At 37.4% G+C, this 72,089-nt stretch overlaps 1 protein-coding gene across 1 annotated transcript; it reads right to left on the bottom strand.

The window, feature by feature from the left end:
* Window positions 1-31,633: 31,633 nt before the first annotated feature.
* LOC128659303 (metalloreductase STEAP4) lies at window positions 31,634-62,631 on the bottom strand. The gene is made up of 5 exons (XM_053712971.1): window positions 62,549-62,631; window positions 56,436-56,891; window positions 52,610-53,137; window positions 35,101-35,265; window positions 31,634-32,010 (listed from the first exon to the last, which is right to left on the bottom strand). Exons 2-5 carry the CDS (start codon window positions 56,886-56,888, stop codon window positions 31,759-31,761), a joined length of 1,398 nt encoding a protein of 465 aa, XP_053568946.1. The 5' UTR covers window positions 56,889-56,891; window positions 62,549-62,631; the 3' UTR covers window positions 31,634-31,758.
* Between the last annotated feature and the right edge of the window lie 9,458 nt (window positions 62,632-72,089).

Raw genomic sequence — 72,089 nt, 5'->3', positions numbered from 1 at the left:
AACAAAAAAAAAAAAAAAAAAGACTGATGTTCTAGCCCTAAAAAGAGCTTTTTGGGGTGCTGTCCTTACAGCAGAGATCAGATGAGTCCTTCAGGACTGTAGTGGACACTTAATACACTATCCTAGCTATCAATTTCCCTATAAAATCATCAGCAGCAGCAGCACTATCCTTCCTCTCACTAAGAATGCAGGATCAGAATGAATCTAAAATGGCTGCTGCCCAGGAGCTGGGAGGGTCTGGGAGGGAGTGTCTGCTGCTGATTGGCTGAAATGTGTCTGCAGACTGTGAGATACAGGGTCAAAGTTTACTCAATGATGACGAATAGGGGGCGGATCGAACATCGCATATGTTCGTCCGCCGCGGCGAACGCGAACAAGCTATGATCGTCGGGAACTGTTCTCCGGCAAACTATTTGCGGCATCACTAATGGTGAGTACTAAGCATGCTACTGCAGTTGTACCCAGCAGTTTAATATGACTTTAAAGGAACATTATACACTAGATTTTTATTTGCATAAATGTTTTGTAGATGATCCATTTATATAGCCCATACAGTTTTTTTAAAAAAAAAATGTATAATTTTGTTTATTTTTAAATGACATTGCGCTGATTTTCAGACTCCTAACCAAGCCCCAAAATTTTAGGAGAATACTGTTGTATACCTACTTCAGCTTGCTCCTGTTTGTTTAAAGAGTCTTTTCATATGCAGAGGTAGGTGGAGGGGGGGTGTCTGCTATTTCCCACGTGCAATGGGTGTTCCAGATAACCTTTTCAACAGAGCTAAACTGTGAGCTTCTAAATGTTTTTATACTGGATATTTATTAAAGTATCTGTACATATTATTCTTTATAATAGTGTCTATTGCATGCAGTTATATGGAAATTGGTGTTTACTGTCCCTTTAATAATATTGAAACTTAATGAAGGTAAAGTTCTTATATAGTTTTTAACACAATCATAACATTGATGTGATACAATATAAAAGTTGTAATATGGTTTAATAGATATTGACCAACTATTAGCCTACAGTGATGCATACATTTTATTTTATTTTTTGTTTAAATAGTTTTATTGAGGTTGAACTGAGTTATACAATAATGGTAAGATCATAAGTTTACATTGTCATTTACAAGGTATAACAATAGTAGAATGCGTGATAGAAATCCATCAACCATTTTTTAAAACAGTATACGTTGAGAGGGTAGGACAGGGAAGGGAAGAGGACAAGTATGGGGGAGAGAGGGGTATACTTTTCATCTAAGATACCAAATATAGCAATGTTTACTCTGTAATGGTTTTGTTATTTAATCTCTTAATTGCAACTAATTGTATAATTCTATAGATTACCTTGAACATCCTAGTTATTGTCCGATGTGTTAGATAATGTGTTTGTGCAAAGCTCAATAGGATTTTGCGGTCTTTGTTCCCATATAAAAATTACATCTAGTATGAAGTCTCTCTTTCCTTTAAAGCAGTAATGCATTTTTTCTAGAGAGATAATGTGGTACATTTCTGATATCCACTGTGAATACGATGGGGATTGTTGCTGTTTTCAGAGCTTTGGAACAAGTCTTTTGGCACTGGTTAGCATCATGTATGTTAGCTTAGTTCAATAGATACAGCCTAATTGTGGGATTTGGTTAAGGAGCATGATGTCAGGTGAAAGTGAAATATCAGTATCTAGGCAAAACCACCAAATATGAGAGTGGGTACCTATTCTCCACACCTTCTCCAGCAGCTAGATGTGGCCCCTAGGTATATGTGTCTTATCCATTGAGGTGTAAGATACCATTGTGAAATAATCTTGTAATTTAATTATATTAAGGACAGTGAGATGGATGAGTGATGTGTCATTTTGAAACTACATTTCCATTTGTCATCAGTAAATTGACATTGAAGTTCTGATTCCCATTTTTTTTTTATAAAGGTTTTTATTGAGGTAATCTAGGTAGAATACATGCATATTAAAACAAACATGTCCGGGGGAACTTCCGTGCTGCGGCCATGACAGGTCGCATAATACCATCCTGCTCCAGTGCTCTAACTACCTTTAGACATTATAATAGCTTAGCCGGCTCATTTGTTTGCTTTTTGTTCTGATCCCTGTCATATTAAAGCTCCTACATCAGATGAGCCCAAAATTGATGTGATAGAGTTAACTGCGAGCTCCCGTAGCGAGCTTCAGGGCTGAGGCCTCCAATATACCCCCCGGCAGGACCTGTTTGGGCCTGTCGTTACAAAGCACATAGTGCTGATATCATCTACCTTGAGAGGATTTCACATTTCTCCTTACCGGATGGAGTCTAACAATGCTAACCTGTATTACCAGCTAAAGGTCCTTCTAGATGAACATCACCTACGTCTCATACATACACTGGACACAGCATGGGGTAGCAGCGATAACCTGACATGGCGCCTCCATGTAGAGGATACAGAGAATATCCCGCTTGAGTCTGCCAGCAAGATAGAGGGACTGGTCACGGCATGGCATGCTGGTGCTCCCATCACAAGCAGCTGCCCTCCACACGAATCTAACTTAACAACTGGCTAAGACCACAACCTAGAGATGGGTGTAGTACCCTTACCCACGCATACTCACTCTCCTCCTGCCCCGCACTCGGATCCCGGGACAGACACGGACTGTTGCAGTGTGAATGGACAATGGAATTGGTGCATTACCGAGCAAATGGTCACTATATGGCCGCATCCAGAAATACCACCACAGGGCAGAAATATGAGGTCCCTCCTAATGATTGCAACTCCGGTCATGGGCACATCTTGTTCCAGGCCCAGATTAGAGAGAGACATTAGTTGGTGGCCAAATACATGGGGTCTTGCATATCAGGTTTGCAAACGCTTGGAGTGTGGAATATTGAACAACAAAACAGTTGTGGGATAAACATTGCTTGGTATATAGTTTACGGTGAGGGATCATTACATTTCTACAATCCCTTACATTACTGTCTGTTCAAGAGGGCACCAACTTCCATAAACTTTAATAAGACCTTATTTCTAACTTTACATTCACTGCTACCAGATGTTTTGCACTATATGATTTTGTTTAATAGGCTCTGATACTCGCAAGATAGTTAGCAAGTTTATTACCTCTGAACCTAGTATTAAAGTCTAGATAAAGTAGGTTTCATAATACTCTGTAGGTGCATATTATGAACAAAGCTTCTGGTCTGAAATTATTGCTCAGTGAAACTATTTTTTTTTTGCATCTGAATGATTGTTCTTTAGTCCACTATAGGAGCAAAGCTTATCTTAATGTATATTGGTAGGTTAAATATGTTCTTAGCATTTTTACTGTATGGCAACTAGCTATCTTTTATGTGTTTCGCTGTTTATATTAAGTATAGAGGCTTTGTATATATTAATTTGAGATATCATACCGCAGTCAGAGCAGAAATCTGAAAATACTTCTTTTGAAGCAGTTTAATAGCTATAGCAACAGAAACTGAGTGCTTATTTACTGTCTAACTATTTTATCTCTACAGGTGAAACTTCTAAATATACTCATTCTAACTAATCCCTAGTTATATTCCTGTAGCTCCTGCTAGGCTGAGGCTTGACGAGAGGGATAGTGTAGTAACCTAAAACTACCATATGTTAAGGCGGTACCCTACGGAAAATAGGCTTTCACCTAATTTGTTTTTGCAGGACAAATATATTTCTTCTCTCCCAACTTGTAGAACTAACTTTACTTCCACTATTCCCCAGAATGACTCCCATAGTTATATATAAGAATGCTTGCTTCTGGTTTTCCATTGGCATGTTTTGGATTCTCGCTGTCTGCGGCCTGGACGGCGAGATCCAATCTTTTTATATTGAGAAGCGGGTGAGTGTTTCATATCTACACTTATGCTTGCCATGCCTGCTTTAATCGTACCCGTAGGCAAATAACTACCATTTATTCCCAGAATAGGATACAAATATAAAGTAGAGTATCCCTTCACTTCTTTTTTGTTTGTTTGATGCCTCCATTACTAAATTCAAATCTACATTATATGACTAATTATGGACTGCTAGATTAAGGATATGAGCCATATTGCTCGCCTGCCAAAACATCCCCCTAAGGACTATTGGCTTATAGCCTGCAGTATCTATCTCTTAAGACCTGCTGGATAACATTGTGCCCTTGCAATATGTTCTATTCAGAATTCTAACTTCCAGTGATATAGCAAATGTGCACTTCCTTATGACTTTGGGCATTTGTTTTGTTTTGTTATAAGAGTATTGTGTAGCTTTAGTCATACCCCCATGCTTTAGACTCCTGAGGTAAATCCATTTTTCTAAAGAGTAAATCTAATTTTATCCTCTATTTACCAAATTTACAGAAATCTAAAAGTTTTTTTCATAGTCCCCTGTTACATAGCATGTTAGTTCTGAAGAAAACCATAAAATAGAGGTTCTTCAATTAGGGTCCATGAGAGGCCCTCTCGTATTAATGTTTACCCACATCTCGTTTGATTATAGCAAATCTGTGGTCCAAGAGTGGCCACTTACATATTATAGTGGGTATATCGTTTGAGCAGTACTTACTACATGCAATGAATGAGTAATGTGCATATTGTCTACCTGTCTGCTTTGATCTAGTTACCTGTTCTGTAATAACTTATGCCATTTTATGTTATGCATTGACAATTGTTTTAATGTTTGTTTTGAAAAGAACCTCAATATTACTGACATCTTGTTATACAAAAACCTGTGTAAAACATACCAGTTAGTACCTCAAGGTGGATTTTCTGGGCTTTAAGGGCATTAGTCAATTGCCACTCCACCACCCAAGGTCACGCATCCAAACTCTGCCTCTAGATCGGATCAGCTTGAATGCAGAACTAGTGTTGTTCACGCTTTTCAAGTTTCTAAGGGTGATGTGTTTGCCTGTCAAGCTATGAGGGAAAGAGCTCTAAACGATTGATAATTTGGGCTCAAGAGCCTGGAGGCTCTTTGAGGATGACTATTTTTAACATCTGTTAGGAGAGATATCAACCAACTAAACTGAGGAGCAGAAGGCCAATAAATCACCACGATCCGGCCTCCTCTATTTATCTCTCGGTGCCCAGGCAATCGGAGTGGGGGAGGGAAGGGAAAGGGGTCCAGTGAAAAAGAAGGTTGGAAAGGTACGGTGTGAAACAGGGGGGAAGAGAAAGGTGTATGGGAGGGGTTCACCCCTCCTACACAAGAGACCACTGTTTAGTAGTGCACTAGCACATAGGTTTTAGAATTAGCTATGGAGAGAATCATGGGATGCCATGTGGATCCTGTCTATGGGACCAAAGATCCCAAATTTTCCAGTAGGAGTCAGTTTTGTTTAAATGTTGGTAGAATCCCCGTTCCATTGAAGCATATGTTTCCAGGGACTTCTATACCATGGCTAGAGTGGGCTGGCTGGGTTGTCTCCATTGTCTAGCAATTGAGATCTTAGTGGCTGCAAAAATAAAGATGGCCAGTTGTCTATGGGTTTTAGGTAGGTTCCATGGAAAAATATTCAGGAGGGCCACTTTGGGCTCTCTCTGGAGTATTATCCCAGCTAAGTCTCACATCCTATATACTGTACCTTCTCCCATAATTCTCTAAGCATCGGACATGACCACCAGATAGGAAGATCTGAACCTGTCTGGTCGCAATTCCTCCAGCATAGTGGTGAATGTGACCTCGCCATCTGCGCCAGCCTCAGAGGAGTATAGTGCCATCTAAGGGACACTTTGACATATAATTCAATTGAGTTAGCGCAGTGGAGCGTCTTATTTGTAAGGTAGAAGGCCTGCGACCAGGTCTTGTCTTGTAGAAGGTCGTGCTCCCAGGCCTTCAGCTGCCAGACTGCACCCGCATTTTCCTCCTTCATAATTGACATATAGTGGAATGAGAGGGATCTCGACAAATTTGATCCTGACCTCCAATTCTGTTCCCAGGCGGTTTGAGTTCTAAGGTCTGAGTGTGGAAAGCCCCAGCTAGATAGAACCCGTGAAGTCTAAACCTTTCAAAGTGGAACCATGGTGGAGGGGGTTTCCTTTTATAGGAGCTGGGTCTGCTAACTGAAGTGTATTCTGTTTATATAGGTCCAAGACATTTGCTATGTCCCATTGTCTCCAATGGGAGATATGGGAATTCGGGAGACCTCGAAGCAAGCCTGAGATAGAATGGATCAGGGATGGGTGGGGAGCAATTTCTGAGTAATGTCTGATAGTCTTCCAACAATCTAGGGCTTGCTTTATGATTAGATTTTTAATAAGTGAATTGTCTACTATATAGTCAGGTAGCCATGGAAGATCGCTAATAATGATACCTCCTGGTAGGGAAAACTGCTCAACCCTCTTCCAGCACTGTGTCAAGTCCTTCATACCCCAGTGGGAAATGTGTGTGAGCCGAGCTGCCTCATAGTACACAGACACGTTTGGGAGGGAAACCCCTCCTAGGTGGAAGGGTTTTTGTAGCATTTTTCTAGAGATTCTAGGCTTTTTCCCCTGCCAGATATAGCGAGTTATTAGGGCCTGGAACTTATATAAAAGGTCTCGGGGGAAAATTCAATGGGAGACACCGAAAGTAGTATAGAATCTTCAGGAGGATTGTCATTTTGACCGAAGCAATAAGCCCCAACCAGGACACTTAGCCTTAGTTTCCCCCAGAAGTTTGTCATAGTTCTTCTCCCAAAACCTAGATACATTTGGGCCTAGTTGGACACCTAAATTTGTAAGAGTTTCCGATGCCCAATTAAATTGATAGGATTCCCGAAGGATCTCAAGCTCGAAATGTGGAATATTGATGGCTAATGCTTCCGTCTTGGTGAAGTTATGTTTGTAGTAGCTTAAGGAACTGAATTGGGTTATAATCTCGAATAAAGCCGGAAGGGAGCCTATGGGGTTAGTCAGAAAGAGGGTGATGTCATCTGCGAATAGAGCAATTTTTTCACCCCTCCTCCCAGTTCGTCCTCCTGTCTACTTATAGGAAGGGAACCCCTCGAATCAAGGCAGAGTTCCTTATAGCTTGTGCCAAAGGTTCAATTGCCAGGGCAAAAATTATGGTCTCGTCCCATTGGTGATGGGGAATGTTGAAGAGCAGAAACCTAGGCCTCTGACTCTGGCGCTTGGAGAAGCATAAAGGGCTTGGATGGAAAGGACAACCTTTCCGGTGAACCCAAACCGAAGCAGAACTTTCCAAATGTATTCCCTTCTGACCCTGTCAAATACTTATTCTGCGTCCAGAGACAGGGCCAGCATGGGAACCTTTAGTCTATCTTCCTCGGAAAAGATGTTTATCCAGAACCTCTTAGGTTTCGGGATAGTAAGGACCGTTGCTTCCAGTAGTTTGCTTCTAAAGGACCCCTTTTCTTTGGCCTCGCCAAAAGCCTGGAGAAGGAGGAGTGAGATATCAAGTCTAAAGGTTTTGTAAAACAAGGCTGGGAACCCATCCGGGCCCGGCGCCTTTCCATTTAGAAGTTGGCTGACCACTTCCTTCATCTCAAGGACCAAGAACGGGCTAGGAGTGTGTCCATATCCTTCTGAGATAAGGTGGGTAGTCCCAACTCTCCCAAGAAGGTCTGGATTTTGTCATGGAGAAGGGTATCTGCCTGTTCGGTTTTGTGTAGGTTGTATAAGTTGGAATAAAAGGTTGCAAATGTTTCTCCAATATCTCTAGGGGAGGTGACCGTTGACCTTCAGAGTCAATGAAATGAATGCGGGAGCTTACACATCTCCCCCTCAACTTTCGGGCCAGAATAGTGGATGCCTTATTACCCTGATAGTAGAGGAGTTGCTTAAATCTATGGACTGCATCCTGAACCCGGGTGGTCTCTATCTCCCTGATTTGGCTACATCGAGTCTCAACTTCTGCTGCTACCTCGGGGGTTGGGTTATTCTTATTAAGATTTTCCTTTGTACTGAGACTGGCAACTAGGAGGCCCAAGGGCACTCCCTTTAATACAAACATCTTGAATGAAGGCCAAACCAAATCATTTGGTAAGAAGAGATAGAGTCGATATTGTGGGACAGAAACTCTCGGATAGAGCGCTGAATTAGAGGTTGAAAGTCAGGATCAGACCATAGAGAATCAGGTAGTTTCCAGCTTGGGGTCAGGGAGGAAGCTAAGTTAGAGTCCAGTGACAGTGTGAGAGCGTCATGGTCAGACCAGGAGCAAGACCTAATCAAGGCATCCCTAACTTTATTTAGCGTCCAGGTGTCCGTGAAAAAATAGTCAAGTCTTGAGTAGGAGTTATGTGGCCTAGAGAAATACGTATAGTCTTTAGCTGTAGGGTGGCAAGCTCGCTAAATGTCATATAAATTGTGTTGGGAAATGAGATCTCTAAATTTCTTTGCTGTTGTAATTGGAATATGGGTCTATAGATTTACCTTGGCTGACTTTTTTATCTAGAAGGGGTTCCCAAATCATATTGAAGTCACCTCCAACCAATAATCTGCCTGACCTGATTCTACTTAAGTTTTGTAATATGGTCTTGAGGAACCTAGGTTGATTCTGGTTCGGTGCGTATAAATTTACCAAGGTGTATATTTGACCATCTACTTTACAAATGAGAACGAGGAATCTACCATCTGGATCTGACTCCAAGTAAATTATCTCATAGCTAACTTGTCTATGAATAAATATAGCGACTCCTTTGGTCTTTTCTGAATGGGAAGCTGAGATAGAGTTAGTATAGTGTTGAGATTTAAATACCGGGACCAAGTTGTGTAACCAGTGCGTCTCTTGGGCAAATACAATTTGAACTTTGTTGGCATTCATGAAGTTGCTTAAAAGACAATGCGAAGGTAAGGTTACTTAATTTTTTCTCCATAGCAAGAGAGGAGGGATGGGAAAGAGGAGGAAAGGAGAACAATAGTAGCGAGAAAGAGAGGGTAATGGAAAGGAAGTAAGGGAGCAGGGGAACTCCACCTACCTGGGCACAAGAGTTCACACGCGGTCAATGAGAGATGTAGAGTTTCATACCGTGTCTACTGAGTGTCTGGGTGTCAACTAGTAGGAGACAAATATCATTTTAGTATAGAAGCAGACACAGTCACGAAGAATAGAACAAAATTATATTATAGAAGTGTCTTTCCCCAGGGTACTGTACACAAACAAAAGATGCGGGAGGTGGAGTGACAATGACTGTATGTACTACTAAACCAGTTCTGTAACTACTGTAGTAATGTTCAATACTTAAAGAAATTGGTGGCACTATTCACCGCCTATCAAGGAACTCACAAATATACCCAAAGTGTATGCAAATTCCTTGATCTCATCAAGATGAGAAACAACTGAGTGGGGGGGCGATATCCAAAGGAATCCTAGGACTAAACTACATGTTAGCCGCTAGCAAGGGGGTAGCTAGGGGCCACAAGGAGGAATTAGGTGAGATTAACTAAAGAGCCCTGGGACTCAACATTAAAAGAAGAAGGCGAGGGTAATCCCATTTCTTAATAGAACATTTACTTTAAAGGAGGGGAAGGTGTGGCGCCCACCTCATTTATAACATAGTATAGGACTAAGCCATCTTTCTACTAGATAAGGAGAGGCAAAAAGCCCGTCTAAGTAGTCGAGATGGGTCTAAAGATAGGGAGAGCGCCATTTAGGGCTTCTACAGCTAGTATTAGTACAATTTAGTGTGTAGCCAGTAAAAAACTATAGACATAACTTAGTAACAACATAAAAAAAAGAAATAAACAAGGTCAACATCAAAACTTGAAAACATTAACAGCATACCTCTTTTCATTAATTAAGCTGAAGGGTGACTCCCCAGCACTAATATATATGTGCACCCCCCACAGGTTTAACCTGTAAGGGGAAGGAGCAGGAACAGGGCCGTGTTCTTAGGGGCTATCTTTATAGCAGAGACTAAGTTAGCGTAAAGTGGCATCAGGAAAGACCCAACAATGAGCCCCCCCCAGGATGTGGTGATAAATAGAATAGGCGCTAAGTACCTATGAAATTGATTTTAAACTTATCGGTGCTATACCGGGGGGCCCTATAATCTACTAGATAGGACATTAGCTCGCTCTTTATTACCCTAATCTATCATGGTATGTTGTAATTATACAAATGTGCATTACAATACATGGATTGAAGAGTGTAATACTGTCCTAGTGTTGTAGTCCCCTCTCTGCTAATACTCCTAAACTGGGGGTTTCCGAGGGTGGGTATTAAATAAGACTGACTACTAGTCTCATTATTTATTAAGAAACTATCATATAGACTACTGTTTGTGGGGGGACCCCTTATCTTTGCTTGAGGGATTCCAAAAAATACCTGGTTGGAGATATGGTATGGCAACTGACTGGTGGCTGGGACAGGTGAGTCCCCCCAGGATTATGTTAACTGAAACCCAGGAGGATAGCGAGAAAACTATAAGTTGACCTAAAACAAAGGAGGACACATGAAAGTAAACATTATTTGTTTCTAAGAATTACAACCTAGCAACATTATTCCAAGTGCTAAAGTTCCCTCCTAGATGTCTGGATGTAACTGAGTCTGAAACATAAAGGCAACTGTTAATTCAAATATCATCTTCCGGAACTTGTTTCTGAGTGGAGGCCACAGCATCCTCGGGGCACCGTCCTGTGGTCTTACGCTGGGGAGGGGTTTCCATTCAGGTGCTGACACTTGAAGAGGTGGTACTGGAAGGGTCACCTCACCCAGTTTAGATGAAAGTCTCTTTAAGTCCCATTTTTTGAGAAGGTCCATGCCATCATTAACTGAGGAGACCATGTGCAGAGATCCATTTCTGTTGACTATTAGCTTAGTTGGGTATCCCCAGCGGTACTTTACGTTGTGTTGTCTTAGAACCTTTGTGAATGGAGTAAAGGATCTGCGTCTCTGTAGCGTGAATTGGGATAAGTCAGGAAACACCGAGATGGATTGAAATTTCTCAGGCATTGAAGGCTTAATGGCCAATTCCCTCAGAATCTTCTCCTTGTGGGTGAAAAAATGGATCCTAGCTAAAGCATATCTGGGTTTATCTGCAGAGATATTGCGAGGTCTAGGAGTGCGGTGGACCCTGTCCAGAAGAAAGCCTGGGGCGTTGAGATCCGTCAGGAATTAGATGCAAAACTCTTTAATGAACCTCAGGTTATTCCTTCTGGATCTGTCCTCTAGATCTGACAGTTTTAGCTCCAGATCTGAAATTTGGGTGGCTAGGTTCTGAGAGTTTGACAACAAATTTTCATGGTCCACAGCTAGGTCTTCCTGTTTACTCTCTAGAGCTTCCGTTCTCTCTCCAATCACTGCCATATCTTTGCGCAATTCTGCAGCGGACCCCTTAATGGCCCTAGTGAGCGTGTCCTGTAGATTTGTCATACGTTTTGATAGCGTGTCTACTATAGTAGCCTCAATGTTTTCAAGAAGTGGAGGTTCCGCCATGTGATCGCTGGACTCAGGATTGATTTCCTGATCGTTTATAGAGTAGGTACTCTCAGGGGAAGAACTTCTATCTTCTCTAGGGACAGCCTTGAAATGGTCTACAACAGTTCTTCTGGGTTGGGTAACCAATTTGGACTTCCTCCTGTTGTGTTGGGACAGAGCAGTATTTGGAATGTAGTGGCTTGGATCGCCCTTATAGCTACACACTTTGCACCTGGAATTTAATTATATAAATGGGACCTCCAGCATCACACCTCCACTTAGCCTCTGTCGCCTCCCCTTGGCCATTAAGTGGTTACACATACTCTTTTGGAAAAAAGTCCATCAGCAAGTAGAAAAGGCCTCACTCCCAGGGGAGATTGTCATCTAATGACGATGTGGGAAAAGGTAAATAGGATATGACCCACTGAGAGAAACCCAGTGGAAAATGGCAGGAGAGAGGTTTTGTTGGTAATAGGCCTATAGAAGAGACGACCAAAATGCTCAGGGTGCTTACGGGGATATCTAGGTAGGTATAGTCTCTGTACTCCTTATGATTATGTTTAGTGGTGCACACAGATAATCCCTGAAGAAAAGATCCTGAATCCACCCTCACAAATTCAGTGACAGATGTAGCTGGGTTTTAAGGGTCTTGAATTAGGAGTGGGGAGACAGGGGAATCTCTTACCGGGAGAAGCCTGACACCTGGTACACTGAACCTTAGTCCTCCACGTGGACTTGATAGAAGCTGTAACGTCTGACTAGGGAGATGTTAGGTTGTCCGCCTTGGACACTGAAAGCTGTTATCTGGTACCTCCCCAGCCGAGGTGGCAATCTGTAGGCAGTTAAATGGTATGTGTCCTCTGGGACACTAGGCCAAAGATGGTGGCTGTTTTCGCCACACCAGGGTATAGCGTCGCTTCTGATATTTCTCCTTGCGGTGCTGGCTTGAAGATAAGTTCACCTGGGCTACTGTGACTACAGCCTCCGATGGCAGAGTGAGAGTCTGACACTGCCTCCCGGATCTGTGGGTCCCTGATACCTGAGATGCAGAGGTCATGTCCGATAACGGACCTGATGGAGGATCTATTTTCTCATCACTGAGGTGTAAATCAGGCTTGGCAATAGGCACAGGGGTTCCGGAGTGGGGCCCCGGCCCTCCGGAGCTGGAGGTAACTGTGGTGCATCGAACTAGCAGTCTCTTTATAAGTCAGCTCCTGGGGTTAACTCAGAAGGAGCGATCACAACAATTCTCACAGTCCAAATGTGCAAAAATTAATGTCCCCGTGAGTTCTGGAGTATGCTTTACTGCTTGAGCATAGGTCCCTTAGTTTTTGGAAGGTTTTGTTGGTTAAATCCAGATTTTATTCTCTAATGCCAATGGAGTTCCTCACATCTGCTTCTGCTCTGATCAGCGGTTAACTCGGCCCCCCCTGATTCCCATTTTTATATATATTTCAGCCTTATATTCGGGAATGACCCTCTAAGTAGTTTGTATGTTATAGAGAGGTGGGATTTGTTTATGTTGGGGTTGTTACAAGAAATGTTTTCAAATAAAATCAGAGGGCAGATAATATATTTTTTGTAGGTACTGGTATTTATCGCATGTCGATTTTGAAGGTAAATATACCATTTGTGAAAAGGAGGTCCTAATGAGTCTTGTAGTAAAGTCTTCTCTTTGAATTGCATTGTGTCTGTAAATAGGGATATGGAAAGATTCCCATATTCAGAGGTTGTGTTGTCCCTTGTAAAAGTTTTTGTTTGAAGAAGAGTTGGTTCCCTAGTAATGGAATGAGTGGTGAGACTGGAGTTGAGAGGGCATTGGGCCTTGATAGTAAGTTATCCCATATTTCCAGATAAGCCTTAATGTATGTGTTACATACAAAACAAGAGTCCAGCACCTTCCTGTGTAAGTGCATGCTGTTCCCAGGATACTGCCAGCCCCTCACATATGATATTTGAAATACAGCAGATCTTCTTAAAAAGGACCTTTATTGTAACATATGGTCACCAGCAAACAAAACACAGCAACATTTTGGGTTAACAATCCTTAATCATGCCTGATCAGTGACAGGAAATGACAAAATGTATACACCTGCAATAAAGGGCACAACCAATCCTATGCATACCACTTCCTTGCTCCCTCTAGTGTACAGGTTAGATTATTGCACATATATACAAAACTTATAAAACATCAATGTTTAAATAAAATATTGCACATACCCTAAATAATATACTTAAATTCTAAACTTAAAACTGATCCTATGCCTTTAGGACATAAACAGAGCCGCAAGTTGTAGTCACTAGAATACAGAAAGGTCTAATTCTTTACAGTGTGAATCCAAAAGGCCTCTTTTCTTTTTAGAAGAATTTCCCTTTCACCCCCCCCCCCCTGTATGGATGCATTACACTATCTATTACCTGGAATCTAAATTGGCTGATGTTATGTCCTAATTTGTGAAAATGAGAAGAGACAGAGGCTTCCTTATTTACTTATACACCTTATATTGCTTTTATGCTCATTAATTTGGTCCCTGACCCTACAGGGGGTCTCTCCAATGTAAATGACCCCACATGGGCACTTAATATAGTATATAACATAAGTTTTATTACATATGTGGTAACCCCTAATCTCAGATTTTCTACCTGTTAATGGGTGGATGAAATTTGGGCCTTTATTCATGGAATTACAATTCCCACAACCAAGGCAAGCATAACTTCCATTTTTTTTACATGTTAAATAGCCCTGCCTCCCTTTTATACTGCCTAAGTTGGTATGTACCAATACATCTTTCACATTTCTCCTTCTTCTAAATGCAGGTGTGGGGGGGGGTCAGCAAAATTCTTCTATTTCTGGGTGACACAACCTTAATATAGACCAATGCTTATTCACAATGTCCGTTATGTCTTTACTGTACTCATTGCGATCCATAACCATAGTCAACCGCATCTCCTTCATTTTCTCTTTTCTCTGGAAATCTTTCCCCATTTTAGATTGCTTCACTACCTGTGTAAGTTCATCATTCAATAGATCAGCAGGATAATCTCTAGATAAGAATTTATTACTCATTTCTTTCATTCTTATTTCCAAATTCTTTTTCTCAGATACAATTATGTTTACCCTCATATACTGACTTCTGGGGAGGGATCGTACCTTATTTTTGGGATGGAAGCTCGTATAATCCAACATACTATTCTTATCTATTGGCTTTACGTACAAATCTGTACAGAGCCTTTCGTCCTTTAAAAAGACAGTGGTATCAAAAAACTGACCCTTTCTTCACTTGCAGTGAGAGTAAATTTAATTAAGTGCTAATATTAGGGTCTTGTATAAACTCCTCCAGGTTTCCAATGCCACAAAACCACACACCAAACACATCATCAATATAGCGCCACCATGTGGCCGCATTCTTAATGAACAATGTATTAAATGTTCACGTATGTACAGAATTTATTTTCATATACAAATTTTTCTTCATAATTGTTCATATAAATGTTTGCGTATGTGGGGGTGACATTGGAACCCATGGCTGTACCTTGTCTCTGGAAGAAGAAAGTGTCTTGGAACAGGACATAGTTAAAGTACAAAACCATCCTGAGAAGATGCTCAAAAAAAATCAATTTGCGCATATTTTATTGACCACTGTTGGCAAGCACTTTTTTAACAGCTGCTATTCCACACTTGTGTCTAATTGCAGTGTAAAGGCTGCCTACATCCATAGTGAACAGTATGCACCTGCCCATATTCAATTCCAATTGTTGTAATTTATTAAAAAAATCACCTGTATATTTAAGGTATGAATTGGAAAAAGTCATAAATGGCTGGACTATCTTATCTAGAAAAATTGCTGCCCCTGAAAAGATAGAATTAACCCTGCAACAATGGGGCATCCTGGGGGATTCTCTAGCCATTTGTGTACTTTGGGCAGTGTATAGAAAACAGGTATGGAAGGATTTTCTTTAATTAAAAAACAAGCAACATTTTCCAATATGAAATTTCTATCAACAGTAAGCCCCACTAATCTTTACAACTCCTTTTGTATTTTAAGAGTAGGGTCATAGGATAATTTTTCATACACTTGTTCTTGTGCAAGCTGGTTTTTAATATTCAATACATAATCTCATTTGTTCATGATGGTTATAGCACCACCCTTATCTGCACTTTTTATCAGGATGTCTTTGTTTTGTTTAAGGTACTTAATAGATTCAGATTCCCCTTTAGTGAGGTTAAATCTATCTGGTAATTTTTTAACCCTTTTGCTCAACTTTTCAACATCCCTTTTCAAAAGATCTATAAAGGTGTTGATACTATGGTCTATTATATTGGGGTTAAACTTGCTCTTATTAGTTAATCCCAGATCCTTAAGACCTATAGAAGATGACATAATAGTATCCCCACATATCAACATATCATTTTTATCAGGGGTAATAGAATATGTATCAGTCCCAATGTTGTCTCCCTTGAGTGAACCAAAAGGGCATACTTGCAATCAATGTCTCCCTCTCCTCTGTGATCTCCTGGTTGTTTCTTGGTACTGGCTTGTCTGACCTTGTGAGTGGTGGCCGCCTCTTGTGTTTTCTACCACCTCTGTGCCTTCCCCTCCGTTTCCTTGGTTAAAAAAATGGCTGTAGTATCAGAATTGCTGGCTGCAGCCTCCATGTTCCTGCTGCGACTAGGACGCCAAATCCCACGTGATCTGTCAGTAGGGGGGCGGTACTCGCTCCTCCGGTCATATGACCTATGGTAAACGGCTCCTGACTGGTAATCCTCAGCATCACGCTGAAATTTCTCTCTCTTCCTTGCCTCCAATACTCGTCGGTATTCCTTTTCAGTCTTTTCCACCTCCTCAGATAGCAATGCATATGCCTCGCCAGTTAGAGTAGTCTGCAGAGTCTCCTTTATCTTTGCAATTTCTACCCGTTGCTTATCCAGCTCACTTTGTAGGAAGTCGATGGTCAATATCATCAAATCATATGAGCATTTATTCAATATGTTCATAAACAATGTGCAGTACTCATTAGTAGATAGCAGTGTTGGTCTTACATTCATACGCAAACCTCTTGGAATGCATTTGATTTTACAGTATTCAGTAAGGGTTATTGCATGCAAGCCATATGCAATATATCTCTTGGACTGTCTTTCATACAATTTACTATTCACCTCTGTATCCGGTGTTTTAAGGAACTCTCCTGAACCCAGTACTGATGTGACAATTTTAGCAGCATCTGCGTCCGTATAGGCAAACATAGGTAACCCATCGTTTTTATATGTCTTCATGTTTGTCCTCACAGTGTGCAAATGAACTCCACAGCAGCAAAAAATAAGTATATTACATACACAACAAGAGTCCAGCACCTTCCTGTGTAAGTGCCCGCTGTTCCCAGGATACTGCCAGTTCCTCACATATGATATACGAAATACAGCAGCACTTCTTAAAAAGGACCTTTATTGTAACATATGGTCACCAGCAAACAAAACACAGCAATGTTTGGATTAACAATCCTTAATCATGCCTGATCAGTGACAGGAAATGACAAAATGTATACACCTGCAATATAGATAACAACCAATCCTATTCATACCACTTCCTTGCTCCCTCTAGTGTACAGGTTAGATTATTGCACATATATATACAAAACTTATAAACATCAATGGTAATAATAAAATATTGCACATACCCTAAATAATACACTTACATTCTAAACTTAAAACTGATCTTATGCCCATAGGACATTAACAGAGCCTCAAGCTATAATCACAAGAATACACAGAGGTCTAATCCTTTATTCATCCCCAGAGGCTGCATACTATTTAAAGTGTGAATCCAAAAGGCCTCTTTTCTTTTTAGAATAATTTCCCTATCAACCCCCCCCCCCCCGCGTGGATACATTACACTATCTATTACCTTGAATCTTAATTGGCTGATGTTATGCCATAATTTGCGAAAATGAGAAGAGACAGGGGCTTCCTTATTCTTACACCTAGTAGTATGCAGCCTTTGGGGATTTGTCCCATCCCCAGTAGGTTTGGCCCCATTTTGCAGGGATGTTATCCCACAGCAGATTACAAACATAGCTTTACCATTAAGATTTACCACAAATCCTATTTAGCTGGGAGTTACTATCCATGATATCTATTCAGGATAAGAATTTGTAACTATACACCCTTTTCACTACATTAGTTTGAAAACCACTTTTACTTGCTGCAACTGTTTTTATTGTGTGTAACCCTTTTTAAATAAAAATAATAAAGTTGATATATTTTAAAACCTATATACACTAAGCCCATACGTATGAGGGTAGAGTGCTTTTCCGGTTAATATCCTGTCAAGCTCTCTTGCTGGAATTGTTCTTTTATATGTTTCTCTCTGATACTCAGCACCTATACACAATTATATAGTATAATTATATATTAGATTATATTCCATACATTTAAATATAGTGTCCCCTCAAAGTAACAAGAGTGGTACCATTGCTCATCTCTCAAATTTTGGTTTTGTATTTTATTTCATGTTCCAAGACACTTTCTTCTTCCAGAGACAAGGTACAGCCATGGGTTCCAATGTCGCCCCCACATACGCGAACATTTAATAAATTGTTCATCAAGAATGCGGCCACATGGTGGCGCTATATTGATGATGTGTTCAGTGTGTGGTGTGGTGACATTGGAACCTTGGAGGAGTTTGTACAAGATCTTAACATTAGCACTAACTTAATTAAATTTAATCTCACTGCAAGTGAAGAAAGGTCAGTTTTTTGGACACCACTGTCTTTTTAAAAGATTGAAGGCTCTGTACAGATTTGTACATAAAGCCAACAGATAAGAATAGTATGTTGCATTGTGCGAGCTTCCATCCCAAAAATACGCTACGAACCCTCCCCAGAAGTCAGTATATGAGGGTAAACAGAATTGTATCTGAGAAAGAGAATTTGGAAGTAAGAATGAAAGAGATGACTAGTAAAATCTAATCTAGAGGTTATCCTGCTGATCTATTGAATGATAAACACAGGTAGTGAAGCAATCTAAAATGGGGAAAGATTTCTAGAAAAAAAGGGAAAATGAAGGAGATGCGGTTGACTATGGTTATGGATCACAATGAGTAAAGTAAAGACATAACTAACATTGTGAATAAGCATTGGTCTATTTTAAGGTTGTGTCACCCAGAAATAGAAGAATTTACTGACCCCCCCCCCCCCCGACCTGCATTTAGAAAAAGGAGAAATTTGAAAGATGTATTATTACATACCGACTTAGGCAGTATAAAAGGGAGGCAGGGCTATTTAACATGTAAAAAGAATTTTTCCTTGCCTTGGTTGCAGGAATTGTAATTCCACAATTAAAGGCCAAAATTTTAACCATCCATTAACAGGTAGAAAATTTGAGATTAGGGGGTTACCACACATGCAATACAACTTATGCTATATACCTTATTAAGTGCCCATGTGGGGTCATTTACATCGGAGAGACCACCAGTAGGGTCAAGGACCGAATTAACGAACATAAAAGCAATATAAGGTGTAAGAATAAGGAAGCCCCTGTCTCTCCTCATTTTCTAAAATTAGGGCATAATATCAGCCAATTAAGATTCCAGGTAATAGATAATGTAATGAATCCATGCATGGAGGGAGTGATAGGGAAATTCTTCTAAAAAGAAAAGAGGCCTTTTGCATTCACACTTTAAATAGTATGCAGCCTCTGGGGATGAATTAAGAATTAGACCTCTCTGTATTCTTATGACTATAGCTTGCAGCTCTGTTTATGTCCTATGGGCATAGGATCAGTTTTACGTTCATAATTTAAGTGTATTATGTAGGGTATGGGCAATATTTTATTTAAACATTGATATTTTAAAGTTTTGTTTATATGTGCAATAATCTAACCTGTACACTAGAGGGAGCAAGGTAGTGGTATGCATAGGATTGGTTGTTACCTTTATTGCAGGTGAATGAATTTTGTCATTTCCTGTCACTGATCAGGCATGATTAAGGATTGTTAATCCGAAACATTGCTGTGTTTTGTTTGCTAATGACCATATGTTACAATAAAGGTCCTTTTTAAGAAGTGCTGCTGTATTTCATATTTAATGTATGTGTTGTCAGCAGCACCTAATGGTCTAGCTAATTGAGGAAGCCAGCATACGTCTCCTATGTTGTGTATATTGGATGCTTTAGCTTGTATCTGAACCCAGAATTTAGAAGGAGGGCTATTATATGGGTAAGGTGATTTTCTTATAGTAATTAAGTAGATTAGGGATATTCAATCCCCCATCTTGTTTGCTTAAATATAGAGTTTGTTTAGCTAGGTTATTATAGGACCAAATAAATGATTCTATTGTTTTTTGCTGATTGGAAAGATATCTTAGGGGAAGGGTTATGGGTAATGTCTGAAACATGTATAAATACTTAGGGATAATCATCATTTTGATGGTATTTATGCGGCCCATCCATGACAGATGGTTTTGTTTGTGCCATGTTTCAAGTAGTTTGTATGAGTTGTTTTGTAGTTTGGTGTAATTAGCTAAAAACAATTCTTGTAGATTATCTGAAATATTTATTCCCAGGTATTTAATTTTTTTAGTTATGGGGAAGACAGTATTATTTGTAATGTATTCGATCTTGTTTGTTTTAATATTTATAGGGATGAGGCCAGATTTCTCCATATTTATGGAAAAGTTAGAAACTTGTTTGTAATCATCTAGAGGATGTTGGGGACTTTAGGGTAAATATAATGTCATCTGCAAATAGAAGACATTTTTGAGTTGTTTCCCAATGTAACCCCCTTTCTTGCCCTTCTACAGTGAGGGCAAAAAGCAATGGGGAAAGAGGACAACCCTGGTGCGTTCCATTTGATATTGGAAAGGGTTGTGATATAGTATTGTTTCTTTTAATTTTTGCGGAGGGATTAGAATAGAGGGCTTGCGTTCTAGTTATAAAAGTGTTTGAGAATCCGAATTTTAACATGGCCGACCACAGAAATTGCCAGTCCATCCTGTCAAATGCCTTCTCAGCAGCTGTGGACAGATGGATTAGTGGACTATTTTGTTCCATGGCATATTGTAGGGTATGTAATAATCTTATGGTATTGTCTTTGGCCTTCCGCCCTTTGACAAAACTTACTTGGTCTGGGTGTATTAGTTTTGGGAGTACTGAGTTAAAGCGGGTAGCTAATATATTGGCGTAAATTTTGATATCCACATTTATGAGAGAAATTTGCCTATACTTTTTAACTTGGTCTTTGGGCTAATCTGGTTTTGGTATAACTGTGATCAGGGCTTCAAGGAGAGGTTGGGAGAATGTGTTACCTTGTTCTATAGACTGAAATAGTGTTAGCAGGTGTGGACTTAATAGGTTTTGAAATAGCTAATAGAATTTGTTTGTGAATCCGTCCGGACCTGGGGATTTTCCTGTCGGGAGAGATTTTATGGTTGTATTTATTTCATATTAAATTATTGGGGAGTTTAAAATACTAGAATACAAAAGAATAGGGGGCGCCCTTGAGATCACAGTAATATTATAGAACAAGTGAGGAAAACACAATGGTAACTTTTATAACCAACTAATTAGGGATAAGTTAATAGCAGTGCAAAATTAGAAACAGGAATTTCATATATCACTTATGAGAGTTTCTTAGATAGAATGATTTACTTATAAGAGTTCCTAAAATGGATAATTCAGTGAAAATATCTTATACTCCAAATATAAAAACAGGTATTGAAAAATAATTATATAGGTTCACAAAATAAGAGACAGTCCTTTTGATGGTAAATCTTTAAGAATAAAGTCAGAGGCAGCAATCTGTGATGGTCCAGGCCAAGATCCAGGAACAACAATCTAGAACAACAAAAAGAAACAGATGCGCCACATGGCCCAATATTCATCAGATGAAACAGTCTTAGACTGAGAAACGCGTCGCTTTTATCTCATAAGATTTAATTAAAGTGATTTTAACTTTCTTTAAACACTTGCTGCCTGACATCTGGTTATTTTGAGGACATTTTGGGCTTTGAGAAAGGTCAGGAGGACTGTGGTATCCTGATTGCCTTGGTACTAAGTCTGTTGGGTGACTGAATTGATCCCAGCTTGCCTTAGTAGCATCAATGGAGATGCTACAACAAATGTGAGTGTAACTTTCTATTTTTGGTTGCAGACAACTTATGCCAAACAATACTAGGCCATATTGGCACTTTGTGTTTTCCATATTTCCCTATACAGATTCCACCTTACCTCAGGATGTCGGTCTGCTGGGTGACTGTTATAGATCCCAGACTGTGTCTTTAGCACCATCTGAGGTGCTTCAATATATGTGAGTGTATCTATTTATCACATAAATATATATCACCTGGAACCTACAATATTGGGCCATGTGGCGCATCTGTTTCTTTTTGTTGTTCGAGCTTAAAATATGCGTATCTTCTTCTTGAAGGGAAGGTATATATATTGATGTTAAATATGTATCAATGAGTTTGAGTTTGCTATCCTCATTGTTGGTAGATTATATAAGGAGAAATAGTAGGAGATAAAACTATTTATGTCTTCTATCTTATGGAGGGATTTACCTGATTGATGTGTGATTGAATTGATATATGCATTGTATCTTTGTTGTTTAAGAGATCTTAGTAGTAGGCGGCCTGCCTTATTGCTTTCTGCATAGAACCTGGTTTTTGTGGTGAGAGCTCGCATATGAGAATTTTGTATTACGTATTTGTTCACTTCCTCCCTGGCTTGAATTAACTCCTCTAACTTGCTTATGTGAGGTAGGTTCTTGCTTATGTGAGTTCTTTAATAATGTGAGAGTATTCATTAATAAGGTGAATTGGAGGGATCTTAATTTGCGTAGTTTGGCAGAGTGTTGTATGAGTATGCCCCGAATGAAGCATTTATATGCTTCCCAGTTATTAGTGATAGATGTGTCAATGGGATTGTTGTTTTTAAAATATTCTTCAGTGCTTTTTGTGATTTTATCTAATGTCTCTTGGTCCGAAAGTATGTAGTCATTAAGTCTCCAGTTCATTTTATATCTAGGTTTAGAAGACTAGTGAAAAGATGTTATTACCATGCAATGGTCTGACCAGGTAGTGTGGGAGATTTTTGAATGTATTAAATTTGTTAAGGATGCCTGGTCGCAGAAAATATAGTCTAACCTAGAGTAAGTTCGTTGTGAGTGAGAGAAGAAAGTATAATCTCTTCTCAGAGTATGGGCTGTCAGACAAGGTCAGAGATTGTAGTGCTGAATTGTTACTGTTTATCTGATTTATACGAATGTAAGACTTCCCGGTAGAGGTGTCAAGTGTCGGATCTATTGGATAATTAAAGTCTCCTCCTAAAAAAATTGCGCCTTTGGATATGTCTAAGAGTACATTTATGACTTGTCGAAAGAAGGAGGGGGCTGGTTTTATATATTCCTACCAATATTAATATCCTTCCTTATCAGTATATTTTTGTAAAAGTTCCAATGGGATGTTCTGCTTGAATGCGATAGAGACTCCATTCTTTTAATGGGGTCCTGAACTGAAAAAATGTTGCTTATAATATTTTGTCGGAATTTTTGGTTCTCTAGTTTTCTTGAAATGAGTTTCTCGAATCATAATTATATCAATCTTCCTTTTATAAAAATCGTGAAAGGCTACTGATGACAGTAAAAGGAGATGAGATAGCTGATTCATTATCAAACCTCAGGTTGGATCTCTTGCTTGATCTGATTAGAAGGCTTGTTTTCTCTTTTGCTGCGTAGAGGAGAGATTTAGGTCTCCTTTATTGTTTAGGAATGTGTTTCTGTGTCACTTTTTTTTCAGTTGCAGTGGTTTCGTTTTTTTATGGCATCAGGATATTTATAAGTACAAAAATCATGATCTATTTTAATAGGGGAGTCACATTCATATTTCTTTCCATTTTTGACAATGATAATCAACGTGGAAAATCCCCACCTATATGGGATTTTCAGTGTTCTTAGGTGTGAAGTTAGGTCAGCAAACTCTCTTCTTTTTTGGAGTGTCCTCATGGACAAGTCCTGGAAGATTTATATGCAGGCATCTTGAAATAGTATGATTACTGTTTTCTGGCTACGTTGAAGATCAATTCTTTATGTTGGAATTGTAGAAACCTGACAATTATGTCTATTGGTGGTTGGTTGTCCAGCAGTTTAGGCCAGAGTGATGGATGAGCTCTGTCCATTATCAGGTCTGGAATTGTGATGATGTTAGATCTTGCTAATTCTTTGAATAGATCTTGTAGGTATTTCTTTATATCAGAGGGTTGTACTGACTTGGATATGCCCCTGAATCTTAAATTGCTGTGTTGAGAGCTGTTTTTCAAGTTTATCTTATTTTCAAGGTCAATAATGTGTTTATCTTGTGCTTTCACTTTGGTGGATAAGACAGTGATATCTTGGGACATAATCCCTTCATGTTCTTCTAAGGAATCAACTCTATTTCCTAAGTCGCTGATTTCTTTATTCAGATCTACGCACTCTTCTTTTGTTCAAGTTTTAACTTGTTCTATGAGTGTCTCCATGGCTTTGTATGTTATGGTGTGTTCTGGTGAAGATGGAGAAGAACTTCTAGAAGACCCTTCCTGATCAACAAAAGTCTCTTCTGCAGAAGGACTTGCAGTGTTCATTTCTTTTTTGTTTTTGCTCTTTTCAGGTTGCTTAAAAAAGTTATTAACAGTGCCCTGCCCACTATGTGTTTGCTTTTGGGGCTTGTCTCCGTTAGTGGATTTTCTTTGTGGCATTGCTGTGATGTGTGTTCAGCTTGGATATAAGAAGCACTGTGATAGTTCTTATTATAGTTTATGGTGTAGAAAATATATCTTGAATATTAATAAGTGTAAGAAGATTCATGGTGGACCCTCTGACAGTAAATCAGCAGTGTTTAGAGCCTTCAGTGAGTGTAAGTTGCTGATAAGGTCTTTTTTCATGACCCAAAACCCTTTAAACACCTGTAGCTTTCCACCGCTTGTTCTATTTAAGTCTCCAAATGGAGCGTGTGCGCCTGTTTTCAGGGGAGGGTGGATTTCGGTGTGTACGGGTGGATTCACTCTCTCAGTTGTAGTGCTGCACAATCTGTAATAGATTGCTTATATATGGCAGAGCCACCAGCCTCCTTGTATGTGCGTATGTAGGTGCAGCTTACCACCTGTGTCTCCGTAGGCCTCTTGTCATTTCACGTGGAATGGGTCAGATGTGCTCCCTGTGCTCCTCAGTTCTCAGAGGTTTGTCCACTTGTTCCCAGTGTTTGGAAAGGCTGCCGATGCCCCGATGCATAAATATTTTTTATATTTTTATATTCATTTAGTGCACTTGAGCACATTTTATTTATGTTTTGTTTTAAGGAATTGTTTTCCCATGTTAGAATGCTACCAAAAAGCAATTATGTAAGTTAATTAAAATCATTAGCATTAATTGAAAAGGTAGTAAACTTGCTGAGTAAGCTTTTTGTTTATACACCAAACCTGTTTAGAATTATTTAATTCAATAATACAAGGACTGGACAGTTATTGCAAAAATTAGTTTGATAAGGCATAATGTCATAGAATTTTAAGTTTGTTTTCTAGTGGAGAAATCCAACTTATTTTTTTTTTTTTTATATATATTTTTGTAATATTCCGTTGTATCATTATGAAAATTACATCCTTTTGTCTTGTTTTGTTGTAAAATTCTGTATCCTACCATTATGAAAACTATACCTCTTATTTTCTTGTATCATTGTGTGTCTTACCATTATGAAAACTTTACTTTTCTGTTTGTTTCTTATTTTTCTAAATGTTTAACGGCATGAGTGTGGTTTATTGGAATTACTTGGGAATTCAACTTTAGTCCACATTTCTGTGAGAATTTATAGTACGTCCTGTAGCTAATAAATCAATAAGCACAATTTATATAATACCTTTATTCCTACCAGCAAAAAAAAAATAATTCTTTTGAGTATACAGTAACATAGAAAGAGTAATCTCACAATAACACCTCCAGTTAGTCTGTTCAGATATTTGTTATTACTATTTATATATAACTCTTTTACTCACAATACCTCAAGATATGTTTGCACTTTATAAATAAAATATAAAGATAAATAAGTATTGACAAAAAAAATGTATTTATATACTGTGCATTTAGTATTATTTAATGTTTATATACTGTATAACCATAAAACAAAACTATAAAACAGCCATTACACAACATTTTAATTCAGTAAAAATAACATAATAAATGAAAACTTATTTTTTTTTGTATTATAATTCTTATGCATAAAGTTATGTTTGTCAGGGTTGTTTTTTTAACCATGGCATTGAAAATCTTTATTTAGTTTTTGTTTACACTAAAGACAAACATTAGTAAAGGAAAGAAAACTGTGGAATATTGTTTTGCAAATGTTAAGATACAAATGAATGAAAATAAAGGAGAGAAGCAGTTATATTTATGGATAATGTTTCAAGTTGGCTGGACACAGAAGCCATACATATACTGGTAGATAGGATACAATAAATTAAAATTGAGTAATGTAACATGATTACATAATGCAGATACACTTTTATAATATGTATATTCCATTTAGGTGAATCTGGTTAATTATGGTGTCAGAATATTTTGTTTTTGTTCCTTATGTTATTAAAGTGACAGTAACGTCACAATTAAACTGTTATGGTATAGATGGATCATGTAATGTTTAACAACTTTCCAATTTACCTCTATTATGAAATTTGCGTTGTTCTCTTGGTATTAGGTGGGCACATAGGACTTAAGCAGAGTGCATGTGTCTTTACCAGTCTATGGAAGTAATGTTTGCAACATTGTTTTTAAAAATGTTAGAAAAAGTTACAAATATTGCTGTCATGGACACGTGCACTCTCCTGAAATCCTATGAGCCCATCTAGGTTTACTCTTCAACAAAGGATTGCAAGGGAACAAAACAAATTTGATAATAGAAATAAATTGGAAAGTTTTTTTTAAAATGACATGCTCTATCCGAATCATAAAAGTGTCATTTTGACTTTACGGTGCCTTTAGGTATAAAGAGTACTCAGACATCATGCTAATCCTAAACAGGTAAATAATAATTATTTAAATAGGAAGAACCAATGTAAATGAAAAGTAAGTCTAGTTTTACTTTAAATTGCTGCTACAATTGTGCTTTAAAGGGACATGAAACCCATTTTTTTCTTTCATGATTAAGAAAGAGCATGCAATTTTAAACAACTAGTGTACTTCTATTATCTAATTTGCTTCATTCTTGTGGTATCTTTTGCTGAAAAGAATATCTAGATAGGCTCAGTAGCTGGTGATTGGTGGCTGCACATAGATGCCTCATGTGATTGGCTCACCCATGTGCATTGCTATTTCTTCAACAAATGATATCTAAAGAATGAAGCACATTATATAATAGAAGTAAATTGGAATGTTGTTTAAAATTGTATTCATACCTGGGGCGCGATCCGATATAGATCGCAGTTTGCGGCGCAAGCGAGGGAACCGGCGTCGCCCGCAGTTTCAGCTCGCAACTCGAGCTATCCCATATAGGTCGCCGTCAGATGCTAACGTGCCGTAAGTCTGACAAACCAGCGATGTCCAGAAATCTGCGTAAGTACAAATTTCTGGCGTCGCCAGTGACTTGCGCCACGTTAGAAACTGCCGGCGCCTATAAAACCTGACTAAAGTCTAAAACACCCGCACTGTCTAACATGCCTCCCTAACATAGCCCGCACTGTCTAACACGCCTCCCTAACATAGCCCGCACTGTCTAACACGCCTCCCTAACATAGCCCGCACTGTCTAACCCTCTATCCGCTATCCCCCCTCACTAGCCTAACAATAAAAAAGCTATTAACCCCTAAACCGCCGCTCCCGTACCCCGCCGCAACCTAATAAAGTTATTAACCCCTAAACCGCCGCTCCCGTACCCCGCCGCCAGCTATATTATATCTATAACCCCCTAAAGTGAGCCCCTAACACCGCCGCCATCTATATTAAAATTATTAACCCCTAATGTAAGCCCCTTACACCGCCGCCATCTCTATTAAAATGATTAACCCCTAATTTAATCTACCTACCCCGCCGCCAGCTATATTATCTATATTAACCCTAAGTATATTATAGTTAATATAGTTATTACATTATATATATTAACTATATTAACCCTAATTATATTAGGGTTAATATAGTTAATATAGTTACTATAGTATTTATATTAACTATATTAACTCTATCTAACCCTAACTAAATTTATATTAAATTAATCTAATTCCTTTATAAACTAAAATATTCCTATTTAAATCTAAATACTTACCTATAAAATAAACCCTAAGATAGCTACAATATAATTAATAATTACATTTTAGCTATGTTAGGGTTAATATTTATTTTACAGGTAAATTGTTAATTATTTTAACTAGGTATAATAGATATTAAATAGTTATTAACTATTTAATATCTACCTAGTTAAAATAATTACCCAATTACCTGTAAAATAAATCCTAACCTAAGTTACAAATACACTTACACTATCAATAAATTTAATAAACTACAAACATCTATCTAAAATACAATTAAATTAACTAAACTAAATTACAAAAAAAAACAAACACTAAATTACAAAAAATAAAAAAAAAATACAAGATTTTTAAGCTAATTACACCTATTCTAAGCCCCCTAATAAAATAATAAACCCCCAAAATAAAAAAAATTCCCTGCCCTATTCTAAATTAAACAAATTTCAAAGCTCTTTACCTTACCAGCCCTTAAAAGGGCCTTTTGTGGGGCATGCCCCAAAGAATTCAGCTCTTTTGCATACAACAAATACAATCCCCCCCCCCCATTACAACCCACCACCCACATACCCCTATTCTAAAACCACCCAAACCCCCCTTAAAAAAGCCTAACACTACCCCCCTGAAGATCTCCCTACCTTGTCTTCACCACACCGGGCCGAACTCCTGATCCGATCCGGGTGATGTCTTCCTCCAAGCGGCAAAGAAGAATTCTTCCTCCGGCGACGTCTTCCTCCAAGCGGCAGCAAAGTCTTCATTCTTCCGGCGGCATCTTCAATCTTCTTTCTTCGCTCCGCCGCCGTGGAGCATCCATCCCGGCCGACTGCTGTACTACGAATGATGTACCTTTAAATGACGTCATCCAAGATGGCGTCCGCCGAATTCCGATTGGCTGATAGGATTCTATCAGCCAATCGGAATTAAGTTAGAAAAATCTGATTGGCTGATTGAATCAGCCAATCAGATTCAAGTTCAATCCGATTGGCTGATCCGAACAGCCAATCAGATTGAGCTCGCATTCTATTGGCTGATCGGAACAGCCAATAGAATGCGAGCTCAATCTGATTGGCTGATTGGATCAGCCAATCGGATTGAACTTGAATCTGATTGGCTGATTCAATCAGCGAATCAGATTTTTCTAACTTAATTCCGATTGGCTGATAGAATCCTATCAGCCAATCGGAATTCGGCGGACGCCATCTTGGATGACGTCATTTAAAGGTACCTCATTCGTAGTACAGCAGTCGGCCGGGATGGATGCTCCGTGGCGGCGGAGCGAAGAAAGAAGATTGAAGATGCCGCCGGAAGAATGAAGACTTTGCTGCCGCTTGGAGGAAGACGTCGCCGGAGGAAGAATTCTTCTTTGCCGCTTGGAGGAAGACATCGCCGGAGGAAGAATTCTTCTTTGCCGCTTGGAGGAAGACATCGCCCGGATCGGATCAGGAGTTCGGCCCGGTGTGGTGAAGACAAGGTAGGGAGATCTTCAGGGGGGTAGTGTTAGGCTTTTTTAAGGGGGGTTTGGGTGGTTTTAGAATAGGGGTATGTGGGTGGGGGGTTGTAATGGGGGGGGGATTGTATTTGTTGTATGCAAAAGAGCTGAATTCTTTGGGGCATGCCCCACAAAAGGCCCTTTTAAGGGCTGGTAAGGTAAAGAGCTTTGAAATTTGTTTAATTTAGAATAGGGCAGGGAATTTTTTTATTTTGGGGGTTTATTATTTTATTAGGGGGCTTAGAATAGGTGTAATTAGCTTAAAAATCTTGTAATCTTTTTTTTATTTTTTGTAATTTAGTGTTTGTTTTTTTTTGTAATTTAGTTTAGTTAATTTAATTGAATTTTTAGATAGATGTTTGTAGTTTATTAAATTTATTGATAGTGTAGGTGTATTTGTAACTTAGGTTAGGATTTATTTTACAGGTAATTGGGTAATTATTTTAACTAGGTAGATATTAAATAGTTAATAACTATTTAATATCTATTATACCTAGTTAAAATAATTAACAATTTACCTGTAAAATAAATATTAACCCTAACATAGCTACAATGTAATTATTAATTATATTGTAGCTATCTTAGGGTTTATTTTATAGGTAAGTATTTAGATTTAAATAGGAATATTTTAGTTTATAAATGAATTAGATTAATTTAATATAAATTTAGTTAGGGTTAGATAGAGTTAATATAGTTAATATAAATACTATAGTAACTATATTAACTATATTAACCCTAATATAATTAGGGTTAATATAGTTAATATATATAATGTAATACCTACATTAACTATAATATACTTAGGGTTAATATAGATAATATAGCTGGCGGCGGGGTAGGTAGATTAAATTAGGGGTTAATCATTTTAATAGAGATGGCGGCGGTGTAAGGGGCTTACATTAGGGGTTAATAATATTAATATAGCTGGCGGCGGTATAGGGGGATTAGATTAGGGGTTAATAATTTTTATATAGGTGGCGGCGGTGTAAGGGGTCAGATTAGGGGATAGATAAGGTAGATGGCGGCGGTTTTAGGGGCTCACAGTAGGGGGTTAGTTTATGTAGATGGCGGCGGGGTCCGGGAGCGGCGGTTTAGGGGTTAATAACTTTATTAGGGATTTCGGGGGGGGATCGCGGTTGACAGGTAGATAGACATTGCGCATGCGTTAGGTGTTAGGTTTATTTTAGAAGATCGCGGTTGACAGGGAGATAGACATTGCGCATGCGTTAGGTGTTAGGTTTATTTTCTAGTTAGTTTAGGGAGTTACGGGGCTCCAATAGTCAGCGTAAGGCTTCTTACGGCTGCTTTTTGTGGCGAGGTGAAAATGGAGTAAGTTTTCTCCATTTTCGCCACGTAAGTCCTTACGCTGCATATTGGATACCAAACTGCGCTGGTTTGGTATACCTGCCTATGGCCCAAAAAACTACGGGCGACGGCAGAAATATACGCGCGTAACTTCTAGGTTACGCCGTATATAGGATACCAAATCAGCGTAAATATTGGCGTCGCCGGCTTTTGCGGGCGACGCTTTATATCGGATCGACCCCCTGAATCATTATAGAAACATTTTGGGTTTAGTGTCCCTTTAAGACAAAAATATGTAGAAAGAAATCAGATAATGTATAGAAAACACATTTACACCCAATGATTTACACAATAAGTTTACCAAAAATGTGACTTTGTTTAAAAGAGTTTAATTAAGGGTGTTGTGTGGTAGTTTTCATATGTATGTGCAAACTGTTCATTGTTTTTTACTTATTTTCCTCCAAATATAGACTCCTCATCTAACTTTAAATTCAGCATTTTCATTAAGAATAGTCATTACAAAGCATCTTTCAGTATTGATTTAGGACATATATCTATGTATAGTGTGTGACACACCAATAAGAAGCTATGGGCTTCATTTATCATGCTGTGGCGGTAGCATGGTACCATGTCTTGGTGCAGTCTCACTCATGTGAGCCTGCAACTGCCAGTTAAGACTGCAACGTCTCTCCTTAAATCACCCTGGACTCAAGCTCTTGTGCTATTTTGCAGGACCAGGTCATGACATTGTGCTTCCTTGGTCCAAGAATAAAATGGCGCCTCTCAACTCTCCCTATTTGCTGCCTCTGTTAAGTGCTCCCCGCAGAGCCACCTGGTGCAGTTATAGAGCTGGCCCTATTTTGTCAGTGGATACAGTATTGCTGGCCTCAACTGGAGATGGGCAGATGTCATTGTTTACTATAATCCTTTTATTATTAAGTATCCCACTATTAGATTTAGTGCATGCTGGTGGTGTTTTTATTTAATAAATATTATTACACATTTAAATGGATTGAAAATTGTAGTAAAAAGATTGTGCATTTACTTTCCAGTGCAAATGCACAGTTAATCAGTGGTGTCTTTTGGTTGTTGTTGCTTCTTTGTGTTATATAGAGTTGCAATGTAGTGTGCATATTTGATTTGATATGATTTCTAATGAACACTCTCTGGCAATAAATATAGAAGTGATGAGAGAGAGAGAGAGAGAGAGAGCTATTTCCTTTTTACTAAACTGTATAACAATTTCAGATTATTATATTTGGATTGTTTAATATACCTCCAATACAATACCAACAATTGTTTCAGAAGCTTAAACACCAAATTTTGGTGTAATTTAAAGTTACTTTTTGTTAATATTAAATGGTATCTCTTTGTCTATATTGCATTTAGTTCTTCTTGGCTCTTAGGATTCCTTTCCCATCCTTGACGAATTTTTGTAATTCTTGAATCCAGACATGGAACTATAGTTATGAACTTCATAACTAATACAGCACATGGAATAATCAGAGCTATAACAAATGCAGGGGGAAGATACCAAGTGTAGTAAGGTCCATAGATAAATCTGTCTCCTCCATAGAGTAGAGTATGAGCTGTACACAACACCAGTGTCAAATATCCCAGTTTTGACTGTAGACATAAAACAAGATAAAAAGAATATTTAGTTTACATGACTGTAATATTATAACACATGTAAGTAGATTGCATTCTCTTATTCCTGCAGGAGTGTTTAGCAAGTATGAGGTTAATAGCTTATATTGTTATGCTTTTTATTAGGTGTAATATATGCTAAGATGCCTTATGTAAAATATACTCATATTCTCTTTATATCTGGTCCAGTTCTTTTAAATTTAGGAACTACAGGGAGTGCAGAATTATTAGGCAAATGAGTATTTTGACCACATCATCCTCTTTATGCATGTTGTCTTACTCCAAGCTGTATAGGCTCGAAAGCCTACTACCAATTAAGCATATTAGGTGATGTGCATCTCTGTAATGAGAAGGGGTGTGGTCTAATGACATCAACACCCTATATCAGGTGTGCATAATTATTAGGTAACTTCCTTTCCTTTGGCAAAATGGGTCAAAAGAAGGACTTGACAGGCTCAGAAAAGTCAAAAATAGTGAGATATCTTGCAGAGGGATGCAGCACTCTTAAAATTGCAAAGCTTCTGAAGCGTGATCATCGAACAATCAAGCGTTGCATTCAAAATAGTCAACAGGGTCGCAAGAAGCGTGTGGAAAAACCAAGGCGCAAAATAACTGCCCATGAACTGAGAAAATTCAAGCGTGCAGCTGGCAAGATGCCACTTGCCACCAGTTTGGCCATATTTCAGAGCTGCAACATCACTGGAGTGCCCAAAAGCACAAGGTGTGCAATACTCAGAGACATGGCCAAGGTAAGAAAGGCTGAAAGACGACCACCACTGAACAAGACACACAAGCTGAAACGTCAAGACTGGGCCAAGAAATATCTCAAAACTGATTTTTCTAAGGTTTTATGGACTGATGAAATGAGAGTGAGTCTTGATGGGCCAGATGGATGGGCCCGTGGCTGGATTGGTAAAGGGCAGAGAGCTCCAGTCCGACTCAGACGCCAGCAAGGTGGAGGTGGAGTACTGGTTTGGGCTGGTATCATCAAAGATGAGCTTGTGGGGCCTTTTCGAGTTGAGGATGGAGTCAAGCTCAACTCCCAGTCCTACTGCCAGTTTCTGGAAGACACCTTCTTCAAGCAGTGGTACAGGAAGAAGTCTGCATCCTTCAAGAAAAACATGATTTTCATGCAGGACAATGCTCCATCACACGCGTCCAAGTACTCCACAGCGTGGCTGGCAAGAAAGGGTATAAAAGAAGAAAATCTAATGACATGGCCTCCTTGTTCACCTGATCTGAACCCCATTGAGAACCTGTGGTCCATCATCAAATGTGAGATTTACAAGGAGGGAAAACAGTACACCTCTCTGAACAGTGTCTGGGAGGCTGTGGTTGCTGCTGCACGCAATGTTGATGGTGAACAGATCAAAACACTGACAGAATCCATGGATGGCAGGCTTTTGAGTGTCCTTGCAAAGAAAGGTGGCTATATTGGTCACTGATTTGTTTTTGTTTTGTTTTTGAATGTCAGAAATGTATATTTGTGAATGTTGAGATGTTATATTGGTTTCACTGGTAAAAATAAATAATTGAAATGGGTATATATTTGTTTTTTGTTAAGTTGCCTAATAATTATGCACAGTAATAGTCACCTGCACACACAGATATCCCCCTAAAATAGCTATAACTAAAAACAAACTAAAAACTACTTCCAAAACTATTCAGCTTTGATATTAATGAGTTTTTGGGTTCATTGAGAACATGGTTGTTGTTCAATAATAAAATTAATCCTCAAAAATACAACTTGCCTAATAATTCTGCACTCCCTGTATGTACTGATGATGTATACGTATAGATGATTTTTTTTTTTATTCTATTGAGTGTAAAATTAATCTACATAATTTTTCATAAATTGGTACTCACTATTAAAAATACATAAGTAGGAATGTCTTGTTTTGGATAACTTAAATCATATTTGGAATAATTTTCTGTACAGTGTTTTATGGATATCATCTGCACTGTATTATTACATCTATTAAATATACAAAAAGGGGCTGACTTAAAAACTTATTATTTTGTCTTCAATAAGATGAGATGCACTATGCTAACAGGGGTGCTGAGGGCTGCTATATGAGTTTTTCAGCCTCTAAATTATTCCTAGGTGCTTCATCTTCAAGGAAACTCATGCATTGGGTAAGGTATCTCAAGGCCAATCCAAGGTGGGTCTATAAAAATCATCTAATCTCTAGTCATTTCCTGCTCTTTCATGTTGTCTGTGGTAGGTGGCCGAGAGATGAAACTACTTCACAATTGCTTTGACTACAGAGACATGAGATATACATAGGATAGGAAATATTTCACCTAGTGAGGACCTTACTAAGAGAGAAGAGGTATAACTTTTTCTAATTACATGACTTACAATACACAGTTTTCTAGAGCAATGAGAGTGTTAACATTTTGTCCCAAAAATTAGTATTTTCACAGATCCACATAAAGCAAATGAAATACTTAAAAAGCAGTACTGAACTAAGCAGACCATTAATGCTAAAAAAGATTAACAAGACAATGTTCCCTAGAGACAGTGTTCTCAGGCAAGCAGCTGATAAGAGTTCATTGTATTCAAAGTTGCTGCATGAACACCCATATTATTATTATTATCAATTATTTGCAGAACGGCAACAGATTCCGCAGTGTTAACTTTTGCAAACAGGCTAAGTTTTTTGTCATTCTCACCCCCCAATGATAGGTGACTTTTGAAGTAATAATATGTAACTATACGTGGCCGTTTCAATAGACAAAATCAGTGAATTCAAATGACAAAAAAAAGTAAAGGAGGTATTTTTTATGTACTTTAACACACTCTAGTAAGTAAAATGGATCATTGTGAGCAATTTTCCTGTACAATGTCCCTTTAAATAAACTAGGCTAATCCTTATTTGCATTCATTGTTTCCTTAGAAACATAACCTATTTTTAGCATGAGATAGCATCAACAATGCAATATTTACGGTACTTAACTAGTCAAATCAGTCAAATTTTAATGCACTCTGCTCTGTGAATTGAATGTATTCTGTGGATTATAATGTGTCTTATCATGTATACTATTTCCTGATATCATGATGCCTACCTGCACAAAGCGAAATTCTCTCCAGTTGACTGCATTGCTTACTGATGGCAATGATGTTATGCCTAAAAGCAAATAAAAGAAAAATCCCAGAATTCCAAGAGCGACGTAAGAATCAGAAACCCACGCATAGTAATTAACAAAGGGATATGTGGTATTGGTTTTAACCTGCAAAAAAAAAAAAAAAAAAACATAATTTAAATTTTTCTATTTTTTTTTTAAAATATGAATACGAGGCCTATTTATGAAATGTCTGTCGGACCTGATCCGACAGTGCGGATCAGGTCCGACAGACATCACAGAATGCGGAGAGCAATACGCTCTCCGTATTCAGCATTGCACCAGCAGCTCACAAGAGCTGCTGGTGCAACGCCGCCCCCTGCAGACTCACGGCCAATCGGCCGCCAGCAGGGGGTGGCAATCAACCCAATCGTACTCGATCGGGTTGAATTCCGGCGATTCCTGTCTGCCTCATCAGAGCAGGTGGACAGGGTTATGGAGCAGCGGTCTTTAGACCACTGCTTCATAATTGCTGTTTCTGGCGAGCCTACAGGCTCGCCAGAAACACGGGGCGTCAAACTCCATTCGGAGCTTGATAGATAGGCCCCAATATCTCTACTGAAAATGATATATAAAACAATATACCTAATATGCAATATAAAATCTATTTTAATTGACATAACCATAAATAAGCCTAATAAAAATAATATTATCATTTTATTATTTCATTAGAATTAATATTTTTTCCCCAAAATATGTTATAGGTTATTGAATGGTTTACACCATGTGTATTCCGTGTATCAGAACTGCATACATTTATTTCAAATATTCCTTAAGGGAAATTATAAGAAGCATTAGATAGATACACTGAAATTTACATTACTCTATCTCCACTGTGCATTTTATACTTATTTCTCTGTGTATAACAGTGGACAACTTCAGAAAAAAAATAAGCAAATTTTCTAGAAAATATCACCAGGATAAGTAGGATAGGTGGCACTAAATTGGTCACAAAATGTAACCCTATATATTCATATAAATACACTTTGACACCAGTATAGACTCTATCAATAAGACTAATAAGTTAAAGGCACAAACAACCGGAATAAGGAGTTTAGAAGCAGCGGTCTTTAGACCGCTGCTCCTTAACTCGTCCTCCACCTCTGAGGCAGCGGACAGAAATACGCACGATTGAATACAAACAGGTTGATTGACACCCCCTGCTAGCGGCCGATTGGCTGCAAATCTGCAAAGGGCGGCAATGCACAAGCAGTTCACCAGAACTGCTTGTGCATTGATAAATGCAGACAGCGTATGCTGTTGGCATTTATCGATGTCTGGCGGACATGATCTGCTACAGCGGTCTGCTACACTTGATAAATCGGCCCCATGGGCTTTTCTGACTTTCTAAAGTTCTAGAAGAACCTTGGTTAAATGATGCTTAAATCTTAAAATATACATTCTTGCCTTAAATGCACTAAAGCATTACTTTAAAGGGACAGTCTAGTCAAAATTAAACCTTCGTGATTCGGATAGGGCATGCATTTTTAATCAACTTTCCAATTTACTTTTATCATCAAATTTGCTTTGTTCACTTTGTATTCTTTGTTGAAAGTTAAACCTAGGTAGGCTCATATGCTAAGACCTTAAAGGCCGCCACTTATCTCAGTGCATTTTGATATTTTTTCTCAGCTAGACAAAGCTAGTTCATGTGTACCATGCAGATAACATTGTGCTTACTCCTGTGGAGTCATCACTCATAGGCTGAAAAAGAACTGAAATAATGGGGTAGTTTGCAGAGGCTTAGATACAAGGTAATCACAGAGGTAACAAGTATATTAATATAACCATGTTGATTATGCAAAACTGGGGAATGGGTAATAAAGGGGTTATCTATCTTTTTAAACAATAAATATTGTGGAGTAGACTACCCCTTTTATAAAAGCTATGAAAAAGCTCACAGCCGTGAATGAGTTATTTTCAATAGTATTTGTTATTGGGATTGAAACTTCAAATCAAACCAAAACTTACATATACAGCGGTCCTTTCATACCCCTTAAATGCCATTAAATATAGTAGAATTGCCTAATCAACAAATGCATGATAAAAAGATAATGCAGTAGAACTTAGTCTGAATTTGAAATGAGCAGTAGATTTTTTTTTTCTGATAGATTTCAAAATTTGTTAACATTTCCTACCCCCTGTATCATGTGACAAACATCAGCCAATTAAGAAATGCATACATGTATACACTGTGATCTCTTGCACATGCTCAGTAGGAGCTGGTGTCTCAGAAAGTGTTAATATAAAAAGCCTATGCACAATTTGATAGTGAAAGCAAATTGGCAAATGTTATAAAATTGCATGCTCTTGAAAGTTTAATTTTGACTTTTGTGTTCCTTTACGGTTACATTACATTCCTTTTGTTTAGTCCCTTTGTACAGTGAGTAAGAGAAGTCATAATTTACATGTGTGAGATTAACCTTTTGTAATCCAAATCCATCTTTAATACTGGAAAACAATAGAAAAGACATGTGTGTATAGGCAAGACGGGTTTACAGAGCATGTTTGATCAATTATTATATGGATACTTTTAGGGCTAGATTACAAGTGGAGCGGTATTTTGCGTTTTCGCGATAGTAAAAACTCCGCTAGTCGAGATGCTCTGGTATTACAAGGTAAACTGTTTTTTCTCCAGCTGTAACACGACTTGCGCAAAAATTAGAAAATTGAAAATTGCGACCACGTTTACGCATTACACTATAGAAGTCAATGGAGAAAAAAAGTTGAAAAAACCCCAACTCTCTCGCCCAAACACCATAACAAATTCGCAATAGCTCTAACCCAACATTAAATTATGAATATTTCATTTTCCAATGTTATTTATGGAACTAAATATGTTCTATTTATTCATAAATAAATATTTCTATACATATCTGATGTTTTTTAAACAAATATATATGTATATACACACACACACATATATATATATATATATATATATATATAGAGAGAGAGAGAGAGAGAGAGAGAGAGAGAGAGAGAGAGAGAGAGAGAGAGAGAGAGAGAGAGAAAGTAAATACATACATATTCTGCTATATTGGAATGTAAGTTTATTAAATATAAATATTGCATACATATGCTTTTACATGTTTTCATCTACTTAATGGGAAAATGCTCCAATGCACTTATTTATACTGTATATGTCTATATTTGTATACATATATATTAATGTTTAAATATGTGTATATATGTCTGTAAATACATATACACACATATAATTACATTAATACATATTTATACATATACTGTATATGTATATATATATGTATATATCTCAATGTTAAAGTCCTTTGCAGCCTTTTTTTTTCTCTAAAACCCAAGATCTCATATCTTTGAGCCCTTATAACTTTTGTGTGCAATATTTTTTTAAAATAGTTTTATTAGACAGTGTTATTATGAGTGTGTGTGGTTTGTAATGTATTTTTGATGTGTTTTGTGACATTTTTTATTTACAGAAAAGTTAATCACAGCTCTGAGATAGCGGTAAGGATTCTAGCGTAAATCGCCACTTGTAATATATAACACATTTTAAATGTAGCACAAACTATTTCAAAAACCCTTGCAAAATCGTTTGCTCTCCACTTGTAATCTAGCCCTTAATATTTTAAAAGTATTTTTTTTCAATATTTCCAAATATTGATTGAGAAAGAACTATATTCAAATTTAGTAAGATATACATCAGAAATCAGGAAGTGACCGCAACTAATCTCATCTTCTAAAGCAGTTCTCACACTGTAAACCATGAAACTACTCCATTGCATTAACCCCTTAACGACGAGGACGTGCCAGGGACGTCCTACAAAAAAATACCCTTAATGACCAAGGACGTTCCTGGCACGTCCTCCGATCCTGATCGCTTCCAACCACTTTTATGGTATTGCAGTGATGCCTTGATATTGAGGCATCCTACAATAACATTTTTTTACAAACCAATGCAGAGAGAGCAACTCTGTGAACCTCTCAGCACCGGTAGCGATGGTGCCAATCATTGGTGGGTGGGAGCATTAGCAGGGAGGTGGGTGGGTGGCGCATTGCTACCCGGCATTCAGTTCCTGTATGTGCAATGTGCACGCCAGGTGCCGGGAGCGTGCGTGGGGGGCGCGCACGTGTAGCAACCACTGCCACCAATGAAAATTAATGGGAAGGAGGGAGGGGGGGGGAATAAAGATCGTAGGGTGTGGGAGGGGGAGAGAGAGGGAGGTTTTGAGGGGGGCAGCTACAGTACAGAAAAATTATATATTTAAAAAAAAAAAAAAACTTTTTTTGGGGGGTAGAATGGGTACTACCCTAAGATGGCGGCAAATAGGTAGCAGGGGGAGGGTTAGAGAACTGTTTGGGGGAGATCAGGGAGGTTGGGAGCTAAGGGAGGGGGTCCATCAGAGCTACATAATTATTTTTATTTTTTTTTTAATTGAAAAAAAAAAATCCTTTTATTTTAGTACTGGCAGACTTTCTGCCAGTACTTAAGATGGCGGGGACAATTGTGGGGTAGGGGAGGGAAGAGAGCTGTTTGGAAGGGATTAGGGGGTGGGATGTGTCAGGTGGGAGGCTGATCTCTACACTAAAGCTAAAATTAAACCTGCAAGCTACCTACAAGCTACCTAATTAACCCCTTCACTGCTGGGCATAATACAAGTGTGGTGTGCAGCAGCATTTAGCGGCCTTCTAATTGCCTTTATCAAAAGGCCAATATTTAGCCCTTTAATTACAAAGATATGTTTTTGCGGTTGATTTGCTCCTAAAGCTTAGGTATATATCTTGGCTAAAGCTGGGGAATTTCTGACAATATAACGCCGAAGAAGTTAACAACAAGCACCAAACACACAATTTATATGCTATATATCACGTGGTTAGAACGGTTGAATTGACTGAAACTTAACAAAGATATTGTTTATACCTTAGTAATACTGAAGTTGTTTAAACACTATTACTTTGCTAAAGTGTTTAGAATGATATTAACCCTACATGATAACACTTTATATATACTGTTGTGATAGGGGTTAATTATTTATATTACATCAACTCTCTAATTTGGTATTCACTGATACTATAGCTATTCAGACAGTTTGATGAATTTAATATACTTACAAAGATAAAAATAAATTCACTAAGAAATATTATTAGTGTTACAGCTGACTCATTACCAACACTTTACCTATGTGTTTATCAGAGATGTCAGTTGCATAAATATATAAATACATAAACCCTAAGATAGGGATTAACTAATACTATCATAAGCAGCTATAAACCACTCTATCTATTAATTTCTCAGTGGAATTATCACTCTATAGTGACCTAATACAAGCATTAAACTATACAAGATCTTATTAGTTTAACACACAGAGTTAATCCTGTGTTTTTCTTCTAACTATTTGTTAATTCTAGTTTATTGCAAATTGCCATCAATTCAATATATTTATCAATCTAGCATGAAGATTCATATGATAATACTATCACTTATATAGCTTCTCAATTAATACTACTTTGCCTAAGTGTTTATCATAGGTATAAATTTTACAGAGGTTGATTGCCAATATTATATCAGCTATATTTTATGTTATCTGTCATCCAACGAGTGAATTTATCATCAGACACTGATAATAACATAAACCTATAAAAGGTTTTATGAATGCAGCAATATATTGAGTACAATCTGTTGTTCCAACATACCGACTAATTCCAGAATTCAAACATACAAATTTAGTAAGAAAATTCACAAGGAAGTATCATTAATACTGTGGCTGCTTCACTACTTTACCTATGTGTTTATCGTAGGTGTAAATCTAGTAGTGGATTTTTTTACCAGTTACTGACTATAGCTAAAATCTATTTATAGTTTCATAATAAAATGAGTAATTAGAGTCTAACTTGTTTTTATAACATACCAGATTTTAATATGTTCTAATAAAGATTAATGTTTTAATTTGTGTGATTCTTTTTCCAACTCCAATTTATTTAGGGGTCTTCTTGAGTGCTTATACAGTATCATTTTGTGTTTAGTTCCTTTAACTAACAGACTAGCAATGTAGTGTTTTTGATACATAGCACCATACCACATATTACTGAATAAATTCAAGGCCATTGACCTTATTTGGAACGGTAACATACCCTATGCTTTATTTCTAGTAATTGGTGCCATCACTCTAATCTCAATTCTAGTGTTTCATAAATAACTGCCCTTTCATGACCACGCTTTTAAATGGGATTGTGCTTTCATGATAGGGATTTCAAAAGGAACTGCGCCTTTGTGACTGGGCTTTTAAACAGAATTGCGTCTTTGTGTCCAGTATTTCAAAAATAACCACACCTTAGGGATCAGGCTCTCAGAAGGGATTGAGGTTTCATGATCAGGATTTTAATAATATAGTCACAAAAACTGACACCACAACAATGCAAGTGTGAATTAGAAACAAAAATTCACAAATGGGACTGCTGGATGCGATTTGAAGATGTTGGGGTCTTGATTTCCATTTTCTCTCTTTCCTCTTAGCTGTACAGATATAATGTATTAAATACATATACATATGTAAATTTACATATACATTTGTAATGATTGTCCTGCCCACTGCAGATGGATTATACAATAGAGATGAATAGAGCTATAATTAATCTAGACCCTGTATAAAAATACACCTCTTATATGTTGTCTGTGGCCATTTCGCATAATAGAACTATTACAAATTGTCTTAGAATACTTACAATGATATAAAAAGGACAGTTTAAGACTTTATCAAGTGAATGTAGATATGAATGTGATAAGTGTAACATGGTCTAAAAATACCTGTAGAAAAGTATGGAATGAAATTGCTGAGTTCCATGTAAAAATAGGTCTTCATCAGCTAGCTAAAAAAACATTAAATTCCTGAGAAACAGTCAAAAACCTGAATTTGTGATTGTGTTGAAAGGAAACGTGCCCTTTTACGTCCAAAAACCCACAAAAAACAATTAAGCCAATAGATTTCAATTGAACTCTATGGGAACAATTTAACAAAGCTTGATCGGACAGGGTTCACTTATGTGAGCACAAGAGAGCCTGCAACAAAGCTGCATACACACCTTGTTAAATGGAGACCTATGTGTTTAACCACTGCAAAGGGGTAAAACACATAGGGAAAATCAGCTCCAGAGCAGCAAAGCACTACTGGGACCAAGCTGGAACATCTGGTGAGCCAATGGGGGGTAGTTATCAAGCCGTCTACTTTTCTGCCTTCGTTGGCCCAATACGCCCGCCTAAGCTCGCCTACCTTCGCCGCCGCGGACCTTGAATACGTTCACCTAAGTTATCAAATAAAGCTGTCAAAAAGTCGCGGGGCGATGAGCAGCGGACTGAGAGAGTTATCACTCATCCGATCTCGCTGCTCTTCGGCTTTTTCCCAGCTTTATTGCTAGCCTGTCACTAAGCACCCACACTAAACTACACTGTTCTATCCCTATACCGGCGCCCCCGGAGCCTCCCGCAACTCAATAAAGTTACTAACCCCTAAACCACGGCTCCTAGACCCTGCCGCAACTCTGATAAATGTATTAACCCCTAAACCGCCGCTCCCGGACACCGCTGCCACCTACATTATACGTAGTAACCCCTATCCTGCCCCCACAATACCGTCGCCCTCTATAATAAAATTATTAACTCCTATCCTGCTGATCCCGCACCTCGCAGCAACTAAATAAATAGTTTAACCCCTAAACCGCCGCTCCCTGAACCCGCCGCAACCTATATTAAACCTATTAACCCCTATCCTGCCCCCCTACACCGTCGCCACCTATAATAAATTTATTAACCCCTATCCTGCCCCCCACTACACCGCCGCCACTGTAATAAAATTATTAACCCCTAAACCTAAGTCTAACCCTAACCCTAAGGCCCCCCTAACTTAAATATTAATTAAATAAATCTAAATAATATTACTCTTATTAACTAAATTAATCCTATTTAAAACTAAATACTTATCTGTAAAATAAACCCTAATATAGCTACAATATAAATAATAATTATATTGTAGCTATCTTAGGATTTATATTTATTTTACAGGCATCTTTCAATTTATTTTAACTAGGTACAATAGCTATTAAATAGTTATTAACTATTTAATAGCTACCTAGCTAAAATAAAGAGAAATTTACCTGTAAAATAAAAACTAACCTAAGTTACAATTACACCTAACACTACACTATACTTAAATAAATTATTCCTATTTAAAACTAAATACTTACCTGTAAAATAAACCCCAAGGCCTAGATTTAAAGTTTGGCGTTAGCCGTGAAAACCAGCGTTAGAGGCTCCTAACGCTGGTTTTGGCCGCCCGCTGGTATTTGGAGTCAGTGATTAAAGGGTCTAACGCTCACTTTTCAGCCGCGACTTTTCCATACCGCAGATCCCCTTACGTCAATTGCGTATCCTATCTTTTCAATGGGATCTTCCTAACGCCGGTATTTAGAGTCGTTTCTGAAGTGAGCGTTAGAGCTTTAACGACAAAACTCCAGCCGCAGGAAAATAGCAGTAGTTAAGAGCTTTCTGGGCTAACGCCGGTTCATAAAGCTCTTAACTACTGTACCCTAAAGTACACTAACACCCATAAACTACCTATGTACCCCTAAACCGAGCTCCCCCCACATCGCCGCCACTCGATTAAAATTTTTTAACCCCTAATCTGCCGACCGCCTCCTACGTTATACTTATGTACCCCTAATCTGCTGCCCCTAACCTCGCCGACCCCTGTATTACATTTATTAACCCCTAACCTGCCCCCCACAACGTCGCCGCCAGCTACTTAAAATAATTAACCCCTAATCTTCGGACCGCAAAGCGCCGCCACCTACGTTATCCCTATGTACCCCTAATCTGCTGCCCCTAACACCGCCGACCCCTATATTATATTTATTAACCCCTAATCTGCCCCCCTCAACGTCGCCGACACCTGCCTACACTTATTAACCCCTAATCTGCCGAGCGAACCTGAGCGCTACTATAATAAAGTTATTAACCACTAACCCGCCTCACTAACCCTATAATAAATAGTATTAACCCCTAATCTGCCCTCCCTAACATCGCCGACACCTAACTTCAATTATTAACCCCTAATCTGCCGACCGGAGCTCATCGCTACTATAATAAATGGATTAACCCCTAAAGCTAAGTCTAACCCTAACACTAACACCCCCCTAAATTAAATATAATTTAAATCTAACGAAATTAATTAACTCTTATTAAATAAATTATTCCTATTTAAAGCTAAATACTTACCTGTAAAATACATCCTAATATAGCTACAATATAAATTATAATTATATTATAGCTATTTTAGGATTTATATTTATTTTACAGGCAACTTGGTAATTATTTTAACCAGGTACAATAGCTATTTAATAGTTACCTAGTTAAAATAATAACAAATTTACCTGTAAAATAAATCCTAACCTAAGATATAATTAAACCTAACACTAACCTATCAATAAATTAATTAAATAAACTACCTACAATTACCTACAATTAACCTAACACTACACTATCAATAAATTAATTAAACACAATTCCTACAAATAAATACAATTAAATAAACTAGCTAAAGTACAAAAAATAAAAAAGAACTAAGTTACAAAAAATAAAAAAATATTTACAAACATAAGAAAAATATTACAACAATTTTAAACTAATTACACCTACTCTAAGCCCCCTAATAAAATAACAAAGCCCCCCAAAATAAAAAATTCCCTACCCTATTCTAAATTAAAAAAGGTAAAAGCTCTTTTACCTTACCAGCCCTGAACAGGGCCCTTTGCGGGGCATGCCCCAAGAATTTCAGCTCTTTTGCCTGTAAAAAAAAACATACAATACCCCCCCCCAACATTACAACCCACCACCCACATACCCCTAATCTAACCCAAACCCCCCTTAAATAAACCTAACACTAAGCCCCTGAAGATCTTCCTACCTTGTCTTCACCATCCAGGTTCACCGATCCGTCCTGAAGAGCTCCTCCGATGTCCTGATCCGAGCCCAAGCGGGGGGCTGAAGAGGTCCATGATCCGGTCGAAGTCTTCATCCAAGCGGGGCAGAAGAGGATCTTCCATCCGATTGAAGTCTTCATCCAGGCGGCATCTTCTATGGTCTTCTATCCGGAGCGAAGCGGCAGGATCCTGAAGACCTCCAGCGCGGAACATCCATCCGGCCCGACGACTGAACGACGAATGACTGTTCCTTTAAGGGACGTCATCCAAGATGGCGTCCCTCGAATTCCGATTGGCTGATAGGATTCTATCAGCCAATCGGAATTAAGGTAGGAATTTTCTGATTGGCTGATGGAATCAGCCAATCAGAATCAAGTTCAATCCGATTGGCTGATCCAATCAGCCTATCAGATTGAGCTCGCATTCTATTGGCTGATCGGAACAGCCAATAGAATGCGAGCTCAATCTGATTGGCTGATTGGATCAGCCAATCGGATTGAACTTGATTCTGATTGGCTGATTCCATCAGCCAATCAGAAAATTCCTACCTTAATTCCGATTGGCTGATAGAATCCTATCAGCCAATCGGAATTCGAGGGACGCCATCTTGGATGACGTCCCTTAAAGGAACAGTCATTCGTCGGTCAGTCGTCGGGCCGGATGGATGTTCCGCGCTGGAGGTCTTCAGGATCCTGCCGCTTCGCTCCGGATAGAAGACCATAGAAGATGCCGCCTGGATGAAGACTTCAATCGGATGGAAGATCCTCTTCTGCCCCGCTTGGATGAAGACTTCGACCGGATCATGGACCTCTTCAGCCCCCCGCTTGGGCTCGGATCAGGACATCGGAGGAGCTCTTCAGGACGGATCGGTGAACCTGGATGGTGAAGACAAGGTAGGAAGATCTTCAGGGGCTTAGTGTTAGGTTTATTTAAGGGGGGTTTGGGTTAGATTAGGGGTATGTGGGTGGTGGGTTGTAATGTTGGGGGGGGTATTGTATGTTTTTTTTTACAGGCAAAAGAGCTGAAATTCTTGGGGCATGCCCCGCAAAGGGCCCTGTTCAGGGCTGGTAAGGTAAAAGAGCTTTTACCTTTTTTAATTTAGAATAGGGTAGGGAATTTTTTTTATTTTGGGGGGCTTTGTTATTTTATTAGGGGGCTTAGAGTAGGTGTAATTAGTTTAAAATTGTTGTAATATTTTTCTTATGTTTGTAAATATTTTTTTATTTTTTGTAACTTAGTTCTTTTTTATTTTTTGTACTTTAGCTAGTTTATTTAATTGTATTTATTTGTAGGAATTGTGTTTAATTAATTTATTGATAGTGTAGTGTTAGGTTAATTGTAGGTAATTGTAGGTAGTTTATTTAATTAATTTATTGATAGGGTAGTGTTAGGTTTAATTATATCTTAGGTTAGGATTTATTTTACAGGTAAATTTGTTATTATTTTAACTAGGTAACTATTAAATAGCTATTGTACCTGGTTAAAATAATTACCAAGTTGCCTGTAAAATAAATATAAATCCTAAAATAGCTATAATATAATTATAATTTATATTGTAGCTATATTCGGGTTTATTTTACAGGTAAGTATTTAGCTTTAAATAGGAATAATTTATTTAATAAGAGTTAATTTATTTCGTTAGATTTAAATTATATTTAACTTAGGGGGGTGTTAGTGTTAGGGTTAGACTTAGCTTTAGGGGTTAATCCATTTATTATAGTAGCGGTGAGCTCCGGTCGTCAGATTAGGGGTTAATAATTGAAGTTAGGTGTCGGCGATGTTAGGGAGGGCAGATTAGGGGTTAATACTATTTATGATAGGGTTAGTGAGGCGGATTAGGGGTTAATAACTTTATTATAGTAGCGCTCAGGTCCGCTCGGCAGATTAGGAATTAATAAGTGTAGGCAGGTGTCGGCGACGTTGTGGGGGGCAGATTAGGGGTTAATAAATATAATATAGGGGTCGGCGATGTTAGGGCAGCAGATTAGGGGTACATAGGGATAACGTAGGTTGCGGCGGTTTACGGAGCGGCAGATTAGGGGTTAAAAAAAATATGCAGGGGTCAGCGATAGCGGGAGCGGCAGATTAGGGGTTAATAAGTGTAAGGTTAGGGGTGTTTAGACTCGGGGTACATGTTAGAGTGTTAGGTGCAGACGTAGGAAGTGTTTCCCCATAGGAAACAATGGGGCTGCGTTAGGAACTGAACGCTGCTTTTTTGCAGGTGTTAGGTTTTTTTTCAGCTCAAACAGCCCCATTGTTTCCTATGGGGATATCGTGCACGAGCACGTTTTTGAGGCTGGCCGCGTCCGTAAGCAACTCTGGTATCGAGAGTTGCATTTGCGGTAAAAATGCTCTACGCTCCTTTTTTGGAGCCTAACGCAGCATTTGTTTGAACTCTCGATACCAGAGTTAAATTTATGGTGCGGCCAGAAAAAAGCCCGCGGAGCGTTAACAGCCCATCTACCGCCAAACTCCAAATCTAGGCCTAAGATAGCTACAATGTAATTAATAATTACATTGTAGCTATCTTAGGATTTATATTTATTTTACAGGTAACTTTGTATTTATTTTAGCTAGTTAGAATAGTTATTAAATAGTTATTAACTATTTAATAACTACCTAGCTAAAAGAAATACAAAATTACCTTTAAAATAAATCCTAACCTAAATTACAATTAAACCTAATACTACACTATCATTAAATTAATTAAATAAACTACCTACAAATAACTACAATTAAATACAATTACATAGACTAACTAAAGTACAAAAAATAAAAAAAGCTAAGTTACAAAAAATAAAAAAATAGGTTACAAACATTTAAAAAATATTACAACAATTTTAAGCTACTTACACCTAATCTAAGCCCCCTAATAAAATAACAAACCTCCCCCAAAATAAAAAATGCCCTACCCTATTCTAAATTAAATAAAGTTCAAAGCTCTTTTACCTTACCAGCCCTGAAAAGGGCCATTTGTGGGGCTTGCCCCAAAGAAAACTGCTCTTTTGCCTGTAAAAGAAAAATACAACCCCCCCCAACATTAAAACCCACTACCCACATGCCCCTAATCTAACCCAAACCCCCCTTATAAAAACCTAACACTAATCCCCTGAAGATCATCCTACCTTGAGTCATCTTCACTCAGCCGAGCAGCAATGGAACCGAAGTGGACATCCGGAGCGGAAGAAGTTAATCCTCCAAGCGGCGCTGAAGAAATCTTCCATCCGATGTAGACATCATCCAGGTGGCGCTGAAGAAGTCTTCGATCCGGGCGATGTCATCTTCCAAGATGCGCTGAAGAGGTCTTCTATCCGGGCGATGTCATCTTCCAAGCCGGGTCTTGAATCTTCCTCCCGCCGACGCGGAACATCCTTCTTCACCGACGGACTGCCGACGAATGAAGGCTCCTTTAAGGGACGTCATCCAAGATGGCGTCCCCTCAATTCTATTCTATCAGCCAATCGGAATTAAGGTAGGAAAAATCTGATTGGATGATGGAATCAGCCAATCAGATTCAAGTTCAATCCGATTGGCTGATCCAATCAGCCAATCAGATTGAGCTCACATTCTATTGGCTGTTCCGATCAGCCAATAGAATGCGAGCTCAATCTGATTGGCTGATTGGATCAGCCAATCGGATTGAACTTGAATCTGATTAGCTGATTCCATCAACCAATCAGATTTTTCCTACCTTAATTCCGATTGGCTGATAGAATCCTATCAGCCAATCGGAATTGAGGGGACCCCATCTTGGATGACATCCCTTAAAGGAGCCTTCATTCGTCAGTAGTCCGTCGGTGAAGAAGGATGTTCCGCGTCGGCGGGAGGAAGATTCAAGACCCGGCTTGGAAGATGACATCGCCCGGATAGAAGACCTCTTCAGCGCCGCCTTGATGATGACTTCATCGGATGGAAGATTTCTTCAGCGCCGCTTGGAGGATTAACTTCTTCCGCTCCGGATGTCCACTTCGGTTCCATCGCTGCTCGGCTGAGTGAAGACGACTCAAGGTAGGATGATCTTCAGGGGATTAGTGTTAGGTTTTTGTAAGGGGGGTTTGGGTTAGATTAGGGGTATGTGGGTGGTGGGTTTTAATGTTGGGGGGGGCTTGTATTTTTCTTTTACAGGCAAAAGAGCAGTTTTCTTTGGGGCAAGCCCCACAAATGGCCCTTTTAAGGGCTGGTAAGGTAAAAGAGCTTTGAACTTTATTTAATTTAGAATAGGGTAGGGCATTTTTTTATTTTGGGGGGGTTTGCTATTTTATTAGGGGGCTTAGATTAGGTGTAAGTAGCTTAAAATTGTTGTAATATTTTTTAAATGTTTGTAACTTATTTTTTTATTTTTCGTAACTTAGCTTTTTTTATTTTTTGTACTTTAGTTAGTCTATGTAATTATATTTAATTGTAGTTATTTGTAGGTAGTTTATTTAATTAATTTAATGATAGTGTAGTATTAGGTTTAATTGTAACTTAGGTTAGGATTTATTTTACAGGTAATTTTGTATTTCTTTTAGCTAGGTAGTTATTAAATAGTTAATAACTATTTAATAACTATTCTAACTAGCTAAAATAAATACAAAGTTACCTGTAAAATAAATATAAATCCTAAGAGAGCTACAATGTAATTATTAATTATATTGTAGCTATCTTAGGGTTTATTTTAAAGGTATTTAGTTTTAAATAGGAATAATTTATTAAAGTATAGTGTAGTGTTAGGTGTAATTGTAACTTAGGTTAGTTTTTATTTTACAGGTACATTTCTCTTTATTTTAGCTAGGTAGCTATTAAATAGTTAATAACTATTTAATAGCTATTGAACATGGTTAAAATAAATTGAAAGTTGCCTGTAAAATAAAAATAAATCCTAAGATAGCTACAATATAATTATTATTTATATTGTAGCTATATTAGGGTTTATTTTACAGGTAAGTATTTAGTTTTAAATAGGATTAACTTAGTTAATAAAATAAATATTATTTAGATTTATTTAATTAATATTTAAGTTAGGGGGGTGTTAGGGTTAGTGTTAGACTTAGGTTTAGGGGTTAATAATTTTATTACAGTGGCGGCGGTGTAGTGGGGGGCAGGATAGGGGTTAATAAATTTAATATAGGTGGCGACGGTGTAGGGGGGGCAGGATAGGGGTTAATAAATTTAATATAGGTTGCGGCGGGTTCAGGGAGTGGTGGTTTAGGGGTTAATACATTTATTATAGTTGCGGTGGGCTCCGGGAGCGGCAGTTTAGGGGTTAATATGTATAGAGTAGCTTGCGGTGGGCTCCGGGAGCGGCGGTTTAGGGGTTAATATGTATAGAGTAGCTTGCGGTGGGCTCCGGGAGCGGCGGTTTAGGGGGTAATAACTTTATTTAGTTGCGGCAGTGTAGGGGGGACAGATTAGTGGTGTTTAGACTCGGGGTACATGTTTGGGTGTTAGGTGCAGACATCTCCCATAGGAATCAATGGGATGTCTGGCAGCAGCGAACTTGTACTTTCGCTATGGTCAGACTCCCATTGATTCCTATGGGATCCGCCGCCTCCAGGGGTGGCGGTTTGAAAACCAGGTACGCTGGGCCGTAAATATAAAAATAGTGAGATTGTGCCGCACTTGTGTGCGGAACATCTGGAGTGATGTAAGAATCGATCTGTGTCAGACTGAGTCCGGCAGATCGAAGTTTACGTCACAAAATTCTACTTTTGCCGATCTCAAGCCTTTGATAACAAAGGCGAATCAGCCTCGCCACAAATACGCTGCAGAATTCCAGCATATTTGAGGTTGACGGCTTGATAACTACCCCCCAATGACTCAAGGGATTTTTGCATAGCCACTAGTCACCAACTAGCTCCAAGTAGTGCTCTGCTGCTCTTGAGGCTACCTAGATATGATGTTCCACAAAAGATACTAGGTGAACAAAGTAAATGTATTGATAGAAGTAAATTTAAAATTAACTTAAAATTTCATGTACTGTCTGAACCATGAAGTTTTATTTTTTCTTTGATGTCATTATCTGGTAAACATGGTCTGAACCAATCCAGTTACGGTTATTGTAAAGATAATATACCATGTTGGCTCTTACAGTAAGGCATAACTTGAAAAATCTCAGGTGCCAAGTAACTACGGCTCCTATAATTCTACCTAAACTTCCTAACTTTTTAAACACACACCCCTGTATAACATAATCCATTGCTCCTACAAAAAATGTATGCTTCTGTATTCTGTGTAGCACCTTCCTGGGTAGCTCCTAAATGGTTTAGGAGGCATCTATATATAAAAAAAAGCATTGTTCATTTGAAATATAATATATTTCTTAATGCTATAATCCATCAATCATTAAAGGGACATGAAACCCAAAATGTTTCTTTCATGATTAGAGCATACAATTTTAAACAACTTTACAGTTTACTTCTATTGTCAAATTTGCTTCATTCTTTTGGTATCATTTGTTGAAGGAGCAGCAATGCACTTCTAGTTGCTAGCTGAACACATGGGTGAGCCAATGACAATCAGTATATATATATAGCCACCAATAAGCAGCTAGGACCCAGGTGCTTTGTTGCTCCTGAACTTACCTAGATAAACACTTCAACAAAGGATAACAAGAGAAGGAAGACAATTAAATAATAGAAGTAAATTGGAAAGTTGTTTAACATTGTATGTTATGTCTGAATCATGAATGTCTCATATAGGGGCAGAAACACAAGTTATGAAGCAGCGCTCTAAATACCGCTGCTCTATAACCTGTCCGCCTGCTCTGAGGCGGTGGACAGACATCGCAGAAAATCAACCCGATCCAACACGATCGTGTTGACACTCCCTGCTAGCGGCTGATTGGCCGTGAATCTGCAGGGGGCGGTGTTGCACCAGTAGTTCACAAGAACTGCTGGTGCAATGATAAATGCTGACAGCGTATGCTGTCGGCATTTATCGATGTTTGGCGGACATGATCCGCAATATCGGATCATGTCAACTCGCACATTAGTTTGTGTTAGAGTGCATCTTTATATAGTTAGGGTCACAAGAGATCACTCCTAGGGCAAAACTCTTTCTGTTCTCATATATTTCTCAAGTGTTATTCAAATGCTGGTCTACATTTGCAATAATCAAATTAATTCATCTATTCAGATTCATTCATAGCAGTATAACCCTTGAATCTTATGGTGATACAGGTTAAAAAAACATATTATCAGTCAAAAGACTATTTAAGCACAAATATTTGCAACAATTTTCTGTGTGCCTTGTGGGAGGTATTTAAGCCAGAATAATCTTTGTCAAACAATATATTTTTTAAAAAAAATATTATACATCTTTCCTACCCTCTGCTTCATTTTATCAGAAATTTCCTTACCAAAGAAAGCTGTCAGTTACTTGCTGTTCTAAATTACAGGAAGCTTTAACGGAATGTTTGTCATTAATAATGTTCATTTAAAAACAAAAAAAGGACCTGGTTCTTAATTCTCAGTTCTAATTTTATTACAACTATCTTTTAGTTTCCAAATGAGAGAATTACCTGTGTAATGATGTAGTTGTTATTCCACCATCTTACATAATAACGGATTGGAATGACAAGCGTGTAGATGGCGTGTAGAAATGCGTAAGCCAGAGCTACCAGACCAAGCTGCTTTCGGCAGAGCATCCATTTGTCAAGCCAGTCTGGAAAACGGCTGTATTTGGTACCTCTGTATAGCTGAAGAATAGCAGCAATTATTCCTGGAAGGTAAACTAAGGCAAGAAGAATCAGTGACACAATTGGGAATACTCTGTTTGGAATGGAAATTGCCAGGTAGAACAAGGTGTCTTCTTTCCTTGTAACGTATGGATATATCACTTCGGTTAGTACGCAGTAAAGGAAAACAAATATAGTAAACCCAGCACAGATATAGAATGGTAGTCTCCACATTGGGAATAACTGCAATGGATAATTCTCCACATCATTGGCTGCTAAAAGAGATCCTTGGTCTAGTGGTGTAAGACTAAGAGCACGAACAATATCCATCACCATTTGCTTTGATTTAGCATCATCACCACAGACAAACACCTGTTATATAAAAAGAAACACTATATATTAATGAATGTTATAAAATTAAAGGGACAGTCTACACCAAAATTGTTATTGTTTAAAAAGATAGATATTGCCTTTACTACCCATTTCCCAGCTTTGCACAATCAACATTTTTATATTATTATGCTTTATAACATGTAAACCTCTAAATTTCTGCCTGTTTCTAAGCCTCTACAGACAGTCTCTTATCACATGCTTTTTTAATTTGCTTTTCACAACAGGAGACTGCTAGTTCACGTGGGTCATATAGATAACATTGTGCTCTCTCCCATGGAGTTGTGGCTAAAATGTAAGTCAATAGATAATAAATGAATAGCCATGTGATAAGGGGGCTGTCTGTAGAGGCATACAAGGCAATCACAGGGTAAAAAGTGATTTAATATAACCATGTTGGTTATGCAAAACTGGGGAATGGATAATAAAGGGATTATCTATATGATTCACAGAGCAAACAATTTAAAACAGCTTTTTAATTTACTTATTTTATCAAATGTGCTTCATTCTCTCAGTATCCTTTGCTAAAGGAGCAACATTTCACATCAGATCAGTTGACAGGAGGCATATATTTACAACTACCAATTGGCAGATGGTTCCCACTTCCCAGTAGTGCTTTGCTGCTCCTAAGGATACCTAGGTATTCTATTAAAAAAGAATAGCGATAGAACAAAATAAAGTAGATAATATAAGTAAATTAGAAAGTTGTTTAAAACTTAATTTCCCAGAAACTCAATCACTATTACGTTTCATTATTTTTGTTTTTAGAATAAGTGAAATATGTTGAAGACGTAATTATTTATATTGATACTGATTTCATATTTTCTAAAGAGTGTACGCTTAGGTCTAGTTTACAAGTTTAGCTCAGAAATATTAGCACAATTGAGCACTAACACCGCTCAAGTTAAAACAATAGCGCTCCTATTCTTAAGCTCATATAAGTTGAAAATAAAACTTTATCAATCAAACAAAAGCATGCTAACATCTGAAGGTTGGAAAGCTTGTCTGAGCTGAGTCCCACTCACCATAGACTTCTATTGGGCATGCTACAAAACGTGTGCTAAAAAATTCTATTGGGCATGCTACAAAGGTGCGCTCACCCAAGTGCACTAAATCTGAAGGTACGTTAAAAACGACTTGAAATAGCATTGTTTTTTACTCAGAAGAAAATGTTATTTTTATTTTTTATCTATCTACCTATCTATATATTTATTTAATATATATATATAAGGTGCTCAAATAACAAAGTATTGCAGTATGCAGTGATACCTTTTTTATTGGACTAACATAATATTTCAAAGACAAGCTTTCAAGAGTTTTCCTCCCTTCCTCAGGTCTGAGGTATTGCTTCAGACCTGAGGAAGGGAGGAAAACTCTCGAAAGCTTGTCTTTGAAATATTATGTTAGTCCAATAAAAAAAGGTATCACTGCATACTGCAATACTTTGTTATTTGAGCATCTTATCTACTGGACTAACACGGCTAATCCAATCTACACTATATATATATATGTGTGTATGTGTAATGTATGTATTTATAGTGTGTATGTGTGAACATCTGCTTCCACAAACATATATACATATATATATATATATATATATATATATATATATATACTTTTGAGCCCTTCCAAATCCAACAATGTTTCATATACTATGTCCATTTAAAACACTTTTATACATGAATTTCATTAATAAACATATTTTAATATGTGTGTATATATATATATATATATATATATATATATATTAGTGTAATGTTTTATTTTAATATATTTTACATGTATTTTGTTATATTTTTACTCTATCCCAAACACTTTACTTCATTATTTTTTTACTGTGGTTATTTGTTGCTCTTAAAGGGACAGTCAACACTTCTGTGAACATTATTTCATATTGAAAATTAAAACCCGACGATCCGCCTGCACTATACCCCTCCTGCCTTGCCGCCTTGCTTCTGTACTAATCAGCATCGCTAACTTCTCTAATACTGGGTAAATATGGCAGAAGCAAGGTGGCAAGGCAGGAGGGGTATAGTGCAAGCGGATCGTCGGGTTTTAATTTTCAATATGAAATAATGTTCACAGAAGTGTTGACTGTCCCTTTAAGCACAACACATAGCTCACAACTTGTTATATGAGCAATGAAAGAAATAGAGATCCACTTGCAATCTAGGCCTTAGACGGGCATTAGAAAAGAGTTTAATGCTCACCAGCTTTAGATTGGCATAAAAAAGGGCTTATGTTGACTAGTTTATGATGTACCAACCAAAGTTGTAATTTGTAATGGTTTAAATACCTGTATTATTTCACCAACAAATGAGAAAAAGTAAGCATAACTAAACCAGTTAGTTGAAAATCGTCTAAAGAGAATATTCATTGTTATTAAGCCCAGTGTGGAGTTAGTGTATGATTCCAGTATTAATCTGAAACATGTCAGATTGCTGTATCTCGTAAAGGGTCATTTTATCTTTTTATTTGATTTCTTGGTGTCTAAAGTTGTATTGGATTTCTAGGATTTGGAATAAAAAGCTTATTTTAACATGCCTTAGTGTGCTAGTTTACAATTCAAATATCAGATAATGTGTTAGAGTCTAAAATAGATTAAACAAAACGTTTCCAAGCAGGACACAGCAGTTGTACAACCATGCTAATCACCATCTGTATCCAGCTCAGAAGTTGCAAGTCTTGCAGGGGTTAAACATATAGGGCCAGATTACAAGTGGAGCAACAGACTGCATCAGGACCTTGCACAGCGAAGGGGGTAAGTAGCGCAGCGATGGGCAGCATTTTAAAATATATATGTATATGAAGTTATACATATCTAATTATGTGTTAATATGTGTATATACACATATTAACACATAAATATATATATTTATTATCATATTTACATTGCGGTCTATGGGAACACACAGTTCCCATAGACCGCAATGTAAAGGCACTTTTCAGTGCCATATTTTTTTCCTGACACCCCATTCTCATCACCCCAAAACTGCCTAGTGCAGTTGTATTTAATTAAAAAAACTAAAAATTTTTAATTAAAAACTACAATGCCCTCTATTTGAGGGCATTGGGGCCCTTTTAGAAAATTAACCAGAGATCTAATCTCTGGTTAATTTTTGGAGTGTGGTAGCAATAACCAGCCACTTGTAATGGCTGGTTAATTGTTGCTCTCCCGCAAATAGGCAAATTTGCTGTTTGCGGGAGTGCAATAATTTAGCGCTCCTCTTTTGATAGGTGATGTAGTTCCACATGTGAACAAAATAAACAACTATCTTACCTGTCTGCTTGCATCTAAGGTCCCAGATTGCAGAGCCCATGCAGAAACTGTGTTAAAAGCCTTTACTACGTTAGCTCCAGGTACTATGCTGGCAAGAAATTCTGCATTTGATTCTGTATACTGATTTATTTTGAGGTTGTTGCTGACATCCACCAAGACTTTGCCCTCTAAGATTTCAGTTAAGTTCTTGAGAAATGAATAATGTTCTCTGTGTACTGCTAAAATTATAATGGATGACTTTTGTGCAGCCTCTGTGTGGCTCAAGACCTCAGCACCTTTGGGGGTCAGATTGGAAGATTTAGGGTTTCTACTCCCAAAAACAACACTATAGCCACATTGAAGCATCTTAAGTCCAAGAGATCGTCCAAAATCTCCAGTTCCAAAAATGCAGATAGAATCATTTTTTGCAGGTTCTATTAAAGAAAGAGGGATGCAATTTGGAGAATCTCTCATTGTCTGAAATGAAAAAAGAACACTTTATGGATTAGAGTTTACTGATATTCATATATATATATATATATGTGATATAAAATATGCTTTGTAATTTGTGTCTCACTAGTTGCTCTGTCATATCATGCAGCCAATTCACTTAAGAATATTTATATTAAAGTGATGGTCAAATACCTCCAAGTTCATTACACCTTAGCCTTCAAGGGTTAAATTTATGTTAGTTTAAGTAGTGAAAACACAACTTTTGCATAAAAAACCCGTTTCATTATGTTCAGTGTTTTAGGCAGAATTACTCCTCCTCATGGTAAATTATTTTTTTCTATGTATGACCAGCAGGCTCTACAGCCAATAGAAACTGCACCACCCGCACTATGCAAGTCTATAGCTGAAATCTGACACTAGCAGAAGCTCTGGAGCACAGAAAGAGTAGGCTTTTGAGCAAAAAGGCTGTAATTTGAGTCTGGTATTATGCAAAGTCTGAATGTCCAAGAACCAAACCCCCCTGAATTAGAAATATATGATGGTATTTGGGAATAGATGCATGGGAGTGGTCATTTTTTCTAAGTATGACAAGCAGGTGATACAGCCATTTGAAACCACACCATGCACGCTATGTAAATCTATAGCAGTGCATTTTCTATTGGCTATACCGCCTGCTTGTCATTCAAAGAAAAAAATGGCTTTGCAGTGGAGTGAAACTTTCTAAAAACACACAACATAATGTAATTTTTTTTTTTTTATGCATACAAAAGATGGATTTTCATTACTTAAAGTAATGGTAAATCCTAGTGTTTTTGAAATGCAAGGATTTACCAGTGCTACATATAAAGGGGACTTTCAGTAATGAAGTATAAAATGCTTCATGCTGAAAGTTCCTTTATTTGCCGTGAGTTTATGCCTAGCTAATGTCTCCAGCCGCCCACAGCAAAACTCTATTTTTTCGATGAGATGATAGTTCCACCTCTTAGCAAATATCAGTGCTGGCCAATTGGCATTATGCCGGATGGCTAGCATGCTATATTTTAAGTGGTAAAAACATCACCTCATTGAGGCGCTCATCTCGTCATAAATTTGCTGCAAATAAATGAACTTTTAGCATGACTTTTTTTATACTTCATAACTAAAAGTCCCCGTTATTTGTACCACTGATTTACCATGAATTTAAGGGGTATAAAACCAAATAATTTTATTTCATGATTCAGTTTTAAGCAATTTTCCAAAATGCTTTCATTATCAAAAATTGCTTCATTCTCTTGGTATCATTTGTTGAAGATGCAGAAATGCAATACTGGGGGCCAGCTGAACACATCAAGTGAGCCAATCACAAGACTACAGCCACCAATCAGCTGCTAGCTCCCAGTAGTGCATTGCTTCTCCTGAGCCTAATGAGGTATGCTTTTCAGCAAAGGATACCAAGAGAATTAAGCAAATTAGACAATAATTTCTGAACCATGAATGAATTTTGGGTTGTTTTATATCCCTTTAAACAACATACATTTAACCCTTGAAGTCTAATATTTATAAATATGTAATGCACTTGGAAGGACTTTACTATAACTTTAATTAGCTTTAGTGAATCTGCTGCCTACAATAAGTTAGGAACAGAGGATACCTGAAAAGATAAAGAAACGTTGCAATGATTTTTGCCTAATTTCAGTAAAAATATATATATATTTTTTTAAATTTTTAAGAGTTTTTAGCTAGTAAGATAAAAGAAGCATCAATGAAATGTAAAAGGACATTAAAACCTCTTGCTTTTGTGTAACAATTCTGCATGTTCTATTTTACCCAGAGAAGCCAAAATGCAAATTCTAAAACCTGCAAATGCTGCAAATTAAATAGTTGGTTTAAGCAATTTGCAGCATTTTGAACCAAAAATTGCTTTTTGGCCATTTGAGTAATTGTGGAACAAAGCACAATCTATAAATAGAGCAATAGGTGTTTAATGTCCTATTAAATGCAAATTCATCTTAGAGAGATCATCACATTCATTGGGAATATGATTATGATAAATGGCTTACTTTTAAAGGGAGCAGTGTAAACCAAAAGGGCGGAGTGTACTGAGACCATATGAGTACAGATAAGATATTCTTGGTCAGGCCTATAGAGGATTGCAGTCAGAGTTCAAGCTCTGTTGCAAAAATATAAACTGGAGAAATAACAATCACTTTGGATAATAACAACAGGGAGGATTTTAGTAGTGAGAACACTGATGAGACTGGGCACACATTAGGTAATAGCAGCAAGCACAATCTTTATAACAAAATATCTGGTAAAACTATACACACTTTAGGAAACATTTACAAGTACAAATTGCATATCTGAAACTCTGGTAAGATATTTTATAATTTAGATAGAAGTAAATGTAAGCTCAGCATACTACTGCAAGGAAGATACATTAAGAGGAGTACAGCTCAGTTGCGGCTTAAGGACACCAGGACCGCAGGAAGTGCAGTATGCCAGGATATTCAGGTATGCCTTTCTGAACACCAGGAATCATAGATGCTGTCGCTTTACACCAGCTATTTCTAGGCTAGATTACGGGTGGTCTGCTGAATGTTAAGCAGGAACAATAAGGGTTTAATCACAGCTCTTTGTGTGCATTGGAAGTAGCACATGAATTATGAGTTGAAAGTAAACAAGTTCACTTTAGGGCAATCAAATTTAACGCACGTTGGGTTAGCTTGACTTCAAAGCTCTGGTTAACTATTACGCGAGACAAAGAAGTTGCACAAAACACATAAAAAATAGATTGTACATTACGGTTACACTCATAGTAATACTGATAAAAATGATTTAAAACTATAGCATAAAAAAGTTATAAGGCTCAAAGATATATAGGGGTAGATTTATCAACTGTCGGGCGGACATAATTTACTGTAGCGGATCATGTCCGCCCGACATCGCTAAATGCTCACAGCATACGCTGTCGGCATCTAACATTGCACAAGCATTTCTTGCCAATCCCTTCACTGACTTTCTCTTGCCTCCAGGACTAAACACAAAATCATCACTCTGACATACAAAGTCCTCAACTTCACTGCTCCCCTCTACATTTCAGACCTTGTCTCCTGATACTCTCCCTCCCATCCCCTTCAATCTGCTCATGATCTCCTCCTCTCTTGTTACCTCCTCACAATCCCGTTTACAGGACTTCTCCAGACTGGCTCCCATCTTGTGGAACTCCATGCCTCGCTCCACAAGACTCTCCCCTAGTTTTAACAGCTTCAAGCGCTCCCTAAAGACTCTACTATTCAGGGATGCATACAACCTACGCTAACCTTTCCTAACTCCATTGCTTTCCCTTTGAACCCCTTAGAATGAAAGCCTATCAGCTGCGGAATCTATTGGTGCTCTACAAATACCTGATAACAATAATATTATATATATATATATATATATATATATATATATATATATAACAGCCAGAAGAAAGTGCACTCTCAGGTCTTTCACAGCAAAAGTTACTTTATTGATGTATTGATGTAACGTTTTCGGAGGACTTGCCTCCTTCATCAGCATTGATGCTGATGAAGGAGGCAAGTCCTCCGAAAACGTTACATCAATAAAGTAACTTTTGCTGTGAAAGACCTGAGAGTGCACTTTCTTTTGGCTGTTATTTGTTGTTTAAAGTTGCACCCAGGCAGTTTTCCACTTGTGGGCAAGATCTGGAATTTTTGGATATCTATATATATATATATATATATATATATATATATATATTTAGAGCGAGAGAGAGAGACCAAGACAGAGATAAAGAGATAGATAAATAGAAATATCTATGCAAGAGTCAATAGAACATATTCTGCTATGTTAAGAACATTGGAATGTGAAATATTCATATTTTATGTTGGGTTACCACACTTGAGTAAATGCGATCTCCATACAGAGTGACATGACTGGATACCCACAGATAGAGTAAGAATGATATGGTATATACAGAGTAGAATTCCATGTAGCAAATGAGGAAACTTCCATGAGTAATGGGGGTTACAAGGTATGTTCATATCTAGGTAGGCTAGATTGGTTACTGCACATAAATGTTCCATGTCATTAGCTCACCCAATATGTTCAGCTAGCTCCCAGTCATGCATTGCTGATCCTGAACCTACCTAGGTTTATTCTTCAACAAAGTATACAAACAGAACAAAGCACATTTAATAATATAATTTAATAATAAGTAAAATGGAAAGTTGTTTAAAATTGCACACTCTGTCTGAATCATGACAATGTAATTGTATAGGAGACAACTAGAAGGGTATGTGAGAGGATTAATGAACATCGGGCAAATGTAAGATGCAAAAATAGGGAGGCTCCCATTTCTTCACACTTTCCAAAAGCTGGTCATTCTATTAGCCAACTATGCTGGCAGGTTATAAACAGTGTAAATAAACCAAGGAGGGGAGGAGATAGGGAAATTCTGTTAAAACAGAAGGAGGCATTTTGGATTTGTAAATTGGATACTATGATTCCTAAAGGTTTGAATAAAGAGAAGAATATGACAGGGTTTTTTTCTGCTTTTTGAAATAATGTTGATATATTCTAATATAATATAATGTATAGAAACTTTTATTTTAATTGAAAATATTATTTTAAATAAAAATGTATGTTATTGTGTAACCACTAGGTGGCACTATTTAATGTTACGAGCAGTATTACATGTAATATATGGTTTGGCAATAGTTTTGTAATTGTTGGTAATTGGATGTGTATTTAAAAAACAGAGTCAGGTGTATCTACATAGCATGATTAAGGGTAATAAAACCTGACATTTCGCCTGTGATACCCTTTACCTATATGTTCCAATAAAGTTGTTAAAACATCCTTGGTGCCATGGAAATTCTGTCTTTGGACTTTAGTAAATTAACTTCATGGAATAACATAGTATGGTAACTGGAATGTTTGATAAGGCGGATGAAGCAGGAGAGACTGGTGAAATACCTGAGTGAATTTGCTCTTTATTCTCTTTCATTCTGTATTGTTTATTACATGTCCACTTCCCTCCCTCTCTCAGAAACCGATTAAAGGACAATATTGTTAAAATATGTTAATATTAATGTAAAAATATTTACTGCACTTTACTGTCAGAATATGTTGTACAATTTTTTATGCATTCTTCTGTAATTTACATACTAATTATTTCATAGAAATCTCTGCAAACCATAACGTATAAGTGACTTGTAAGTGGTTATTTATTGTTATGATGATTGCTTATTCACTATTTTGTTTACAGATCAGAAGAAGATATGATTTCTGGTTCAGAATTTACTGGTTATTATATATAGAATGTCTTGAGTTACTAGGGATGTAATGCAAGATGTTTTCAGTTCACTGCAGTAAAACAAATGCTAACTGATTGAAAACTGCATTTTAGAACTAAACTATATTAACAACAACTATATTCATAGTATAAGCACACATTCATTCTACATGCGGTAACTGTACACACAGCTACCATGTTATAAACAATACAGCAATTAAAGCAGACTCAATTGTATATACTTAGCAAACATTTGTATTTGAATTCAGAATAGAAAAACAATTACATTTTTTCAGTGTTTCATGACAGAAGCAAGTCTAGAAAATACAATGTCTAGAAAATAATACAAGGTTTACATGTTACCACTTCATGCAAAAGTGAAAACATCTTAACTGAACCTTACCTTGCTTCCCTGTTTAAAAGAAGATTTGATAGATTGTAAAAAATGTCAGCTCTTGACTTAGTCTTATTTAGCCAAAATATTTTCACAAGTCATCAGTAAGAAACTTGGAATGTTCTGTTTAATACTTTGGTTGTTTCGCAAGATAAAAACACTCCCTTTTTCTGAGAGGTTGCAGAATAACTGCATCTCTTTCAGGGGAAATTCCTAGATTTCTTAGCTAATAATATTTTTTCCTTCAGAGAAAAAAAAAAATATATATTATATTTACTTCTGTATGATATATATATATATATATATATATATATATATATATATATATATATATATATATAAAATATCCCATTACTGAATAAGTAGTCCAGAAGGATATATATATATATATATATATATACCTGTGTGTGTGTATGTGTATATATATGTATATATATATATATATATATATATATATATATATATATATATATATATATATATATATATATATATATATATATATATATAAAATAAACATATAGATAGCTTCCTTGCATACAAGTCCCTTCTTCTGATGCACTTTCTGTAAATTCAGTCTGTATCCGATAACTTCACTATGTTATCCTCATCCTACATCATATAGATCCCCTTTTAAAAAGTAGAGTAAGCCCCTTCACACACCTTCCCACCACATCTATTTTGAGCATCCATCAGCTGCTCAATGTCTCTCATCCTCTGTTTCTTTGTATTCCCCACCCCAATTCCTCTTGCTCCATATTCCATACTCAATCACCTAAGCAAACACACTCTCAGTATTTTCAAACAAAAGATCTGTTTCTCTCCCTCACACTACACCATCATTTAAAGAGACCCCAACTATCCTATCAACTAGCTTCATAAAGCAGAATATATTAACCCACTTGTATTACCACACTGAGAAACCACATCTCCAAAAAACCTTTAGCACGTGACCCTCCCCTATTAGCTAAATAAGTCCCTTTCTTTTGGAATGAGTCTGAGTGGGCCTTCTCTCAGTCAGTTCCAATGAAAAGAACAAAGAAAGAGCGTTCAGTAGATTCAAAATATAAAACGTAGCATTTATTGAAAATGTCTGGATAAAAGCAGGAGGTCAGATAGCAAACAATATGAGAGCATGAACACCTCAGGGCTGGCAGGCTTACGCATTTTGGCTTCACACCGTAGTCATAGCATAGGGATGCCAGTCACAGGTGTACAATTTATACACAAATTGCAGTGACTTCACTTGTTAAAACAAGCTGTGTTTTTAAAAATAAAATCACGCCCATAGAGTGTAATTCTTACATGCCAGAAACAGATTGTGTAGTGAACTAGACTAAAATGAAGTTTAAGCTAATATGACGTATAATATAAAGAAATGCGCCATAAGAAGGGTAATGGAGGAAAATACAGTATATATATATATATATATATATGTTACATAGTTCTGGTGGTACATGTACAAATATATAGAAGCTACAAACACGCATATTCCATGATCAATTATAGCACACAGTCTAGACTAAACATAAAGTATCACTACGGGCTCCATGTACTAAGCAGTCAGCGAGCTACCCGCAACAAATCTCGCGTCAAAACTCGCAAACTGAATGTACAAAGTCGTCAACTATGTTCAAACTCGCATCTTTAAAATTGCGAGCGTACTTATCCGCCAAACCTCGCTACCTCTCCATTTTTCACTGTAATTAGACACATTTGACCACCAACTCGCCAAAAACGAATGTACTAAAAAATCTATTTGTCCGCTCGCTACAATTTCCGCTCCCACCTCGTTATTTTTGCCTCGCCACCTTTTAGGTGGCGGGCAAGGTACAAAACAATAGGAAAGTCAATCTAGAAGCCAGTCTAGACATATATAAAAGGCAGTAATATCAGCATTGTACAGCATAACTGGCGTCTAATTTGTCTCTCATTTCCATGTACATAAATTGCGCCAAATTTGTCGACTGTAATTAAAGAGTAATCTATATTTTAAATTTGTATTGTATAGTTGTCAATCTTTATAATTATTTTTATATTAATATTTATATATTATCAGATCCAGATGAAGCCATATCCAAATTGTAAATAAATATTACAAAAATAACGCTCTGTTATCACTCTTCAAAAATTTTTGAACAATAATAAAGTTGTTTAGATAAGTTGAACTTTTATAGGAGCAAAATTCTATTCCCGCGACTACTATGATGTTCGTGACACCTTGCATGTCACGTGTTAATAATTGGCCAGACAATTCAACTGAAAGTTAAGTACATCAGCTTAGTCGCGGCGAGCGAGGCGTCAAATTTATCAATAATCCGCCACTGCTCGCGGCGGGCTAGACTTGTCTATTTATTGGGGGATCATTAGTACATAGTGACAGCGGACACCATTTCGCCCACGGCGAGTAACGGCGAGTTTATCCGCGTCTAAAACGACGGATGAATTGACGGCTTAGTACATGGAGCCCAAAGTAGGTAGATTGTATATATAGACTAATGATACATATAGTGCAAAGAGGTTTGCCATAAAAATGCACAAAACTTAACTTAAAGTGGTACAGTACATGGTTTAATTAAATACCAGCTAAAGGTTTATAATCTAAATAGCTTAAAGGTAATAAATGGGCACCTTTGTAATATTGTCGTGATCCATTTAGTGCCTGGTAATCTAAAATATTAGTATATCCAATAAACAAGACATCTCAGTAGATTATAGCCAGCACAAACCTATTTCAAGCTAGTAACTCCAAATACTCTGTCATAAATGAACAAGACATTCCCAGAGTTGCAGTCAAAAAAATATTTTATAATTTGCTAAAGCAAAGCATTTGACAAATGTGTTAATAAACAATAAAGAGCATGCACTGAATGGAAAGATGGGGTAGCCCAATGCTAAAAAATGTATCAATTCATTGCATAGAGTAATTTCACCACATATACAATATATACTGCAAAGGTGTAGAATTCACACGGTTAAACAACAACCAACTACTGATTCACATGCGGATTATATAGGCATCAAAACAAATGTCCAAATATCGTTATTTAGTGTATAATATAGTACACAGTCCTGGTATACAGTGTTAATTTAAGCCATCCAAACTTGTGAGTGTAGTTGTATAAAAGTTACCATAAGTTGGTCGTTAAGGATTTCCACTTTCCTATAAAGTACTGCAGACCAGAGAGTCACAAATAATTAAATTGAGCTCACTGGATCAATTTACCAATCCTCCCAGAGCATTTTCCTGCAGTGCTTCACCAAACCTGATTTATCAAAGATTTAGCGTGTTTCTCCACAGATCCATAAACTGCAGTGGGCTGTCCGTGCCGTCTACCTGATTAGTTGGGTACTGCTGGTGGATCTTTCTTCCGTGGTTCAAAGGAGGGGTTCCTTAACATTTGTTGCTATCCGTGTTCCTTGCAACAGTGTATCAATGCTCCAGCATTAGTTTTTCTACTACCCACGCTTGATTCCTTGTGGGTGTGGCCATTAAGTTACACTACGTACGTTTCACCTGTCGTTACTCTTAGGCTTTCTCAAGCGTTCTGATTACCTTAGGCTAAGATACTGCCTTATATTCACAGGGATTAATCCATTTACAGTGGAGTAGCGAGACATTTCTTTGAGTGTCAGGGAAGTAGCGATGCTAACTTTAGATGGATGGGTCTAGAGTTAATTGATTTGAAATCCAGAGGAGGTGACATTGATAGACGGTTGTTAAAAGCTGAATGTAAATGGATTTATGATATGAATTTCTTGCAGCCACAGGGTCTTAATGAGGAAATTAACTATGCACCGTTTCTCATGGACTAAATCTTTGGGAAATAATATTACAGTACTCTGCTGTATTTACACATTACTTCACATATGGATATGTATGTAAGCTTATTTCTAGTAATGCCATTAAATTATTATATATTACTGGCATTTGATCTAACTCTCACTCCTTATATGTATATATTGAATATAGATTAACCTAGTAAACATATGCATTTGACAAATTGGGTTTACCTATTTCACCATTTGTAAATGGGTTAATCCCTGTGAATATAAGGCAGTATCTTAGCCTAAGGTAATCAGAACGCTTGAGAAAGCCCAAGAGTAATGACAGGTTAAACATACGTAGCGTAACGTAATGGCCACACCCACCAGGAATCGAACGTGGGTAGTAGCAAACTAATGCTGGAGCATTGATACACTGTTGCAAGGAACACGGATAGCAACAAATGTTAAGGAACCCCTCCTTTGAACCACAGAAGAAAGTTCCACCAGCAGTACCCAACTAATCAGGTTGACGGCACGGACAGCTGACTGCAGTTTAACGATCTGTGGAGAAACACGGTAATTCTTTGATAAATCAGGTTTGGTGAAGCACTGCAGGAAAATGCTCTGGAGGATTGGTAAAGTGATCCGGTGAGCTGAATTTAATTATTTGTGACTCTCTGGTCTGCAGTACTTTATAGGAAAGTGGAAATCCTTAACAACCAACTTATGGTAACTTTTATACAACTACACTCACAAGTTTGCATGGCTTAAATTAACACTGTATACCAGGACTGTGTACTATATTATACACTAAATAACAATATTTGGGCATTTGTTTTGATGCCTATATAATCCGCATGTGAATCAGTAGTTGGTTGTTGTTTAATCCTGTGAATGCTACACCTTTGCAGTATATATTGTATATGTGGTGAAATTACTCTATGCAATGAATTAATACATTTTTAGCATTGGGGTACCCCATCTTTGCATTCAGTGCATGCTCTTTATTGTTTATTAACACATTTGTTAAATGCTTTGCTTTAGCAAATTAAAATGGTACATGTACATATGTATAGAAGGCTATAAACACACATATTCAATGACCGATCTTCGTAGACAGACCAGACTAAACATCAAATATCACTAGATATATTGTATACGCTAGGTCCCCAATAACTATAAATATTCATTTGAATGTGTAATAAGGACCACTAGTAATTTGATAGTCCTAACTGGGTATAAGACATCATAGCTAGTATACAAGTTATAATGAATATTATATACACCCAATAACCCAAAGGACAGAGGGTATGTATATAAGAGACAAGTGTAGTCATTTAATAGAGTATAGTCTAAAATATATACTATACTATAAAGGGAGATGATGTGGAGATCAAACTGAACAGGAATAGGTGACCAACTATTCCCAATAGTTAATAAGGTCAGAGTTCAGAGTTAACTTTTTTAAAACAATATATAAAGAAGAGGGAATTAATGTAGAACAGGAAAGCATGTTCTGGAGAGATGTTAAAATACCAAAATTACCAGATGAAGTAGTTCAAGAATTAAACCAAACGATAACTACGCAGGAAATAATAAATGAGATTAAAGCAGCCAAATCAAATAAAGCCCCTGGACCGAATGCCATTCCAATAGAATTTTATAAAATCCTATATCAACAGGTGGCACCGAGTCTACATAAATTGTACAATACCTATTTTAAGACAGATATTAAACAGGCCCCTAACTTTACCACATCCAATATAATATTAATACCCAAAAAAGATAGAGCTTTAGAAAATCCAACATCATACAGACCAATAGCTCTACTTAATGTGGACTATAAAATTTTGACATCAATAATTGCTAATCGGATAAAGCCACATTTACATAAGATAATCCATGAAAACCAAACTGGATTCATGCCTAATAGGAATCCAGCAAGGAACATACGTAAGACTATGTTATTGTTAGATTTTTTCTGGAAGGAGCATAGATACAAAAAACTATCTAAAAAAGAGAGTATGGCAATTCTAACAATCGATGCCGAGAAGGCATTCGACTATATAAATTGGGACCACCTATTCCATACACTGGAAAGATGTGGCTTCTCAGGTAACATATATAATTGTATAAAATTGATTTATAATAAACCAACATCAGCTATCATAGTTAACAGTCTGGTCTCTGAAAGATTTCAACTGTTTCGAGGCACTAGACAGGGCTGCCCACTCTCACCCCTTCTTTTTAACATCTCTCTGGAACCTTTAGCAATACGACTCAGACAACAATTACATGGCATTAAAATAGGTGGACAACAAGTTATCCTCTCTCTATATGCAGATGACTTAATACTATATTTAAGTAACCTAGAAATAACCCTTCCAATACTGATTAAAACTACACAACAATTTGGAACTATATCAGGATACAAGATTAACATGGAAAAATCAGAACTGCTATGGTTAAATAAGCCAACAAAATTTACATACAAACATCCATTTAGAGAAGTACGAGAAATAAAATATCTAGGAATAACTCTAACACGAGATCCACAGGAATGGTATGAAAAGAGTTTTACTCAATTCTTTTCATATTGTAAAAAGAAAACCTCAGATTTGATGAGTCTTCCAATCTCTATCACAGCGCGAATAATGTTAGTCAAAATAATTCTATTCCCTAAATTATTGTACCTATTACAAAATATTCCTCTCCTAAATAAATCAGATATAAACAAGTTCAACCAAATATGTACAAAATTTATATGGGGAGGAAAAAGAGCACAAATCTCCATAAACAAACTGATGAGGACTAAAGAATATGCCGGCCTGGCCTTCCCAAACATAGAATTTTATAATTTAGCTGCACTTCTTAAATTTGCTCTAGACTGGGTAACTGAACAGAATTATGTGGCATTCTCCCAATGTGAAAATAACATTATTGTGCCATATAAGTTAAAAGCGTTACTTCATTGCCACAAATCTAAACTACCAGTAATAATCACTAACATGTACACTTTTAAGCATATAATATTGGCATGGCAAAAGTATTGCCTGGAAAATAAAATTAATCCCCACTGTTCAAATTATCTAACTATTATGGGCAACCCAGAATTTACACCAGGTCTTTCCTATGGGGTTTTTTCACAATGGGAATCCAAGGGTCTAATATATATCAAACAACTCTTACTACCAAACCTAAGTATTGACTCCTTCCAAAATATAGCAAGCCAATTTAATTTACCTAATCGAGATTTTTATGCTTACCTACAAATCAGGAACTACATCAATAAGCTACAAATAAAGTACAATCCAACATGGACATTAGGGGCATTAGAAAGTAGAATCAAACTATTTCAAGGTGGAATACACTCAATAGCCCATTTATACAGTTTGATAAAGTCCAATTCTAATTTAACCCAGATAGAGGGAATTACAAATAAATGGCAGCAGGATTTTCCAAGTATAAACAGTTCAGATGTACAGGAGAGTTTTAGAATAATAAATAAAACATGGGTACCAACTGTATGGCGTGAAGCACACTTGAAAGTAATAAATAAAGTATACATAACAGCACATAATCTTAGAAAGTGGTATAAATCAAAGCACACTTGCCCGAAATGAAATGCACAAGTAGCAGATACAGTGCATTATTTTTGGGCATGTCCCAAAATCCATCAGCTTTGGTTACAAATTAACTACTGGTTGAAAAAGAATTTATTAATAGGGGATGAAATCCTAAAACAATATGTGTTTTTCCTAGTAAAATACTCAGAACAACACAAAGATAATAATCTAATTAATACTATAATATTACAAGTGCGAAATCTCATATTAAAAAGATGGGAATCTCCAAAAGCACCTAAGTTCGTAGAATTTAAAAAGATATTGATAAATCAATGTGTCATTGAACAAATATCTATACAACACCCTAGTAATATTCAAATTCAAAACTACTTAAAAAAATGGATAAAGGTCATTAAAAGTTTTCCAGAAAACGTGCAAATTCAATTAGTTAAGCCATTTAGTACCACTGAATATGTATTGCAAAATGTACAAGCAGGTTACTTTCCGGAATATTGGGCACCGATATAGATTATGGCTGTGGGAGGTGGGGGGGGGAGGAGGAGAGAGGAGTTACATATATACCTTTTTTTTTTTTTTCTTTCTTTTTTTTCTCTCTTTTTAAGCTATGGGAAAAACCGATTGTTATGGCATTTACTATCATTGTTTATTTCAATCCCAATACGGAAAATGTATGTATTGTTTTTTTGCTTTTTTTTTGGTGTGTTGTTTGTTTGCTGTTTTTCGCTTTTTCCTTCTGATTTGTGAATCTATTTGAAAATTAATAAAATACTATAAAAAAAAAAGAAAAGACCCTGGGGGACCCTAGTCTCCAGTTTAAAAATCCATAACATCTCCCTTTTATAAAGAATCATTTCTCTATCACCCCCTCTTTTGGGGCGGGAGATCATGTTGATGGGTTGCCACGAGAAGCAGGATAGATCTTGCTTGTGTACTTGTGCAAAATGGTACACAAGGGGGGTGGTAGCCTTTCCCACCCAAATGGTTAAGAGATGCTCCCTCACCCTAGATCTAATATCCCTTGTCGTGAGTCCTACATACTGTTTTCCACATTTTGTACAAGTTATGCAATATACGACATATACACAGGTACAATTTAGGCAGAAGTTTACTTGATAGGTCTTGCCTGTCACTGTTTAAATGATTAAATAGTCACAAGCTCCGCATCTGGAGCTGCCACATTTAAATGATCCCTTACTAGTAAGCCATGCACTTGCCTGGGATATCAGCTTTTTTAACGACGTAGGGGACAGTAGATTGCCCAATGTACGGTTCCTTCGGTATGAACATCTCATTCCTTCCTGGACACATTCTATTAGCCTGTCATCTGCAATGAGCATGTTAAAATGGTGTTTCACAATCTTACATATTTCTTCATATTGGGAACTATAATCGGTAACAAAAGTTACTCCCTTATGAGTATCTAAGGTCTTTGGTTTGTCCCTCAGAAGATCTAATCTATGCAGTTTAGCAACCTCCCCATGTGCTCTTTTAACAATCTTTTGTGGATATCCTCTTTGGATTAAGCGTCTATTTACATCCTCCATTTGGGCTCGACATTCCACAATATCTGAGTAATTCCTTTTGGCTCTAATGAGTTGACCTTTCGCAACTTAGCACATGACCCTTCACTATTAGCTAAATAAGTCCCTTCCTTTTGGAACGAGTCTGAGTGGGCCTTCTCTCAGCCAGCCACACTCTCTTGCTTATAGTGACAGGAGCAGAACATATTGTAATGTGCCTCAACACAAAGGTGACAGTATAAATTAAAGACTGTGTAGTGGATTTATAACTATATAATCATAAACAAACTCAGCTGCATAGAGTGTGTGTGTGTGGGAGAGTTTTTAGCACTTGTAACAGTACTGCTAGGACAATTGTGAGCCAGTTGCCTTAGCCCCGCCCAGCTATAAATCAGGTCTTGCTTTAAATTTTATTTCTTACCTGCATTGTGCACAGTCTTATGTAGTGAGAATGGGGGATGTGGGAGGAGCAGGGGTGTGATTAGGACTGTAGGTTCTACATTGTTCCTTCTTTGGCTTGATTGAAAGGAGGCTCCTTGGGGTTTAAAGGGATATGAAACCCAAAAAAATGTCTTTTGTGATTAGGACAGAGAATACATTTTATTTTTTAATTTTCTGTACTTCTAATATCATATTTGCTTTCTTCCCATAGTATTCTGTGTTGAAGAAGTACCT

Source organism: Bombina bombina, chromosome 5 (assembly GCF_027579735.1).
Source record: "Bombina bombina isolate aBomBom1 chromosome 5, aBomBom1.pri, whole genome shotgun sequence".
In the NCBI taxonomy this organism is placed as follows: domain Eukaryota; kingdom Metazoa; phylum Chordata; class Amphibia; order Anura; family Bombinatoridae; genus Bombina; species Bombina bombina.
The sequence above is the reverse complement of the archived record's forward strand: the minus strand, read 5'-3'. Positions and strand labels throughout refer to the sequence as shown.

Excerpts from the sequence above, each read along its gene's own strand:
- LOC128659303 (XM_053712971.1), bottom strand. The coding sequence starts at position 56,888 with ATGAGAGATTCTCCAAATTGCATCCCTCTTTCTTTAATAGAACCTGCA. Across the intron at positions 53,138-56,435 it reads CCTTAGATGCAAGCAGACAG|GTGTTTGTCTGTGGTGATGA; the intron begins GTAAGATAGTTG and ends TTTATATAACAG. Across the intron at positions 35,266-52,609 it reads ACAACTACATCATTACACAG|GTTAAAACCAATACCACATA; the intron begins GTAATTCTCTCA and ends TTTTTTTTGCAG.